The 60,948-nt window shown below is 48.9% G+C and overlaps 1 protein-coding gene across 4 annotated transcripts; it reads right to left on the bottom strand.

The window, feature by feature from the left end:
• Nucleotides 1-356: 356 nt before the first annotated feature.
• Nucleotides 357-46,314, bottom strand: ZNF362 (zinc finger protein 362). 4 transcript variants are annotated; one of them, XM_049878675.1, is made up of 9 exons: nt 45,964-46,314; nt 30,902-31,027; nt 25,416-25,479; nt 25,009-25,255; nt 20,450-20,771; nt 19,271-19,495; nt 5,385-5,463; nt 5,096-5,254; nt 357-787 (listed from the first exon to the last, which is right to left on the bottom strand). In XM_049878675.1, the coding sequence occupies exons 2-9, from the start codon at nt 30,937-30,939 to the stop codon at nt 671-673; spliced, it is 1,251 nt and encodes a 416-aa protein (XP_049734632.1). In that variant the 5' UTR covers nt 30,940-31,027; nt 45,964-46,314; the 3' UTR covers nt 357-670. The 4 variants fall into 4 exon arrangements, with proteins under 4 accessions (XP_049734632.1, XP_049734634.1, XP_049734635.1 ...); XM_049878677.1 differs by lacking the exon at nt 45,964-46,314 and adding an exon at nt 45,775-45,925; XM_049878678.1 differs by lacking the exon at nt 45,964-46,314 and adding an exon at nt 31,379-38,827.
• Between the last annotated feature and the right edge of the window lie 14,634 nt (nt 46,315-60,948).

Below are 60,948 nucleotides of genomic sequence, written 5' to 3'. Positions count from 1 at the left end.
CCTGCAGATCTCCTGGCCCCTCTCTGGTTTCCTCCTCTTGGAGCCTGGGCTCTGGTAGTTGCTTCATCCCTCTGCTCAGCAATGCCCAGGGCACAGCTGGAGAGGTGCTAGCTGGGCACCTGGGGTGAGGAGCTCACTCCAGCTTCTTCCTGCCCCCTCCCACCTGGGGATCCCCTATGCAGTCCAGAAACATAGGCCTGAGCCTTCCCTCAAGACTTGAGGCCATGTGGCAGGAGAAGGTCCCACGCTGCCCTCTGGTTCTCTGTGTCCATCTGTCCGATTCTTTTAATTTCTCGGTCTTAGCAGCACCAACGTCTTGGCCAATAAATATCTTTTTTTTGTTATTTCCAAAACTTAAAAAAAAAAAAAAGGCCGTGAAGAAAGTGAAGGGTGGGGAACAAAAAAGAAAACTCAACAGAGAGATTCAAAGTGCTCTGAGATCGTCTTTGGATGCCACCAAAACAGTCCAGAATCTTGAGGTTGGCCTGACCGCCCCGGAGCCGGACCGGGTAGGGCTTCTACCACCCAGGCTGCCTGAAAGGTCGGGAAGGTTGTGAGAGCTCTCGGCTGTCGGCTGTTCCTGGAGGCCCCTGGAGGGAGCTGGGGCCTGGTGCTGCCGGGTCTGTGTCTTCCAGCGGGCCGGACCAGGTGGGGCAGCGCCTCGGTCGGCTCAGATGAGAGAGATCCGCACTGGGATGCCGGGGGACTCCGTCCTCTGGGGTGAGTGATGACTCACCAGGTGCTCCACCACCGTGTGTTTGGACATGTGCTTCATCAGGTAGGTCTCCTGTGGGCAAAGGAGAAATTTAGACCATGTGGTCCCTGGGTGGTATAAACGGTTTGCACTCAGCTACTAGCTGGAAGGTTGGTGGTTCATACCCACATAGGAGCACCTCGGAAGACAGGTATGTCAGTCTCCTAAAGGTCACAGCCTTGAAAGCCCTATGGAGCAGTTTTACTCTGCACACATGCACATGGGGTAGCTGTGAGTCAGAACTGACTCGATGACAACTAACTATCTGCAACGTTGTTGGTTCAAACTCACCCAGGGGTGCCTGGGGAGAAAGGCCTGGTGATCTACTTCCGTAAGATTACAGCCACTGAAAACCCTATGGAACACAGTTCTACTGTGACATACATGGTGTCGCCAGGAGTCGGAATCTACAGGGCCGCAATGGTTTTTTTTTTTTTTTTTTTAGGGAAGGCACTAAAGGATGCAGTTCCACAAGTGGCACTAGAGGGATCCTTGGTAGGAGGGCCAGCCGGCGGAGTGTAGATACCGCTCCAGGGATGCGGGCTTACTTTCTGGAGTCTGAGCCCATAGCATGCTGGCCCTTCAGTGGTGCCCACCGGGGGCTCCCCTGGGCTGGGCCAGCAGCCATTTACCAACTTACTGTACTGGGGTGTGCCGGCTGAACTGCAGTCTTGCCAGGCTGAGCACAGTTCCCCCCATCTGGATGATTTTCCCATTTGGGGCAAGGCAGTAAGCCTAGGTTTGAACCTAGGTCTGCCATTTCTTAGTGAGGGGATCTTGAACAAGTCATTATACCCCTCCGAGCCTCAGTTTCCTTCTCTGTAAGTGGGGATACTGAAGGAACAACCTCAAAGGGTTGTGACGGTGATGAGGATAAAGCCCTTGGCATCTAGTAAGGAGCCTTGGTGGCACTACAATTAAGTATTTGGCTGCTAACCAAGAGGTTGGCTGTTTGAACCCACCAAGCAGTTCTGCAGGAGAAAGGCCTGGCAATCTGCTTCCATAAAAATTACAGCCTAGAAAACCCTATGGGGCAGTTCTACTCTGTCACATGGGGTCTCTGTGAGTCAGAATCGACTCAACAGCATCCATCAAGAACAAGGGTTGAGGGGACCACTCTGTCCCCATTCCTTACATTTCATTCCAGGTGGTAGTGGGTCCTCTGGCCTCTCCACCCTCACTCGACCCCATCTTGGGGAGAAGGTAGCCTAATCTGCTTGGTGAGCTTGGGGAACATAAACTGGGCATGCTCAGCTCATCCCTCGAGCCAGCACAGGCTCTGCTACGCCTGACCTGAGATGCCCGTGATGATGGGCAAGGCCACCCAGGGCCTCACCTGCAGGCCCCAAACCCCTCACACTAAGCTACGTCCTCCCACTTGGCCTTTATCAGTAACAGAGCTGGTACTCTGGTTCTCCACTTGCCACTCCTTGGCCTCATACCTCAATTTGCTCAGGATCCAGCAAAGGAAACCCTCAAATGTGGTGGCAACACGCTATTAAATGACACCAGAGGGACATAATCAACAAAATCCAAACCAGGAGACTACAGGACAAACAACCCAATTTCTTCAACAAATAAATTGCAAAGAAAAAAAGGGGGGACAGAACATATTAAGAGATCTGAGAGGCTGGATGAACCCCTGAAACTACTGCCCTGAGATCATCTTTAAAACTTGAACCAAAAATATACCCTGAAGTCTCCTTAAAACCAAGCAATGGTGTAGCTTAACTAGTAAAAAATGTCTACACTGAGCATTAGGCTTTTTTAAAAACGATATGAGATCAAAGTGACAAAAGCAACTTGAGAGATTAGATAGGAACTTTAGGGGACAGTGAGTTGATGTCAATGACAGAGGAGCAACTAAGAAAAGGAGGGTAAGAATTGTTACACAACTCGAATACAATCAATGTCACCTGAATTGTACATGTAGAAATGGTTGAATTGGTGTTATGTTTTGCTGTGTATATTCTCAAGGCCAACACCAAAATTTTCAAAAAAGAAACTTAAGAGATATTATCAACCAGTTGCAATGTAGGAACCATATTTGGATCTTGATTAAAGAATAAAGTTGTAAATAAAAAAAATTACGGCATTCACGAGACAAATGGAAACGTGACCATTGGTTATTTGATGTTACTAAGGAGTTATGATGAATTATCTTTAAGTAATATGCAGGTATTGTGGATATATACAAAAAAAGAAGTTCTTACCGTTAGAGACAAACCAAACATTGAGAAATTTTTACAAATGAAATCATATGATATCTGGGTTTTACTTCAAAAAATAAGGGCATGTATGGGGTTAGATTGGTTGATGGGTTTGGGAGCTGACGGGAACATGAAGGTTCACTATTCTGCTCTCTTTTATTTACTAAAGTAGTTTTAACAACTGCTCCATTAAAATGTAAACAAAAAAATAGTAGTAATTATTCTTGTTCTGTGTAGAGAGTCCAGCCAAGCCCAGTTCAGCGTGGGGCCTCAGGCCAGGTGAGATCTAAGCCCCATCCCCTGAGTTCAGACAGATGCTCGCAGCCATGAGACTTGGCACGAGGCAGGAACTGGCTCAAGCTCAGCCAGTAAGTCGGGGCTCCCAAGTCTCTGGGGCTCCCCCCACACCCCTTTGGGCTCACATCCCTGCAGGTTCTGGCCTCTCAGTCTCTCAATTCCCCTCCGCCCCTTTAACTCCAGGGAGGGACGAATGACGCGTACTCAGCACTTAGCAAGCAGTAGCCTTGGCTGGCACCTGACAAATACACCAACCACAAACCTGCAATTCATGTGTCCTTGCCAGCCTGAGTGGCCTTTCAAAAATATACTCTGACAGCCCCTTCCCAGGGGTTTCCCATTATATCTGAAAAAGTACTCCAACTCCCTATCAGGGCCCCAAGGCCCTCCGTGACCTAGTTTTAGTTCCTTAAACACACTAAGTTTGTTCCTCCTCAGGGTGTCTGCACCATTGTTCCCTTGCACAGAGGTCCCTTCCCCTCTTTCTCCTCTTCACCTCACAAATTATCCTTCAAGGCTTCATCTAAATGTCACTTCCTAGATGACCCACCTGGACCCACCCCCTTCTCTACATTTTGTCCTCCCTACTGTCTTTCAAAACATACCTTTCCTTTACCAACCAAAAAAAACCAAACCTGCTGCGTCCATTCCACCTCATAGCGACCCTATAGGACAGAGTAGAATGGCCTCATAGGGTTTCCAAGGAGCGGCTGGTGGCTTCGAGCTGCCGACCTTTCAGTTAGCAGCTAAGCTCTTAACCACTGTGCCACTGGGGCTCCTTCCTTTATCACAGTGATTCTCAAATGGTGGTGACTTTGCCTTCCAGGGAACATTTGGTGATGCCAGGAGACATTTTTGGTTGGTATAACTGGGGTGAGGGTACTACTGGCATCTAGTGGGTAGAGGTCAAGGATGCTGCTAAATATCCTAAAAGGCACAGGATGACCCCACAACAGAGAATTAGCCATCCCAAATTGTCAATAGCGTCAGGGTTAAGAAACCCTGCTTTGTAGCAATTACCACAGTTTTTCATGACAAATTTATTCATGTGGTTACTTGTTTAATATCGGTCTCCTCCAGTAGACTCTAACCTCCCATAAAGAACGTATCTGTTTCGTTCCTCCTGATTCTGAAGTAGCTGGCACAAGTGTTCAGTAAACACTGAGTGAAGAGATAATTGTAACGGCTAGGTTTATTAGCCACTGACTTTACCATCCAGCAGCTCTATGAGTTAAGAATTATTACCTCCTCCATTTTACAGATGAAGAAACTGAGGCGCAGAGACCTCTATGCTGGGCATACAAGGTGATCTGTTAACCAGAACATTTAATTAACCAAAAGGACACACCCTCTTCTGGGTGTCATTAGGCTGGCCCTCTTTTGGGGAAATTCCTACCCAGGGACAGGGGGCTGAATGTAATGAACTTTCTGGTGCTCTTCAGGCGTTTCCTGAGAATTGAGGGGTGGCTCTGGACCAAGTCACTGTGCCACCTTGTGGCCATGACAGGAGTTGCAGTTTCACCAGCAGCAGGAAGGCCCTTCTCCCTCCCAGGCTCCCCACTCCCTCCTTGGGTATCCAGGGCTTGGACTGAACTACACCTCAGGAACCCAGGCTAAGGGAGGCAAGGGGTGGGGGGCTCAGTCAGAACTAGGAAGCAGAAGTCCTGGGTTCAAGCCCTGGCTTTGCCACTCACTGTGATCTTAGGAGCCACTTCCCCTCTCTGGGCCTCAGTTTCCTTGTCTGGAAATGGGAAGAGTCAGCATAGGTCTGAGAAGGAGGAGGAAGCGGAGGCCCAGGGAAAGGAGGGGGCTCCCTGGCAGGGCCAGCACTCACCGAGGTGTAGGCCCGCCCACACATGCTGCAGCAGTAGGCCTTGGCGTGCTTGATGGCATGGGCCGACAGGTGGATCTGCAGGGAGGCGGAGTCCGAGTAGGCCCGGTAGCAGTTGGGACACTTGTAGGGCTTGTCCTTGTTGTGCTGGCGCTGGTGAGACTGTGGGGAGCATGGCACGGGGTCATGAGACAGGCAGGAACCCCAAGCCCCACCCCCTTCTTATGCTCCCTTGTGTGGGGGCAGGCAAGCTGTGCACCTGGTGGGTAGGAGGCAGGCAGGCACTACTCACCTGGAGGTTGGAGAGCTGAGTGAAAGCCTTTTCACAGCCAGGATGTGGGCACTTGTAGGGTCTGTCGCCTGTGTGGATTCTGCAATGGGCAGCTCAGTGAGGTGGAGGGCCTTGAAAGACCCCCTGTGCCAGCTCTAGCCCCTAAGCCCGTGGCTGGCCTGGGCTACCCCGCTGGCCCCCAAGCCTCCCAGTCTCCACCCCACACACTCTCCCCAGGGACCAAGAGTGAGCACCAGGCAAGAGCTGGGGACTTCAAAGGCGCCCCTTCTCTTGCTTCCTGACGCCTGTCTGTGACCAGGACCTTCCTCATAGACCCGGCTGAGCCCACCCCTCACCAGCACCCACTCAGGGACTCAGTGAAGGCCTCCAGTTAATCCTGAGGAACTTGCTTCAACTGCGCTCTGCCCCCTCTTCTGAAAAACCCACCCTGCACATCATCCACTGAAAAGAGCACAGACCCGCAGCTTTGTCACGACCGTCCCTGGCCACCCTGCCTCTTCTCTTAGGAGACGTTTCCCTTTGGCTGCAATGGCCCTCGACTTCTTGTCCCTGCCCCTCCCCATGTCATGATGGCTATGTGGTCACCATGGCACTGGAGCTCAGCCCCTCTGAGTCCCTCCTGTCCCCCCATCTGGACACTCTGGAGCTGGCAAGGGAGTGGAAAGTGGGGGCACTTTGGAGCTCCTCAAACCTGGAGTCTCCTCAAGCCTTCTGACTAGCTGTGTATACCCACTGCCGTCAAGTAAATGCCGACTCACGGTGACCCCATAGGACAGAGTAGAACTGGTGAATTTCCAAGAAGTGACTGGTGGATCCAAGCTGTCGACCTTTTGGTTAGCAGCCGAGCTCTTAACCACTGTGCCACCAGGGCTCCTGACTAGTTGTGTGACCTTGGGCCTTAGTTTCTTCATGTGCAAATTGGGGATAAAAACACATGCCTACCTCACAGGGCTTTGTGACAATTCTATTAGATAATACATGCAAGGAAGAGGCTTAGCCTAGTATTGGCACAAAGCCAGCCCTTAATAACCATTCACCAGTATTATTATTACTCATTCATTCAACATTTACTGCATCATGTCCCTTGTGCCAGGACCATGCTAGCCCAGGAATAGATCAGTGAACAAAACAAAACCACTGCCTTGTAAAAGCAAGCATGAAGTACGAAACAAAATAAGTAAATCACACGCGGAAGGCAAAAAGTGCTGTGAGAAAACAACAGAACAAGGTGAGGGGAATTGTGAATGCCAGAGAAAGAAGGGTGCCATTTTAAATAGGGTAATTAGGGTGAGCATTGTTGAGGTGATCTGGAGCAAGGACTTGAAGGCTGACGGTAGTCTTTTCTGTTTTGTGTTACAGCTCAGGCTTGTCACCTGTGCCCAGGGGAGGACTGACCAGGTTGTGGAGCTCAAGAGCCTGGCATGCACCAATGAGAGTCCTTCTCTCCTTTCCACACTTAAGCCTTTTTACTAACACTCTGGGCTTGTCTTTAATCATCTGTTCTGGCAAATTCTCTGCACCAAACAGCTGGGCAACGAACACCAACTGGGCCTGAACCTTCTTGCCTAATTTGCCAATGAGCATTAAGTGGGGGGAGAATCCAGATCTGCCAACCTATGCCCTCTCCTTCCTCCAGTGCCCCAGTCCATCTAGCTGACTCGTTTGCTTTACCCATCAACAAGTGCATCTTGAGGGCTCTTGGGCAGGCCTGGTGCTAGATTCAGGGCCATGATGTTGAGTAAAAAACATTCCCTACTTCAAATAAGCCACAAATGTTGGCTGCTCACTATAAACACTGATAAAGTCAAATTCCTTAGCATGTTCCCGACATCACTGGCATGAATCAAAAAAACAGAAAATAACAAAGGTCGAAGAGGCTGCGGGGAGATCAGAACTCTTATGCACTGCTGATGAGAATGCAAAATGGTGCAACCATTTTGGAAAACAATATGGCACCTCCTTAAAAAGCTAGAAATAGAAATGCTAGATCCAGCAATCCACTCCTAGGAATATATCCTAGAGAAATAAGAGCCATCACACAAATAGACATATGTACACCCATGTTCATTGCAGCATTATTCTCAATAGCAAAAAGATGGAAACAACCTAAGTGCCCATCAACAGATGAATGCATAAACTATGGTACACACACACAATGGAATACCACGCAATGACAAAGAACAATGATGAATCTGCAAAACATCTCACGACATGGATGAATCTGGAGGGCATTATGCTGAGTGAAATAAGTCCACAACCAAAGGACAAATACTATATGAGACCACAATTATAAAAACTCATGAAAAGGTTTACACACAAAAAGAAACAATCTTTGATGGTTACAAGGGAGGGGAGAGGTGGGGAAGGAGTAACACTAACTAGACAATAGATCAGAAACCCTGGTGGCGCAGTAGTTAAGAGTTCAGCTGCTAACCAAAAGGTCAGCAGTTCGAATCCACCAGGTGCTCCCTGGAAACCCTAAGAGGCAGTTCTACTCTGTCCCATAGAGTCGCTATGAGTCGGAATTGACTCGACAGTAATGGGTTAGATGATAGATAAGTGGTAACCTGGGTGAAGAGTAAGACAGTACACAATACTGGGGAAGTCAGCATACCTTGACCACGGTAAGGTCATGGAAGCTCCACAGACACTTCCATATTCCCTGAGGGACCAAATTACTGGGCTGAGGGCTAGGGACCATGGTCTTGGGGAACATCTAGCTCAACTGGTATAACATAGTTTATAAAGCAAATGTTCTACCTCCTACTTTGGTGAGTAGTGTCTGGGGTCTTTAAAAGCTTGTGAGTGGCCATCTAAGATACTCCATGGGTCTCGCCCCATCTGGAGCAAGGGAGGATGAAGAAAACCAAAGATACAAGGGAAAGATTACTCCAAAAGGACTAATGGACCACAACTATCACAGCCTCCACCAGACTGAGTCCACAACTAGATGGTGCCCAGCTACCACCACCACCTAGTGCTCTGACAGGGAACACAACAGAGGGTCCTGGACAGAGCTGGAGAAAAATGTAGAATGAAATTCTAACTCACACACACACAAAAAAAAAACCCACCAGATTACTGGTCTGACAGAGACTGGAGGAAACTGAGAGTATGGCCACCCTTGTAACTTAGTACTGAAGTCCCTCCTGAGGTTCATCCTTCAGCCAAAGATTAGACAGGCCCATTAAACAAAACAAGACTAAATAGGCACACCAGTCCAGGGGCGAGGGCAAGAAGGCAGGAGGGGACAGGGAAGCTGGCAATGGGGAACCCAAGGTCAGGAAGGGAGGGTGTTCACACGTCATGGGGGTGGCAACCGATGTCACAGAACAATGTGTATTAGTTGTTTAATGAGAAACTAATTTGCTCTGTCAACCTTCATCTAAAGTATAATAAAAAAAAAAAATTCATTAGCGTGTCATTCCAGGCCCCTCAACATGTGGTCCAGCCTCACCTACCTTCTCTTATGTGCTCTACATGGTCCTCGAGAACTGTTTCTTTTTATTTTTAAAAAATATTTGTTTTATTTTTGGTGAAAATATACAGAGCAAAACATGCACCCACTTGACAATTTCAGTGACACTGGCTACATTCTTCACTTTCTCTCAACAATCTCGCTATTTCGACTCAAATTGTTTCAGCCCCGTTGACTTAGACTCACTTCCCCCCCAGTCTTCTCATCTGGGCTTTAGAGTTACCAGTGTCAATTTGGTCTCATATATATCACCTTTTAAAAGAGTACAATACTCAAGGCATATGTTCTTTACTAACTGGGCTAAACTGTTGTTTAAAGATGACCTCAGGGGATAGTTTTGGTTAAAGGTTTAAAGAGTATCAAGAAATGATTTCCGATCTGCCAACCAAGTCTGCCGATCTCTCACCAGCACACCCATGCTGGGCTGTGTCCTCAGACTCAAGGCTGCCTGCTTTTCTGCCTGCTGAATGTCATCCTATCCTTTCAAACCCCCTCTGACAGCAGGGCTCAAGCCGCCAACCTTCCCTTCCCAGTATAAAAGCCCCTTCATCAGGGCAGCCTTCCCTGGCCCTCCAGACTAGGTCAGGCCTCTGCTACCACCCCCAAGCACCACAGACATCCCTTTCCTGGAAATCTGTGCACCGGTAGTTATTTCCTCAATATCTGATCGCTTTTTTTTTTTTTTTTTTTTTGCTGCCTCCTTGAGGGCAAGGACTCCTTTGGTCTCGTTCATCATCATCCAGTGCCTGGCACAGGCTCAGCACCAAGAAAACTCCATACCTAGTTGTTGAATGAATGAAGGCAACCGAGCACTTTCTCTCTGAAGTCAGTCCTTGACAACAGTCATGTGCTCTGCATCATCAATAACTTCCATCCCTCAGGTATATTTCATGAGTGTTTGTTGAATGAATGACTGACTGTCCTCCAGGGACCAGCCAAGGCCTCCTGACCAGGAAACTATCCCTCTAGCCTCCTTCTGTCCAAGCATAACTGCCTGGCCTCCCCTCCCTGGCCTCCCAGCCTCAGCCTCTCCTCTCCTGATCTCAGCCACAGCAGCAGCTGCAGGGATCTGACCTTGTCACAGTCCTGCTTTGCAACCTCCACTGCCTCCCTCCATTTCCAGGACAGAGTACAGACCCCTGCCCAGTATTCAAGCCCTTTAGCTTCCTCCTCTGCCACTGCTCCCCCCAGCTCAGCATCATACCAACATCCCCTCAACACATATAGACATTTCCCTGGCAAGGCTCGAGCCTTCAGGCATGCCATTCCCTCTGCCAAGGATGCCCTCCTCCCTCTTTGAGTTGAAATTTGTGTCCCTGGACTGCCTCCACCCCATTGCCCCAGGCTCACCCTGGAGGTCCCAAAGATTCACTCTGGTCTCTTGCCTGGCACCTCCACCCCTATGTGACCTCTTCTTCTGCAGCTTAACACCCCGGCCCCTTTCTTCTTCCTGAGGCATGGGCTGCTCTTTGGTGCACTAGGCTTGAATCCCACTCCTGCCACCTCTTAACTGTGTGACCTTGGGCAAATGACTTTCCTCCCAGAGTCTCACTTTCCTCACCTCTAAAATACAAATCATAATAAGGATGGTAAGTATTAAATGACTTCATGTTAATCATCGAAAACACAGAAACAACCAGACTCTATCTACTGCCATTCAACAGAGACCCTTTCCTGTTGTTTGCCCCAACAGAGAACCAGTCAGATGATATAATCCAATCTATCTTTGCAATACTTGATGTTCATAAAATATTTTTGCAGTGTTTGTTTTTAATACATTCTTTTTAAGATAAATCATTTATGAAAAACAACAAAGACGGAATTTTTTTCAATGTGTAAATAAACTTATTAAGGATTCATTAGTCATCATTTTTCTTTTATTTCCCAAGTAATAAACCACACATTATGTTCAATGTCTTCAGTCATGCTGTGCTTTGTAACAAAAACAATGGTAGAGATACTGTAAGTTAACATTCCTGGAGACGATTGCCTCTCTGTGGCATTTTTTCAGATTCTTTATCTCTTATGTAGAAATCAAAATTCACACTGTACAAGGATTTTATGGACACCTTCTATATGAAAGCACCTTATGCAGGGCCAGGCACAAAGTAGATTTTTGAGAAGGAATAGTGTTACTGTTGTTGGTATTATTACCATTATCATCATCAGTCTTGAGAAAACAAAATGACACCTTCCTCTGCCACAATTATCATCACTCATGTACGTAACACCACACAGTAAGGAAAAGAAAAACAGAAACAAAAAACATTTGCATCCTGAATAAACAAGCAAACCAATCCAGAGTCACTCTATCTAGCACTAGTTCCCCAAATAAATAAAACCTTGAGGACTTTCCCATAAGTTACTAACTCCCTCACAAAACAATGTTATCCTCGACTTTGGCAATATGACATCTGCAGATATGTGATAACTTTTGTACATAAACTAGTTGGATGACATGACTGCTGTTTTTCCACCATGAACAGAACGACTATAAACTTCTGTTTCTTTTCTCTTTAAATGTGCCTGTGGTATTTGTTCTTTAGTGTGCTGATCCTTCTGAAGTCTGGACTTCTGCATCATTTTGCAAGTTACCTATGTTTCCTTACTTGTTGAGTCTTCCTTTCACAGAGGGGGTCCTATCGAGATGCTCCAGATTCACCAGACCCACTAACGGGCATCACCCAAAAAGTGCACCCATGCACATCTTTCTAGGCTCCCAGGGTGAATCTTGCCCACCCTGATTCAAACTCTATTTTCTATTACTTGACCAAGGCTAGTTCTATTTTGGACATAACCTAATTTTATTCTCTTTATTAGTTAGTGACAGTAGCCTTGGGAAGATGGATTAGATTATATGATCTGACTGTCTGGTTCTCTGTCAAGGGGCAAACAACAGAAAAGGGTCTCTGTCAAACGTCAGGAGACAAGAAATCTAGAATCTGCTTGTTTCTTTGTGTTTGGCTTTTTCTGTTTGTTTGTCTAAAGACTGGTACTGGAAGAACAAAGTGGGAGACCTCACGCTACCTGATTTTAGAACCTATTATACATTAACAGTAATCAAAACAGCCTGGTACTGGTACAAGAACAGATACATAGACCAATGGAACAGAACTGAGAAATCACGTGTAAATTTATCCATCTATGAGCAGCTGATATTTGACAAAGGGCCAAAGTCAGTTAAATGGGGAAAAGACAGTCTCTTTAACAAATGGTACTGGTATAAATGGATATACATCTATAAAAAAACGAAACAGGATCCATAACTCACACCATACACAAAAACTAACTCAAAATGGATCAAAGACCTAAATATAAAATCTAAAACAATAAAGATCTTGGAAGAAAAAATAGGGACAACACTAGGGGCCCTAATACCTGGCATAAATAGTATACACACCATAACTAACAATGTACAAACACCAGAAGAGAAACTAGATAACTGGGAGCTCTAAAAAATCACTTATGCTCATCAAAAGAATTCAACAAAAGAGTAAAAAGAACCTACAGTCTGGGAAAAACTTTTTGGTCACAACATATCCGGTAAGGGTCTAATCTCTAAAATCTGGAAGATACTGCAACACCTCAAACAAGGAGAAGACAAATAATTCAGTTAAAAAAATGGGCAAAGGATATGAACAGACACTTCACCAAAGAAGACATTTTTTTTTTTTTTTAACAGACACAGGAAGAAACGCTTACAATCATTAGCCATTACAGAAATGCAAATCAAAACTACATTGAGATACCATCTCATCCCAACAAAACTGGCACTAATCCAAAAAAAAAAATTACAAATGTTGTAGAGGTTGTGGGGAGATTGGAACTCTTACGCACTGCTGGTGGAAATGTAAAATGGTACAACCACCTTTGAAAACAATATGGCACGTCTTTAAAAAGCTAGAAATAGAGAAATATTATACAATCCAGCAATACCAGTCCTAGGAATACACCCTAGAGAGAGAAGAGCTGTCACATGAATGGACATATATGCACACCCATGTTCACTGCAGCACTATTCACAATAGCAAAAAGATAGAAATAACCTAGATGCCCACCAACAGATGAATGGATAAACAAACTGTGGTACATACACACAATGGAATACTATGCAGTGACAAAGAACAATGATGAATCTGTGAATCACCTCACAACATGGATGAATCTGGAGGACGTATGCTGAGTGAAGTCAGTCAGTCACAGAAGGACAAATACAGCATGAGACCACTATTGTAAGAACTCAAGAAAATGTTTACACACAGAAAAAAGCATTCTTTGATGGTTATACGGGGAGGGCGGAAGGGGAAATCACTAACTTGATAGTAGACAATATAGGGGAAACCAGCACAACTGGACCAAAGCAAAAGTACAGAACTTTCCTAGGGTCATCCAAACACTTTGAGGGACTGAGTGGCTGGGGCTGGGGCTGTGGTCTGGAGACCATAGTCTCGGGGGATATCTAAGTCAACTGGCATAACACAGTTTATAAAGAAAATGTTCTAATTCCACTTTGGTGAGTAGTATCTGGGGTCTTAAAAGCCTACAAGCAGCCATCTAAGATACATCTATTGGTCCCATCCCATTTGGAGCAAAGCAGAATGAAGCAACCCAAAGACACAAGGAAAATACTAGCCCAAAGGACTAAAGGACCACATGAATCACAGGCATCACCAGCCTGAGACCAGAAGAACTAGATGGTGCCTGGCTACCACCAATGACCACCCTGACAGGGATCACAACAGAGAGTCCTGGACAGAGGAGGAGAGAAATGTAGAACAGAATTCAAATTCACATGAAAAGACCAGACACACTGGTCTGACAGAGACTGAAGGAACCCCTGAAACTATGGCCCCCAGACACTGCAAACCCAGAACTGAAACCATTCCCGAAGCCCACTTTTTGGACAAAGATTAGACAGGCCTATGAAACAAAAGATAATACATGTGAGGAATGTGCTTCTTAGTTCAATCGAATATACGAGACCAAATGGGCAGCTCCTGTCCAAAAGGCAGAACAAGAAGGCAGAGAGGGACAATAACTGGATGAATGGACACAGGGAGCCCAGGGTGGAATAGGAGGGCATGTTGTCACATTGTGGGGATTGCAACCAATGTCACAAAACAATATGCGTATAAATTTTTGAATGAGAAATTAACTTGAGCTGTAAACTTTCACCTAAAGCACATTAAAAAGAGAAGAAAAAAAGATGATGGAGTTAAAAGAGGGGAAGGAATAAGTAACATAAAACAGCTGCTAGTTCCTGACTCTGTAACTGGTCATGAGGATGGATGTTGAGGAAAAAAGGGATAGACTGTATTATTCTTTGTGAATCCGCTATAGCCATCCCACTCACTTCCACAAAGCATTTTAAATAAATCCTTATGAAATTAAAAAGAGAAAAAGGATTCTGGTACTTTCAGGCATTTGGGATACCCACCTTTTTGCCACTGAGTCAAAACATATCAGTTTAATCACATACACCACTGCCTAATGACTAATAAGGATCCCTGGTGGCGCAGTGGTTAAGCGCTCGGCTGCTAACCAAAAGATCGGTGGTTTGAACCCACCAGCAGCTCCGAGGGAGAACAGACCTGGAGATCTGCTCCCGTAAAGATTGCAGCCTGGGAAACCCCATGCAGCAGTTCTACTCCGTCATATGGGGTTGTTATGAGTTGGAATTGACTCAAGGGCACACAACAACAGCAACATATGTATGTGTATATTTATATATATACACACACTTATGTGTACGTATATATAAACATCTACGTATGTACTTTTTAAACAGACAAAAGCAACATTCTTTCCATGTACAGACTGGTATAATAAGTATCAACAAAGACATTTCTTTAAAAAGATTTTATTTCTAGATTTATAATACCCTTTTTTTTTTTCTTTATCAATTGGTGACAATTATAACCCACACTTTATGGGATAAATGAAAAGACTCTGAAGGTGGGTCAATGCCCTTGCTGCCTAAATATGCTCTTGTTCTGAAAAACTGACCACACATTATACCTTAACAGAGGACTCCGTTCCCCTCCATTCTGGTAGTGCTGATTATTATAATGGACCTCGGACCGTTAGTCTTATCAACAGGTCTGCTTTGCCCCTTACACTTGCCTAAAGGCCTCTGCTTCAAGCTGCAGGTCAGAAACTGAATCTTCTGAAAGAAACATCAAAAGAATGATGGCCTCAGTAAAGGACTGTTGCAGATCTGCTTGGCTCTTCATACTTCAGGGACTAGACTAGTGGGGACAGGCTTCCTGCTGACATCATCACCACGACCAAACACCGCCCTAGGCTAGGCAGGATCCAATCGTCTTTAGTGCAGAGGCAGACAACTTTGTAAAGTGGACTAACTACCCCAAAGTCAGCAGAGGGGGAATTATTACCCATGACTGGGTGAAACGGATTTGTGATCAATGTCCTATTCTCTAAAGGGCATATGAGGAAACTCTTTTTCCCCCCAATCTATCTCTAGTCCTCAATTTGTTGTCTATTGTTGGTAGGTGCTGCTGACTCACAGCAACCCCACATGACACAGCAGAACTGTCCCGTTGGCTTTTCTGGGCTGTAATCTTTACAAGGAGCAGATTGCCAGGTCTTTCTTTTGCAGAGGCTCTGGGTGGGTTCAAAGGGCCAACCTTTCTGTTAGCAGCCAAGCACTTACTGTTGCACCCCCAGGGGCTCCTTAATCCTCAACTTAGGAGGCTGTATTTATACAAATTGGAATAAAATATTCCTTACATGGTGCCTTGTTCCAACTATTCCTTCAGAATTCTGGGGCAAAAAAAAAAAAAAAAAACCCACGAACATTTAATATAGATAAAAAAAAAAAAACAGTAAATCATCAAAGAGACTTTAAAATAATAATTCTATTGAAAATAACATATAATTGGCCTGATCTACAAAGCTACTCAGAACAATTGCTAAAAATTATTTCCAGTGCCTTTCCTGAGCCACTTCTCTTTTTATGACTGTTAGTTACGTAAGTAGGTTCAATACGAATCTGTCCCCCTTCCTAACAGGATATAATTGGGCAAATCAAATTTGTAACCATGACCATGCCACAAATGTCACATTTAAAGACAACTCTCACTTAATGAGGCAAGACAAGCTTGAGCGTGAGAAACAAGGACCGTACTTCGTATATGGAAATGAGGCCTCCCCTCCAGAAACTGGACTGGATCTCCTCAATGGCTGGTGGAACCCCAGCCTTTCAGGTTATTTAAAAAACAAAAGCCAAGTCCTGCTAGTCCAGGAACACTGACAAGCTTGCGAACCCCTCAAAAGAAGATACCCGTCCCATTACAGGCTGCATGAGCACAACCTGGCAGAGGTGAATTGGATGGTTCTATGTTCCTGATCTCAGAAATATAAGAAAATAAAAATACTTCTAAAACAACAAGTTAAAATTATGACCCAGGTGCTTTCCAAACCCTACTGAAAGAAGTTAACCCTCCAGCTTTTGTACTGTGTGCTCTAGTTTAGATAACCACTCACCATAGAGGATTTTCTTTATTAATTTATTAATCGACATACTTATGCACTTAAAATTGGCCAAATTAAAAAAAAAAAGTGAAATAAACGGCAAAATCAGAAAATTGCTGAAACAAACCGGTGCCGTAGGAGGCATGGGGATAAGGAAATAGGCTGCTATCTTGTCCTGTTGCCATTAGTTTCTATCTGTCATGGACTGAATTGTGTCCCCCCAAAAATATGTCAACCTGGTTAGGCCATGATTCCCAGTATTCTGTGGTTGTCCTCCATTTTGTGATTGTAATTTTACGTTAAAGAGGATGAGGGTGGGATCGTAACACCACCCTTACTTAGGTCACTTCCCTGCACCACCTTTTATCTCAAGAGATAAAAAGGAAAGGGAAGCAAGCAGAGACTTGGGGACCTCATACCACCAAGAAAGTTGCACCAGGAGCAAAGCGCATCCTTTGGACCCTGGGGTCCCTGCACCTGAGAAGCTCCTCAAACAGGAGAAGACTGAGGACCAGGACCTTCCTCCAGAGCCGACAGAGAAAGCCTTCCCCTGGAGCTGACACCCTGAATTTGGACTTTTAGCCTGCTTTACTGTGAGGAAATAAACTTCTCTTCATTAAAGCCATCCACTTGTGGTATTTCTGTTATAGCAGCACTAGATGACTAAGACACTATCAAACCTATACAGCATACCTGTAGTCAGAGAAATAAACAAAACCAAACATTCTGCACCCTGGGATAAAGCGAACAAACGCAATGGGATAAACAAATAAACAACTACAAAAACCCCAAACAAATGAAAAATAGGGTCACTCTGCCTAGCATTGTTGTTAGCTGCTGTCGAGTCAGTCCCCGCCTCATGGCGAACCCATACACAAAGGAGTGAAATGGTGCCCTGTCCTGGACCATCTCCATGATCAGCTACCGATTAGACTGTTGTGAGCCACAGGGTTTTCACTGGATGATGTTCAGAAGTGCATCACTAGACCTTTCTTCCTAGTCTGTCTTAGTCTGGAAGCTCTGCTGAGACCTGTTCAGCATCAAAGTGACATGCAATTCCCCAGTGATAGACAGATGGTGGCTGTGCATGAGATGTGTTGGCCAGAAATCGAACCCGGGTCTCCTGCATGGGCCCCAAAATAAAGAAAACCTAGAGCCCCTTCCTTACGTTATAAACCTACACAGCAAAAAAATAAAAACAACTTTATCCCTGATTTTTATACTGCTGATATCCAGAAACACGTGTGAATGCTTACAGATATGATAACTAAGTAAGAAAACTGCTACTTTTTTCCCCACTCGACAGAGGAACTATAATTCTGGTAACCTTCGATTTGTTTCTTTAAGTATCTGTGTTTAATTGGTAAACCAGTCTTTCTGAAGTCTGCACTCCCCTGCAAAACTTGGCAAGTAGGTTACTTTTGTTTCCTTAAAGCATTTTTATCTCTGCACCCGCCACTCACACACTCAACTGTAAACTGCATGAGGGCAGGATTTCTGTCTGTTCTGTTCACTGCTATATCCCCAGCATCAAGAACTGTGTCCAGCATATAGTATAAAAAACCGGTAAACAACAGTTGCCATAAAGTCAGTCCTGACTCATGGCAACCCCATGTGTTGCAGAGAAGAGCTGTTTCCAGTGGCTGTGATCTTACGGAAGCAGATCACCAGGACCTTCTTCTGAGGTGCCTCTGGGTAGACTCCAACCACCAACCTTTGGGTTAGTGGCCGAGCACATTATCTGTTTGCACCACCAAGGGACTTCCTAACATATAGTATACAAAAAAAAAAAAAAAAACAACCAATTGCCTTTGAGTCGATTTCAACTCATAGTGACCCTATAGGACAGAGTAGAACTGCCCCATAGGGTTTCCAAGGAACAGCTGGCAGATTGGAACTATCGACCTTTTGGTTAGCAGCTGAGCTCTAAACCACTGAGCCACCATGGCTGTGACATATAGCATAAAAAACCAAAAACCAAACCTATTGCCATCGTGTCAATTCCAACTCCTAGTGACTCTACAGGGAAGAGTAGAACTGCCCTATAGAATTTCCGAGGAGTGGCTGGTAGATTCGAACTGCCAACCTTTTGGTTAGCAGCTGGAGCTCGCTATAGTTCTTAACCACTGTACCACCAGGGCTCTGACGAAACCAAAAACCAAACCCATTGCTGTCAAGTTGATTCCGACTCACAGCAACCCTACAGGACAGAGTAGAACTGCCCCATAGAGTTTCCAAGAAGTGCCTGGTGGATGTGAACTGCTGACCATTTGGTTAGCAACTGTAGCACTTAACCACTATGCCACCAGGGTTTCCCAGGGCCCTGACAGGCTCTGTAAATATCCGTTAGTTATATGCTTTATAAAATTTAGTTCTGTTTGTTCCACAAAGGTCTAACAAATGCCTAGATATCTATTATGTGTCATATACCGGGGATGCGGAAGTGGAAAAAACCAAGCCCTCGCCCTCAAAAGCTCCCAGTGTGATGGAGGAGGTGAACAAATAATCAGGTAAGTACCTGGCAGCCCGCCACTGCTGTTACAGGGATGCACAGGGCCTGTGGAAACAGCTGGGGGGCGAGGCAGGGCTTTCTGGAGGAAGCTGGGCTGAAAGATGAGCAGAAGGTGGCCAGAGAAATGGGGGAATGGAGGCAGATGGTGTTTCAGGTAAAGAACACAGCATTGTGCAAAGACCTAGAAAGGAGACGCAGTGTGGCTGGGGTGTAGTGGGAAGGGTGGTGCAGTAGCAAGAGCTGAGCCCAGTGAAAGGCCTCAAATGCCAAGCAAAGAAGTTTGTCTTGACCCTGAAGGTAATGGACACCTAGAGAAAGTCCTTGCCCCTCTCATAATGATCCAGGCCACAGGAGCTAAGCTGAAACAGGCTGCTGGCAGGCAGCACCAGGCAGGCCACTCACCTGGTGTGCTGCTGAAGGTGGGAGAGCTGTCGGAAGGACTTATCACAGTAGGAGCAGTGATAGGGCTTGACACCCAGGTGGATTCGCAGGTGCTGGGCCAGGTAGGAGGCATTGGCAAAGGACTTGGAGCAGTGCGGGCACTTGTGGGGCTTGGCCTCTGTGTGCGACTTGGAGTGAATCTGCATCTCGGACTTGGTGAAGAAGGTCAGCGGGCATACCTTACACCTGTGGGGCGAGAGGCAGGTTCACATCTGGGAGGATCCCCCCACCTCCTGCCTGCACACCTCAGGGGAGACCTTCTACCTGCTCACGTCACAGACACCTTGCACCTGGGACAGATCTTTCTTGAACGATGTCCAAGGGGACACAGGCCCGCCTGGGAAAGATAGGAGATGGGCTCCCAGTCTGGGCACCCTCCAATCTGTAGGAGAGAGCTCTTATCCCTGGGGCAGACTATGGCCACCTGGGGGGCAGGTTTATACCTCACAAGGGAAGGCCTCAGGATGCCGGTGAGGGTTTGCCCAGAGCGAAACGCCAGGTTCTGGAGAAGTGAGGAGCTCTAACACCTTAGGAAGTGGTTCTCAACTCTGGGAGCTCATTAGAATCATCTGGGGAGCTTTAGCAGAAGAAAGGCCTGGCAAGCTGCTTCTGTACAGGTTACAGCCAAGAAAACCCTAGGGAGTAGTTCTACTCTGTAACACAGGAGGTCATCATGAGTGGAAAGCGACTTCACAGCAACAGGTGTTTTGCTTTGGGGAGCTTTAAAATGCTACAGACGCTTGGGAGCCTCCAGACAAATTAAATCAGAATCTCTGGAGGCAGGGACCTGGCATTGGCATTTCTTAAAAAGGCTCCTCGGTTGTAGCCAGGGCTGAGAACACTGCTTGAAGGGAGGAGGAAAAGGCCTCACACAACACCAGACATGGTGGGGGACTCCCCCCAGCAACAACCCTGCGAGTCCTCGCAGCCCCAGGGCACCTCTTAAGAGTCCAGCTCTATTCCCCACCTCTCCAGGGCCTGAAATGTGGGCGGAGTTTGCCGGGAGACCCTGCCCGTCTGGACTTTAGCCATCTCAGTCCCCTGGGCCCCTCTTCCAGGCCCATCTGCTAGGCTGGGACAGCCATCGGCTCCCTGCTCGCTCTCCTGGCCCAAAGCCACCCCTTCTACCCAGGATCCCACCTGTATGTCTTGCCCTCCTTGGCAGTCTCGCCCGAGGCCAGGATGGGATAGGGGACGACGAGGACAGGAGGCCCCCCTGGGTTCTCCGCCTTGATCTTTTTGCGGCCGCGCTCGGACTTGGGGGGGCCAAGCAGGCCGTGGCCCTGGATTGTCTTGATGGAGTCCAGGAGGGGGGGGCTGGTGATCCCTGAGATGAGGGTGGGGGACGAGGCGATGAGGCGGCTCTGGCTGGTGGTGGTGGGTGTGGACGGGGTGCTGGTACCCGTGCCTGCGCTTGACTCAGACGTGCTCACGGCCGGGGTCCTGGAGGAGAGCCCCAGACCTGTTAAGACAGAGGGGAGAAGACAGGGCTGAGGGACAGCTGGAGAGGCCAGCTCGGCCCTGCCCCCCACCCCCAGCTGTGTGACCCTGGCACTATTCATAAGTTACTACCCAGGGAAAACTAAATGAGAGAGCTGTGTATGTGCAAGGTGCCTTAGATACCTTAGAACTGCAGTGAATTACACAACAAGGGCACTTTGGAAATAATCAAACCACAGAAAAAGACTGAGGCACAAAGATGGTCACCACTCTTATTTATAATAGAAAAAAAAAAAAACAGGCAACTGAAATGTACATTAGGTAAGGCTTTGATAGTTATCAATCTCCTCTACTGCACTGCCCATTAAAAAGGTTATGTTTTGAAAAGTCGCATGTCTATCACAAAAAAAAAAAAGGAGGATCTGCACCAAAATGTGATGTGGGTGGTGGAATTAGAATTAAAAAAAAAAAAAAAAATTCTGATCCTTTTGACAATTAACTTCTTTTTTTTTTTACTTCTGTTTTAGGTTTTAGGAACTTTGTTGTTGTTGTTGTTGTGTTTTTCATAGAGGCATATTTATAATACCAAGTTAAGTAGGAAAAAAAGGAGATGGAAAGTGAAAATAGTATCTAGCATGTGGTTAAACTGTGTTTTTTTAAACAAGAAACCAAAAATCTGTGCACCAAAGACGATAATACCCAGAGTTTGCAGGAAGATGTTCTGAAGAAACAACCACCATCCCACACTGCTGGCGGAAGCGCACATTTGTGCAACCTTTGAAAAAAAAAAACATTGCTGTCGAGTCGATTCTGACTCATAGCCGATCCGGCAATAGCCATCAAATTTTAAAGCGTATGTAACTTTTGACCGAGGAATTCTACTTCTAGAAATCTACTATAAGGAAATATTCACCTATGGGTACAAAGATCTGCCCACGCCGATCTCACAGACAAATCTGTGATCAGACAATATTGAACACAACCCATTTTTCCTCAGTAAAATAAAAACCCAGTTGCCATCAAGTCAATTCTGAATCACGGCAACCACATGTGTTGCAGAGTAGAACCACATTCCACAGGGTTTTCAGGGTTGTGACCTTTTGGAAGCATATTGCCAGGCATTTCTTCCAAAGTGCCTCTGTGTGGGTTCCAACTACCAGCCTTCTGGTTAGCAGTTGAGCACTTAAGCATTTGTGCCACCCAAGGACTTTTCCTCTATACGGGGTGTGTAAACAGATGTGGCCCATCCTCACTATAGAGGGCTGTGCAGCCACGAAAATAAGACAGCCACAGTGAAGTGACAGAGAAAGAATCCCAAAATGTGCTGTCAAGAAAGAAAAGGAAATCAAAGACAGTATGAACCCATTTATTCAAACACACACACAAACTGCACATGTATATATGGACAAGACAGGTGTGTGTGAATATACAAGAACAGATCTGAGAACAGACACACCAAACTGCTAATTGTGGTTCTCTCTGAGGAGGGAGAAGAATTTGTTGGTAAAGGAGGATTTTCAAATTTTTATTTATATGTCACTATATTATTTGGATTTTTTACCTGATGAATTCATCCATTTTTTATATCTGTGATTAAAGGATAAAATAAAATGAATTATGGAGAAAACATATGAACACGCTAACAATAGCAGGACTAGGGCTAATTTTTTTCTCCGTTCGGCTTGTCTACAGTTTCTAAATTTTTGGTAATGACTATGTATTACCTTTATATAAAAAATATTAACCCAAAAAAAACCCAGTGCCATTGAGTCGTATTTTAAAAAAAAAAAAGAGGGAAAAGGAAGAAAACAGACCAAAAGGTTCTCTAAGCTACTGGGTTAGGAGCTGAGGATTATGACTGGCTTCCCCCTTCCGCCCTCTCGCTTTCTCTTTTTTCAACATTTCCTTTAATATGCTTATATTACTTTTTTAATATCACTTTTATAATGAAAAAAATAAATTTAATAAAGTCATAACAGGAATGTGCAGAGCGCGGCTGGGGCCTGAGGGAGGCTCACCAGGCCTCATAATTCTCAGACGTCTCAGTGAGAAGGCAGGCAGATGGGAGGCTGGCAGGAGAGGGTGAGCCAGGGGAGGAACAAAGGCCCAGCTGCAGTGGCCTCTGAAGAAGGCCTCTCCACCAGGCTCTGAGATGGGTATCAGAGCGCTCCAGTCCCTGGACACTGCCCCAGGATGTCCCCCTGGCACCCCAGCCTCAAGCTGTCCAAAACTGAGCTGTCGTCTTCCCCCACCCCATTCCTCCTGCAGTGACCCCAACTCAGTAGCCCTGTCCACTGCCCAGGCCAGAAACCTGGTTGTCTCCCTCACCTCATTTCACTCCTCGAGCCCCTGCATCCAGTCCAGCACCAAGCCCTCTCTACTCTTTTTCCTCAACGTCCCTCGTATCTGTCCACTTCACTCCTTCCCCACTGCTGTCCTCATTGCCACTGCCTCACCTAGGCCACCATCATCTCCTGCACGTCTCCCTGCCTCCATGCTTGTTCCCTGCCAACCCAGTCTCCATCTTGCAGCCAGACTCAGATTTTTAAACCCCAATCCTATCAGTTCCCTCCCCTACTAAAAAAAAAAAACAAAAAACTTCAATGGCTCACCTCTACCAGGGGGCAAAGTCTAAACTGTTTGGTGTGTCCCACCAAAAAAACAAACCCATTGCGGTCGAGTTGATTTCAACTCATAGCAACCCTATAAGACAGAACTGAACTGCCCCATGGGGTTTCCAAGGCTGTCATGTTTACAGGAGCAGACTGCCACATCTTTCTCCCATGGAGTGGTTGGTAGGTTAGAACCACTCACCTTTTGGTTAGCAGCTGAGCACTTAACCATTGTGTCACTAGGGCTCCTAAGTGTGCCCCACAAGGCCCCTCATAATCTGGTGCCTGCTTCCTCTCTAGCCTCAGCAGAACCATGTACGGCAAGGTTATTAATGCATGGACTCTGGGACCCCACTGCCTGCCTGCCTCTCACTAGCTGTGAAGCCATGGTTTCACCTGACCTTACCTTTCTCTGCCTCTATTCTTCATCTGCTAAATGGGGACATTAGGTTGAACTGAATGAAACTGCCGCTTTTGTAAGTCAAAAACTGAACATGGTTTAACCTTATCTAACAGGGCTGCCAGGAGTAATAAAGGAATATTGGTAAACACACACAGGTGCACACCTGGAGTTAGCTGTTGTTACTATCTTTTGGTCCCCCCAGCCAAAGAGGCCGTCCTACATTTGCTTTCCACACATACTCCCTTTGCATACGCTGCCTCCTCTTCCTGCTCGTTTCCCTGGTTTCACTCTGACCCTTTCTGCATATAGGCTCCTCCAAGGAAGTCTTCCCTTCACCCCCAGTCTGGTCAGGGTTCTTCTCTGGATTCCCAAAGTTCTCTAAGTTGACTTAGCTTTCCTGATGCACGGGAGCTCTCAGCAGGCAGTGTCTGGTCCCCAGCTAGTCCATTGCGTGGAGTCTCCCAGTTCAGACTCGGAGGAAGTCTGGTGGCTGTGGCCACCCCGAGCTACCCCTAGTGTTTGCCCGTCCCGCCCCTCCTCCTCCGCCCATCCGGTAAAGACCTAGCCCAATCCTATCCGCCCTAAGACCTCCCACCCAGTCCCACCACACTCGGCCTCCGCCCAGAGCCCCCGACCACTGCGCCCCCATCTCCGCCAAGCCACCACCCAGTCTTCATCCAGTCCCGCTACCAAGGCGGTTCCCCACGTCCTCCCGCAGCACCGCCAGATTTCCGCCCATTCTCCCGGCCCCGCCCCGCCTCTGCCCAGCGCCCCAGCCCCGCCCCGTCCCTGCCCAGTGCCCCGCCCCGCCTATGCCCAGTGCCCCAGCCCCGCCCCGCCCATCCTCCCGGCCCCGCCCCGTCTCTGCCCGGTGCCCCCGCCCCGCCCATTCTCCCGGCCCCGCCCCGCCTATGCCCAGTGCCCCGCCCCGCCTATCCTCCCGGCCCCGCCCTGTCTCTGCCCGGTGCCCCCGCCCCACCTATCCTCCCGGCCCCGCCCCGCCTCTGCCCGGTGCCCCGCCCCGCCCATTCTCCCGGCCCCGCCCCGCCTATGCCCAGTGCCCCGCCCCACCTATCCTCCCGGCCCCGCCCCGTCTCTGCCCGGTGCCCCCGCCCCGCCTCTGCCCGGTGCCCCCGCCCCGCCCATTCTCCCGGCCCCGCCCCGCCCATCCTCCCGGCCCCGCCCCGTCTCTGCCCAGTGCCCCAGCCCCTCCCGTTCTCCCGGCCCCGCCCTGGCCGCCGTACCTGTGACGGTGCTGGTGGCTGGCCGCGCGTGCAGCGCCACGTCGGGCTGAGGCACAGCCTGCGGGTGCAGCCCGGGCACCTGCTGCAGCTTGGGCAGCGACATGACGGCCTGGCTGCTCTCGGCGGGCGCCGGCGGCACCAGCAGCGGTTGCTGCGACGACGCCGACGTGGGCGGCAGGTGCGGTGGCCGGATCTTCTCCGCCATCAGCTGCTCCTTGATCTTGTTAATCAGGACCAGGTTGTCCAGCTGCGGGTAGGAGACGAGAGGGACTGAGGGGGCTTGAGCAGCGCCTGGTCCTTCCCCGGGCCCGCCGATCCACCCTCAGGGGGCAGCCAAAGCCAGGGGCAAAGGGAAGCAGCTCCAGTGGGGACTGGGCAGGCGAAGGGGCAATGCTCGTCGGTCTTACCTGGCTGGGCATGGTGGGAGGAGGGGGCCAGAAGTACGGGTTGTTAAATCGAGGCTCGGCCATCCTGCGGGGAGAGAGCGACTGTCACAGAGAAGAGAGCCCTCCCCACCGGCCTGGGGCGAGCTCCTGTCAGCTACGCCCACTCAAGTCGGGGCCAGTGTCCGGGATCCCTGCCCCCGTGGGACCCTCAGCCCCGCAGCAGAGCAGACCTCCCACCAGGTCTAGGGAACCACATTTCCAGGCTGAAAAGTCTGGAATTCACTGTCTCCCTCAGTGGGTGCCAGAGGGCAAAGATCACCTCCAGGCCAGAGTGCTCCCAGCCCCCATCACCCTGACGCTGGCTGACCAATTCCCATCCCCCAGGGCGACCCTAAACCGCAGAGCCAACCCCATGGACCCATGGATTCCACACAAAAGCCTCCCACCCAGACAAAAACGGGGGAGTCCTGGAGGCGACTTTGTAAGTGGTCACAGAGCAAAGGCAACGGCCCATCCATGGTCCCTCTGCTCCTGACTGCTGCACCTCTAGTACAGACATACTCATCACAACACAGCGGGCAACTCTGGGTCACCAGATACCACCTTTCTGAAGGGCAACTGGACAGGATGATTTACAGAGCCCTAAATGATCACTGCCCTTTGACTCAAGAGATTGTACCTCAGAAAAGTTATACTCAAGAAATAAGCACAGACATGTGCAACATTCTACCCGCAAGGATGCACACTGGGACAGTGTGCCCAAGGAGGGGGAGGAGGCCTGAAGCAAGGGCATGGGGCCCCTCAGTGAAGGTGTGTGACAAAGCCTGTGGCAATCTGGCCTTCATTTCTGGCAAGTTCAGTGGCAGACCTGTGCAGTCAGAATGCCTCTTCAACCAGGGCAGTATCAAGGATGGGCCTTCAGAGCTACCTCAGTCTTCCTGAGGGTTCAAGTCTGCCTGTGACCCTAGAGTAAGTCAAGAAGTGACTTACAGGGATCATGACATTAAATCTTGCTCCCTAGAAAATTTCTCTTATTTATCCCTCTTACAGAAACTGCTCACCTAACTGGTATTGTTGCTTATATGAAATCATTTATTTTGACAGGAAAGGCCAAATAAGTGCCTTCCACCTCTTTTCCTGGTCCCTACTCAAATTCCAGGCAGAGAGTTTCTTGAGAAAACACTCCATAAGGACACAAGCTATGTAATCTCAATGCTTTAAGAAAGAACCTTTGTACAAATTATCTCCTGTGATCTTTATTTGAAAAGTAGGCACAGGGGAAATTATTATTATCTCATTTTATAGGTGAAGAAACTGAGCCCTGGAGGAAGAAAAAAAGATTTGACCAAAACCACAGGGTTAGGTGCCACAGAGTCAAGGCTAGAATTCAGATTTGCTCAAGCTGGTTCCTCTGGGGAATTTGCTTTGCAAACCCTAACCCCCATCCTGGATTGTGCAAATACTCATATGCAAATCGATCAATGCCTGTATCCAAAAGACCTTGTCCCTCACTCCCGGCCTGGGGGCTGACTGAGGTCTGCGCTGGCCAGGCTAGGGGTCAGCATATCCTCCTCTGGAGCAGCTGTGCAGCCCCTGCTCTCAGGCCTCCCAGTCCCACCACACACAGGCATCAGGGATACCCTTCGCCCTGCCCATCCCTTACTGTCCAACACAGGCAGCACCTCCTGCCTGGAGCTCTCCCTGACTGCCCCAGACCCCTGGGACTTCTTTCTCAGAAAAGCCTCAAAACAGTAATAACAACGATGGGACAGAGATTTTCTGAGTGCCTATCCTTGTGCCAGGCACTCTGACACTGGGAGACAGGTACTCTCATCATCCCCATTTTACCATGGGGAAAGTTCAGAGAGATGGGGTGACTTGCTCAGGGTCACACAGCAAGTAAGCAGAGGGCAGAGATTCCCACTCTAATCCCCCTGACTCTTGAAGTCTGGCTCATCAGTCCCTTAGCTGTCCAGGGGAAGGAGACAGCCTCCTGACTGCAGGCTTGTGAATATGTCCTGCCTTAGGATGGCATGGTGCCACCCCTCTGATGGGCACCTCTCACCCAGCAGCCTCAGGACTTGTCCCAACTCTGCTCTTGGACTGGGCTATAAAGCCAGAGGGTGGGGGCTGTGGGGGCAGGGGAGGAGGCTCCAGAGTGGGAGCAAAGGGAGCTGGGGAACAGCCCCAGAAGCGCCTGAGAATTAGATGCCTGTCTAATTTATCTTGGTGTCCTCAGAACCCAGGTCCAGACGTTATCAGTAACATCAGCTGCATGATGAAATGAGTATGTAAATGAAGGAGTAATACTCCTAATCATTTTAAACACAATCCTGCACAATCACCTAGCACTGCTGCCAGTTTACAAAGCTCTTCCCTGCCCACTGTCATTCTCATCAGAACCCCAGGATGATGGGAAGCAGGGAAGAATGTACACCCCCATTTCACAGAGCAAGAAATAGGGCACCAAGACAGGGGAACCTTGCTCCACACCACACAGATGGGGAAGCACAATGCTGGGCACTGGCTCTCAGCCTCAGTTTTCCTCATCTGTAGAATGGGGGCAAGGCAGGCTGCCCTGGCCCAGTACTCTGCTCACTGCACATGGCTGCTCCTCCGTTCTGGGAGAGCCATCCTCTCCTCCTCTTCTAGAGTTCAATGCCAAGTTCAGGCTTCCCTGGTCAGGGAGCTGTGGGGAAGAGGGAGGCTTGCCCATGGCCCCACAGCTGGGATACAGCATCTTCTCTGTCCCTATCAGGCCCCCTGGTCAGACAGCAGGGACCACCCCTCACCACAGAGGGGAAGGGGTCTGTTCAGGGTAACTTCATCTGCTCCACACAGCCTCTGCCTGATTTCTCTGTATCCTCCCCTGGGTGGTCTTCAGTAATTTAGTGATCCAGCCAGTACCAAGCCCCTGGTGTATACCTCCTGTGTGCCAGTTGTGGGGGTAGCATGGCAGAGGGTAAACATTAACTGAGCTCTTACTGTCAGACCCCTTGCTAAGTGCCCATAATAGTATTTAATTAGAGCCCCCCAACAAGCCTGTAAGGTAAGTACCCACCTGTGCAACCTGCACAAGACAGGGTGGGCCCTGTGCTAAGCCAGTCAGGGTGGGCCCTGCACTGAGTGGGCTGTGGCAAGGGGCGAGGTGGGAAGGTGGCTAGGGCCAGGCAAGGCGCTCAAACTTTGTCTTGAGGGAGGGGTTTGAGGCAGGAGAAAGACATGGTCAGATACGTGTTCAGGAAAGGTGGTCAAGGCCAAAGGGCAGTCCAGGCAGAGGCAACCACATGAGCCAAGCCATGGGGATGTGAAAGTACCAGGCGGGTTTGGGACAGTGAGCAGCCACCCACAGGAACCCAGGGGAGAACCAGAGAGGTGAGGTGGTGAGACAGAGGCTAGCCGGCCCGGCCTCGAATGTCGTGCTAAAGTGTTGGGATGGAATGTTGGAGAGGCAAGCCTCAGGGGGAATGCCGGCTGGGAGGCAATGAGGCAGGCTGGGCAGGCCTCAGGCACCAGGCAAAAGCCAAGGGATTCTGCTGTAAACCCCAGGATGACAGCCCTGACCCTTACCGTGAGGCAAACAAGTTGTCATTTTGTTTTTCTGGCTCTAAAATGTGGGAAAAGTTGGATGGGTGGGTGAACAAATCAAACACCTCCTAGAACTGGCTCTGAAAATAGAGTCATGCTGGCAGCCGGCCCACCCACCCACCCATCCATCTGTCCATCCATTCATCTGGACATGTCCTCTGGGCCAAATTGGGGCCAGTGCTAGGGAACCCAAGGCAAACGGGACAAGCCCTGTCCTCTGGGAGCACCAAGCTAAGCAGAAGAAGCAGACACTAACCCACAAGCTTCTACAAGAAAGAATACCTACCAGTGAGACCTGCTGCCACAAGCCACTAATGACCTCCATGTGGTCAAAGTCGGATGGGCCACCTGCCACCGGGACCCTTTGAGCAGCTCTGTGTGCCACAGCCCCTGGGTTGCTCCTCCTCCCCGGCCTCATCTTCCCTCTACCCTCCATGGTTTGGACACCCCAGGGTGGGGCAGGAGCCTCTTCTCTCCAGGCTGGCCTCGGTCCCCGGGTGGCCCATTCACCCTAGGACTTTAAATGCCAGCCAACTCCCTTATCTCCACCTCCAGCCCAGGCCTCTCCCTGGAGCTCCAGGCCCAGCTCTCCCAACTACCTCCCTGTCCCCTCCGCTGTGCAGCTCTCCCAACTACCTCCCTGTCCCCTCCGCTGGGCTGTTGCACAGGCTGCTCGGACTCAGCAGCCCTAGCTGGGCTGAGTCCTTCCCTAAGCCGTGCACTTCCTCTAGTCATCCCCAACTCTAAGCAGGGACGTCTCCATCTGCCAGATGCTCTCACCAGACACACGAGTGACCACAACATCTGTTGGCCCTCCCCTCCCACCTCAGATCCATCATTACCTACGTCCTCAGGATCCCATTTCCAAAACCTCTCTCAAACCCACCCACTCCTCTCCTCTCCACAGTCACCGGGACTATGGAATAGCCTGCTTTATTTGGAGCCCCACACACTGTGTTCAGATCTTGGCTCCAGCTCAACAACTGTGTGATCTTGGGCAAGACACTTGTTCCTGCCCCCCAAGTAAGGAACAAGCAGCCCAGAGCCAGGGACCTAACTCAGCCTGGGAAGAGTGGACCAGGGAGGACTTCCCAGGGGAGGTGATTCCTGCCTTGGGTCTTAAAGGATGAGTGGGAGTTAGCCAGGCAAAGACGGAGTGGGGAGCATTCCTGCAGAAGCAACAGCTTGAGCAAAGGCCCAGAGGAGAAAAGCAACACAGTATATCAGGGGAGCTACAGGCACTCCAGTGTTGACCAGGAAATGGGAGACGAGCCTGGAGCTATCAGCCAGGGCAGTCCTAGAAGGTGGGTCCTTGAATCCTAAGTCTGCAGTTTGGTCTTGAAGCAGGAGGTGATGAGATGGAATCTGTGGTTTAGAAAGACCCTTCTGACTGCCGGGTGTAGAATGGGCTGGAGAGATCAGGAGAGGACGCAGCAGGAAGATACCATTAGGAGGCCCCGTAGGATGGAGGGGAGAGGCAGGGGCGTCACCCGGGCCAGGGGGAGAGACCAAGGATGCAGGGGTGCAAGGCCTGGTCAGAGCTGGAGGCCAAGCAAGCGTGTGCAGGTTGCCCCCCACGGTGTGGCCTGGGAAGTCCCCTGGATACCCACGTGGACAAACACAGCCACAGAAACATGCAGACAGACAGCACATGACAGACACAGACCTGGGGCCCAAACACGGACAGAAGGGGACACAGCAACCCCCACGAGCAGGAACCCGCAGCCACCAGGACACAGGAGACACAGATGGATGCCAGGGTGGTCCCAGAGACCCTTCGCTGCCCCCAGCCAAGGCTGCTGGCTTCTGCTGCAGGCAGTGAGGGGGCACTCAGGGAAGCTGATGAACACAATGCCTTGATCCCCCAAAGAACAAACCCCTCATTGACAAATTTTAACCTGGAATCACAGGCTCCTTACCTAGAGTGTCCTTTCCCACTTGGTGAACTTCTACTCATCCTTCAAGACCCAGCTCAAGTGTTCCCTCTTCTACGGAGCTTTCCCTGAACCCCCAGTCAGTCACTTCCTCTGTGTTCCCAACAGCACCTTGTATATGGGAATAATAATAACAATAATAATAATAAAATGGCAGCTACCATTGATTTCAACATTTACCATGTGCCAGGCACTGTACTGAGGTATGTCATATGTATCATGTCAGTGAATCTTTTCAATGACTCAGGGAGATATGCATTTAACAAAAGAGAAAACTGCAGCTCATAGAGGTTGACCAACTTGCCCAAAGTCACACAGCTAACAAGTGGTGGAGTCAGGACACCACCCATGTCTGATAGAGCACTACAGGGCCAGTCATACTCTGGTGAGAGTATCTATTTTCCTGGGTGTCTTCTCCACCACATTTTGTGCTCATCACAGGTGGGGTTAGTGCTCACTCACCTGTCATTTCCAGCAGCTAGCCCAAGATGGTCCCAGAAACTCTTTGCAGAATGAAAAAGTATAATAATATCAACTACCTCTTCTTGAGCACTTATAATGAACGAGGACATAATTACAGAATTACATCCATAATTTTAGTGTTACAATAGACCCATTGTACAGATGAGGAAACTGAGGTCCAGAGAATTTAAGTAACTTGTCTGAGGTCAAAGAGCCAAGTCGGGATTTGAAACCAAGTCTGTCTCCCAGGAGGGGTAGCCTCCAAGGCCAGCCCAGCAAGCTCCACTGGGATGGGGGTGGGGGACAACAGGTGCCAGGTCCTGTGGCCTGGGGAGGTTTCGACCTGGACAAGTGGACACAAAGAGGACACGCAGCCCAGGATGGAATGGGACTAGGCTTGCCCACTGCAAGGCAGAGGGGTGCCATCAAGCAACTTACACCCTGGACTATCCCACAGATACTAAATATGAGATCTGTCCAGACCCCCACGGCCACATGGGAACTAGCTCCCAACAAAGCGGACAGGAGACAGCAGGACCCAAAACTGCCCAGACACTGTGATTACAAGGAGGCAAAAATAAAAACCTGCGTCAGAAAAAGAAAGCTGCAGGAAGCCACGCCCGGAGGGAGGCTGGGAGTGCTGGGGGAGGCGGCTGGGGTTGATCTGCTTTTTGTCTTTTGTTTCTCTGATTTCCAAATTCTCTGTAATGCCCTTCAGTTGCTTTTGTAATGAAAACAATAAATTTATTCTTAAAAAAGAAAGAGTGATCAGTAGCCCAGGAGGGGTCCAGGGAGGCACAGAGGAGCAGGTCAGGGTCAGCTGATGGCAGGCACTCAATTGACTGCAGAATGCCAGGCCCTGCACAGTCCCTCCCCCACTCCCACTCAAGGCACCTGTGACCTGAGGTTGGGGGGTATCAAGAAGGGCTGCCTGGAGGTGACATTCAGTCTCTACTTTGAAGGTGGTAGGATTCCACAGGGTACTCAGTCCAGGTCCCCTTCATCTTTGGCCTCAGCTACTGCAAGAGCCTCCTCCCAGGTTTCCCCACTCCCTCTGTCAGCACCCACTCCACTCCCTTACTGCAGTCGCTGTGCTCTCTGTAAAATGTGAATCAGATCACAAGCCTCCCCTGCTTAGACTCTTCCACAGCTCCCTACTTCGCTACGAAAAAGGTCTGGATTCCTCTGAACTTGCATGTCTGGCCCCTGCTGACCTCTTTGGCCTCACATTGTGCCTGGCCAAACCAAGAGTCTCCCAGTTCCCCAAATGCTCTACTTCCCTTCTCACTTCCTCACCTTCTGTCATACTGCCTTCTCCTCTTCTCCTGGAGGAGCCTTCTGTCCTCCCCCATTTGCCTCATTAACTCCTTCTTATCCCTCTGGCCCCAGCTTACAGGCCACTTTCTCCTGAGAGCCTTCTGGGACTGCTCCACCTCTACCTCCTGGGCTGTGCTGGGTGCCTCTCTCCTCTGCTCCCTTTGTACCCTGATTTCCACCATCAGAGCATTCATCACTCCACTTTCTGTCTGTTTTCTCAGCCGTCTCTATGCTTAACATGAGTTCTGTCAGGGTGGTGTCACGACTGAGTCATTTGCTGTTTCTGCCTCACACCACCACCACCAGTTACTGTCAAGTCAATCCCAACGCATGGTAACCCCACCTGTGTAAGAGTACAACTGCGCTCCATAGGGTTTCCAATGCCTGATTTTTACGAAGTAGATCACCACGCATTTCTTCCAAGGTGCCTCTGGGCGGACTTGAATAGCATTTCGTTTAGCAGCCAAGCACTTAACCAACAGTGCCACCAGGGGCCCATGCCCTGCACAGTGCCTGATAAATGTTTGAATGAATGAATGAATACTAGGAATTGAAAATGTCATAGTATGGATAGAGGAAAGCCCCCTCCCTCTCCTCTGAGTCAGCTCCACTCACCCTTGTACCATGTTGTCCCCTGTGTCACCCTGTTCCCCATTTCCTGTATCTAAGTTTTGTCTTCCTAATTGATCTGAGCAGGAACTGTGTGTGATGGTAAAGACTAGCAAACCCAAAAAGTATGTTAACGGTTAATAAACAGAAAATGGTTCAGCTTCCCTAGCAGTGAAAACTAAATGAGCTTCACCTGTTAAAACAGCAAAAAGAAAATGATAATTCCCAGTGTTGGTGAGGCTATGGTGAAATGGGCACTCTCATGCATTACTGGTGGGAACGTCAACTGGAACGATCATTTCTAAAAGCAATCTAGCGATATGTGTGAAGAGCTCTAAAAATTTTCAGACCTTCTGGCCTAGGGATCCCATTCTTGGAAATAACCCAAATGTAGAAAAAGCTTTACACACAAAGCTTTATGCGCTTTGTTTCAGCAGTTTTTTACGAGAGCAAAAACCTGGAACGGCCAAAATTTTAAACAATGGGGAAGATGGCTCTGTAGATCATCCTACACAGTGACATAGTATCAAATGGTTAGTGGTGCCCAATGTTGACATGGTAATGACTCATTAAATACTCTTATCAACCCTACAGGAAACCCTGGTGCTCAGTGGTTAAAAGTTTGGCTGCTAACCAAAAGGCTGGCAGTTTGAATCCACCAGCTGCTCCTTGGAAACCCCGTGGGGCAGTCCTACTCTGTCCTATAGGGTCATTACGAATCGGAATTGACTCAACAGTAATGGTTTTTATTTTCTTTTACGTTTTTTTTTGGTATCAACCCTAGAAGGAACTGAGGCACAGACAGATTAGGTAACTTGCCCAGAGTCAAGCAGTAAGTGTGGGATTTGAACCCAGTCAGGCTCCGGAACCCATGCCCTTCACCCACTAGATGGACTAAAAAGGATTAAAAACCAGCCTGTAGTCATTTAGAAAACACCTCTGATACAGCAGCAGGAGGAAAAGGCAAGATAAAAACTATTCGTATAGATAGAGCAGCGATGTTGTTGTTAGCTGTCGTCGAGTCGATTCTGACTCATGGCAACCCCATGTGTTACCGAGCAGAACTGGTCCATAGGGTATTCTTGGCTATAATCTTAACGAAAGCAGATTGCCAGTTTTTTCCTCCACAGTACCGCTGCTTAGGTTCAAACTGCCAACCTTTAGGTTAGCAGTTGAGCACAAACCGTTCGCGCCACCTAGGGACCTTTGAGCTATGATATTTACATAAGAACTGGGTGCTGAGAGGACAGTGGAAGGAAATACCAAAATGCTAACAGCTGTTGGTGCTTCAGGCTTGGGGGTCTTGTGTGTTTCATTTCCCTATTCTCTGATTTTTCTGCAGGGTGATTAGGTGACTTTCTTAAGGAATGTTTTTGATAAAGTTAAAGGTTCAGCAAACTTTGGCCTAGTAAGTCACTGCCCCCAAGCTCCCCACCTTCCCACTCCACCCCTAGCAGCCCACATGGATTTCTGCCTCAGGCCCCAGTGGTTCACCCAGGACAGAGGGGCTCAGGGAAGGGCAGAGGCTTGCTCAAAGGCCCACAGCAAGCCTCTAGTCTCATCCCAGGTCCAACCCAAGAGTGGAGTCAGGAAAGGACTCCATCTAGGGGGTTCAGCTAGCTGGTATCACAGGAGGAAACCAGGCCAGGGGAAAGCCTGACCCAGTCACTTACTCCCCCACTTAAAATCCAACTTGAGTTCCCTTCACTTTGGGGATACAGTTAAAACTCCCAAGCAAAGGTACCCAGGGAACTTTGCTAAGGCTGGGTGCCCCGCCAGCCACATTCATCCCAGCACCTGTGTCTCCACAGCACCCCTCAATCCAGCCCCACTATGGCACCTGCAGCTCCATCAAAGTGGGTTGCTCTCTCATGCCACCACGCCTTGCACAGGCTGTGCCCACCACCCGGGCCACATGGCCCAGCTGGACCGCTGCCGGGTTCCCATCAATCAGCACAACTAAGCTCGCGCATCACCACCCCCTCCAAGGCTATGGAGCTCCCTCAGATCCCACTGTCCTAGCATTGGCCGCTACTTGTCAGTCCAGTCTTCCAAGAAAACTGTGAGCTCCCCGAGAGCAAGGCCTGGCTCTGGTTCTTGGGTACACCTCCTCACCCTGACCTGGCCCCACAGCTCACCCGGCTCTTCCACCAGGTCTCAGCTTAAAGGTCACTTTCAGTTTCCAGTAGGAATGAGGCCTCCCTGTTACCTGCTCCCACAGCCCCCTGCATTCTCCCCACCCCACCTTTGCACTGAGCCTCCAAATACTCCCTCCAGGTCCATCTCCCAGGGAGTCGTGACCCAGGAGGACAGGGTCACGCTGCAGCTCAGAGTCAAGTGCCTGCCACAGAGTGGGTACTCAAGTGCTTAATCCATACTACTGACCCACTGCCTTCGAGTTGATTCCAACTCATAACTGCCCCATAGGGTTTCCACGGAGTGCCTGGTGGATTTGAACTGCCACCCTTTTGGTTAGCAGCTGTAGCTCTTAACCACTGCGCCACCAAGGCTCCCTCCAGTCCACACTAAAAACCAAAATAAAACCAAACCTGTTGCGTCAATTCCAACTCATAGCGACCCTAAAGGGCAGAGTAGAACTGCCCCATAGGGTTTCCAAGGAGCGCCTGGTGGATTCAAACTGCTGACCTTTTGGTTAGCAGCCGCAGCCCTTAACCACTATGCAACCAGGGTTTCCCCAGTCCACACTAGGTACTCAATAAATGTTCACAGAGCGCATCACTGAGAGGAAGGGACTTCCCAGGGGGCCCTGGAGACTGAGAAGTTGGCCAGGAGTGCTTTCCGAGCAGAGGGGTGGCGTGTGCAAAGGCATGGAAAACTGCCAGGCTTCCTGGGGTGGCAAAGGGTTCTCAAACATGGCTCCCGGCCCAGGGAGAGGCAACAAGCTCCTGCGGGAGGAGATGGGGACAATGAGTGGTGAGCTCAACTCACTGAAAGATAAACAAAGACTTCTAGAAGGTGGGACTTGCAGATGGGGGGAAGGGGAGATTTCAAGAGAAAGACTCCAGGTAAGGGTTCACCAGGTAAGAGGGCTGCACCTGCAAAACCCAGAGGCAGGAAAGCATGCTCGTCTGGTGTGGGCAGAGGGCAGGAGCTTGCAGGGGAAGAAAGGTAGCAGTAGCAGGGGGCAGTTTATAAAGGGCCAGAGCTCCAGGCTGAGGCGCTGGCAGAAGAAGGCGGTAGGCAGCTGTGGGGGGTCTGTAAGCAGGGGAGGGCCGTGGTCAAGGTTTTAGTTGGGCAGGCTGTTGTGGGGACAGAAGCATGGCCTGTGGGAGGACAAGCAGGAGATGGCCCAAGAGAGAAGCTGAGGTTTCTCATCTTCCAGGATCCTCTAGGCTCCCATGCTCAAAGTGTACCTCCCATGACCCCTCTGCCTTCCATGTGGCCCAACTCCGCGAAGCCCAGATCCGTGCACCCCAGCTGCTGCCCCCTACCTCACCCCCAAGACCCCAGCCAGGCCAGGCCAGCCTTGGAAACTCGCTCCTGGGAACTTCCTGTGAGGAGCTAGGCTCCCGAGGGTCCTGGATCCAATTAGGCTGGGTTTCCGGTGCCCTGTGGGGCTGGGAAGGCCTGTTTTCACTGTGATGGCAGAGCTCATCAAACTGGAGGGGGCCACTGCCTGGCCCTCCTTGGTCAACGGGAGCTGGGAAGCTGCCCCTCCTCAGTCGCCCAGAGACACCCAGGGTAGTGACCCTCTCTGAAGCCTCAGTGCCCTCATCTGGGGAATGGACCAGGACACCCTTCTCAGGGCTGAGAGAATGTTCTGCATATTCTGAACACATGCCCCTCTCCACCTTCTTTTACCCAGGGAGCCAGCCCCCAGCTCTCATCTCCACAGGGAGCTCCTTCTGCCAGCATGAAATGATGATGATGGTGATAGCAGCTGAGCACTTCCTCCGTGCCAGGCACTGTTGGATGCTTCCTAAGCATTTCTCATCCTACCACTTAATGACCCAGTGATGTAGATGCTGCGAACATTTCAAAATTTAATATGCATTCAAAGAGATGCTTAAAACTTATACAACTAATGACATTATAAAGCCAATACCCAGGGTACCTCAGAAACCCCAACCCTTTGTTTTTTTCTCAGTTACAGCCCTCCCTGTCCTGCAAAGGTCCCCATCCTCTGGCATCTACAGTAACTTCTTCCTTTTTGGAGTCAGAAATGAGGTTCGGAGAGGTACATAATCTGCCCAAAGTCATGCAGCTGGCAAGGGGCAGAGGAGGCTAGGACCCTCTGCCATAGGCTTGCTGTATGGCCTTGGTAAGGCTACCCCCCTCTGGACCTCCACTTCTTCCTCTACAAAAGGTAGGGCTTTGACTAAATCATGACCTGTGGTTCCCAGACCCTCAAAGGGGCAATGTGGCAACTCAGAGGTTAAGAGCACAGATTCAACTAGCCCAAGTTTGAAGCTCAGTTGTGCCCTTGGGATTGTTACCTAAATTCCTGAGGCTTGGTTTTTTTAATCTGTAAACTGGAAGTGATAATGGTATCTCCACAGGGTTGTTAAAAAAATTAAATGAGTTAATATATATAAAGCTTTTAGAATAGTGGCTGGCACACAATAAGGACTCTACGTCTGTTGTTGTTAGGTTCTCTAAGGCATAAAACTAAAACCAAACCTGTTGCCGTCAAGTCAATTCTGACTCATAAAAAAAAAAAAAAAAAAATCGCGACCCTAAAGGGCAGAGTAGAACTGCCCCATAGGGTTTCCAAGGAGCACCTGGTGGATTCGAACTGCTGACCTTTATGGTTAGCAGATGTATCTCTTAACCACCACACCACCAGGGTTTCTCTAAGGCATAAGGGAAACCAAAAAAACCAAATCCATTGCCATCGAGTCCATTCTAACTCATAGAGACCCTATAGGACAGAGTAGAACTGCCCCATAGGGTTTCCAAGGCTGTGATCTTTAAGGAGGCAGACTGCCACATCTTTCTCCCGCACAGCAGCTGGTGGGTTCAAACTGCTGACTTTCGGTTAGCCACGGAGCCCTTAACCACTGGGCCACCAGGGCTCCCTTCCCAATATTCCAAAGACCCGCAACCAGTATGCTAACCACGTGGCGGGGGTGCAGCAGCTCTGAGCAGCTTGCAGGACTCACAGGGACTGCCCTGCTGATTGACAGAGACCTAGGTCTGGGATTAAGTCAAAACAGGGAAGCAGACTCCTGAACCCCGGCTTCTGGCCTGGCCACCAGAGCCTTCCTAGCCTGGTCCCAGGGGTCCTGTGCTTGGAGTCCCTGGTGGGTGGTCATAAAGCCACTCCCATGCTGTATCCTGAGGACCCCTGGGAAAGGTTGCCTGTGGGGCAGGTCAGACAGGTCTCAGGCTTAGGGTGGAGGCCAGGGACAGAATGGGCCCTGAGCAAGCCAGTGCAGCCAGTGGAGGGTTGGACTGGTCAGAGGGAGTGGTGAGGAGGGCTTGGGGTGGAGGTGTGGGTGGGAGCAAACAGGTTAAGGAAGACCTACCAAAGGCCCCCCGCCCCTCGCCAGACTAGGCCCCACCTACCTCCTCATCTCTTACACCCCCACCCAGTCTATCCTCCCTCACCTTGGTTTCACTGCTGCCCCTTCCTCCATGTTCCTTGATTATGCCAAGTGCTTTCCCACCTCAGGGCCTTTGCCTAGGCTGTTCCCTCTGCCTGCAATGCCCTTCCCCTGGCTAGCTTCAGGTCACTGTTCAGGTATCACGTCCTCCCATAAGCACTCCCCTCTACACACACCATTATCATCGCTCACATAGTAAACCTAAAAGTATGTAGCAACAGGGAAGCTTCCATCATAGAAAAAAATTCCTTCCTATCATTTACCAAAATCCATCATCATATACTCATTGGTGTGATCTTTTGTATGATGTCTGTCTCCGACCAGGGCAGGGACCATGTCAGTTTTCCTCACTCCCATCCCCAGCAACTAGCACCAAAAAAACTCCGTTGCTGTCAAGTTGATTCCAACTCATAGCAACCCTATAGGGCAGAGTAGAACTGCCCCATAACGTTCCCAAGGAGTGGCTCCTGGATTCGAACGGCCAACCTTTTGGTTAGCAGCTAAGCTCTTAACCACTGCGCCACCAGGGCTCCTCCGCAATTAGCACAGGTTCCAGCATATAGCAAATGCTAAAGAAATATTGCCGAGTGAAGGTGGGAGACGAAAATGAGCTACCTGCTCCATTGCGCCAAGCAGATCCAGGCAGGGTGCAGGTACACGTGTGCGTGCACGCAAGGGTGTGCATGAGGGCCCATGTACAAAGCCCAGAATGTGAGGCTGCAGTCTCCTGGGTGTCAATGAATGTGTGCAGGCAGGATGCAGCTTGGTGTAAAAATACATGTGAGCACGAGTGCACTGGGTGAGCACAGTCGTGTGCAAATGATGAACAGGAGTGTGTGCACAGATGTGTACACACGTGTGCGACCACACGAGGATGAGCAGGTCCATGCTGTTTGTGTAGTTTCCTGGGAGGGTGTACAGGAATATATGCACCTGTAAACCTGTGGGTGTCATGAATGTATGTGTGGGTTCCTGTGTGATGTGCATGTATTGTGTGTGGGATACACACACTGGCCAATGTGTCTCCTGAACTTCTGGCCCAGAGGACCTGATTCAGGGCATCTGTGGTGTTTTCTGAAATAGCAGGGGGGCACCCCAAATTGGCCAAGATGGGGTAGTGGGGTAGCATCAGGGGTAGCCATAGAATAAATGATAGTGTGGATATGTGTGAGCATGTGTGTCTGGAGGTGACCCCCATTGAACCCAGAGCAAGGAGCCTGAAGCCTTTGCCCAAAGCCCAGAAAAGGACCCAGATGGTGAGGACCCTACCCCAAGGACATCCTTATGGCCACATGGTAAAGACGGAGACTACACAGGACTCGTTGGGCCCCAGAACCAAATCCCTCAGACCTTCCCACATACACACCTTACCTACCAAAGACCCTACTCTGGCAGCTACCTCCCTAAATCCTACCCAGCCTCCAAAACCCAGTTCCAGCCCCAGGTTCCCAGGAGCTGTCTTACTACGATAGCCCCCAGCCTACTTCCATCACAGCCCACTTCCCCAATCCCACCCAAGGGCCAGCACAATGCTGGGCCCTCATCTCTCCTCATAGCAGCCCATGTGCCCAGGAATGTTACCCCCATTGTAGAGATGAGAAAATTTTACAGATGAGGCTATAGAGGGGAATAGCTTCCTCAACAAGGGCTTTTTCCTGCCCTCGAACCCTAGAACTGATACTGCGGCGACCTGTAAGCACCTGGGGAGCAGAAAGCCCACCAGGGAAAGCATCAGAAGACGCGTGTGGCCTTGGACAAGGCCCGCCTCTCTCCTTTCCTGATTTAGTTCCCCCAGTCAGTAAAACAGGGTGTGACTACATGACCTGTGACATCTACCTCTCTCCTAACAGCGCGTGACTTTAGATCTCCGATACTTCTCCAGGAATTGTGTATATAAAGCTCCTCATGCATAGACTTCATTGGGGCTACGCAGAGAAGTAACTATGTCTTCTTTTCCCAAGTACACTAAGCCTGTCCAATACCCTGGACAAGGGCCCAGTACGGTGTTACAGAGATAGGAGGAACTCAGGAAATACTGAGAAGTCACACATTCTTTGTGCACATGCTCATTCATTCATTCACACATGCAACACTGAGCACTGAGGCTGCCTGCCCTCAGGAGCCCATGAGTCAGGGGTGGGGGGAAAGGGAGAACGAGGCAGCTGAAGCTGTGAAGCTACAAGGTCAAAGGCTGGGAAATCATAACACTACCATCGCTGCACAGGCATTATTCACAGGAGAGGTGCAGCACTGCATGCTTTGAAAAGAGGAAAATCTTTCCAGCAATGAGAACAGTCTGGCAATGGGAGGATGGGGCCTTAGTGAGGAAAGGGCTCCCCATCACTGGAGGGGGATTTCTACCAGAGATTAGGGACCATTTTGTCAAGGACGTGGGAAGTGGATGCCTGCTCTGCACAGGGGTTGGGTGAGGTTGGGCTTCCCCTCAACAGCTGAGGAATTCTAAGCAGGAGTTGGTAGGAGCTGTTAAGCCAAGTTCTGGGCTCACATCCCAACAACATCACGTTGGGAACTCCACGAACTCAGTCAAGTTACCTAACCCCTCAGTGCCTCAGTTCCCTCATCTGTAAAATGGGAGTGGTAACAATAAAGAAAGTCTCCGAGTGGCACAAACGGTTTGCACTTGACTGCTAAGCTAGATGTTGGCAGTGCGAGCCCACCCAGCAGTGCCTCAGGATAAAGGCCTGGTGATCTGCTTCCATAAAGATTACAGCCAAGAAAACCCAACGGAACAATTCTTCTCTGTAACACATGGGGTCGCCATGTGTCAGAATCGATTCAGTGGCAATGGGTTTGTTGTTTTTGTTTTTAACAATGAGGATTAAATGCCTTAATATTTATAAAGCCTTTTAGAACATGACCTGGCAGAAAGTGGGCACTTAAATAAATAAGACAGTGAGAGTCCATTTTGTTAGATTCTAAATCCAAGACTGGACCACGCTAAGACCCTGAGTGTCAAATGTTCTAAGGCGGAGAGCTTCGCAAGATGTTAAGGCTCTGAGATTGGAAGAGTCTGGGAGTCTTAGGTTCTGTGATTGAATCATCTCGTTATTTCCTAACAACAGCCCTGAGCCTCCCAGGGGAAGGGGAGGACAGATCTTGGTGTAACTTCATCTCCTAGGCCCTGCTTGGCTGCCAGGCTGCCGCCACACCTGGGCCTCATGCATTTCCTCACCTCTACAGAAGTCCCAGCCCCACCATGCTGGAACCACCTGCTCACTTGTCTGCATGGGGCTTAAGCATGTTGCAGTAGACAGGCAAGAAGTACAAACAAACAAATAAATGAGATAATTTCCGATACTGATAAGACTCACAAAAGAAAATAAGAGGCTGATGTGACAGAGAGTGACAGCAAGAAGCTGCTTTAAAGCATGTGGTCAGGGAAGCCCCTTTGAGGAGGTGACGTCTGAGTTGAGACTTGTGAGATAAGAAGGTGCCAGCCACACAAAGATTTAGGGAAAAGCGTTCCAGGCAGAGGAGCAGAACATGCAAAGCCCGGCCAACAAGCTTTGTAAACTCAAGGAGCAGAAAGAAGCCGCTGGGGCTGGGGATGGTGACATGGACAGCTGGGGACAGCGAGATGGGTAGGGGGAGAGTTGAGGGTGAGAGGTGGGCAGGGGCCAGACCAGGTAGGGCCTTGCAGACCTGGCTCAGACGGGACTTTGGATATTTTTTTTTTTCCTTCTAAATGCCTAGAGAAACATCGGAAGAGTTTCAAGGGGAACAACAAGGCAGAGCAGGGCTTTCAGGGTCCCCAGATCACTTGGCTCATTCTGTAAACACCATGATGGTTTTCAAAATCAAGGTAGGATCTAGAACTTAAAATTCAGTTGGTATATACTGAACTCCTACCACATTCCTGGCCAGGGCTGGGAGACATTCCAGACACTGTCTCATTGTTACTCTCAAAACCCGTAAGAGATTCACAGAGAGTACCCCATTTTAGAGACAAGGAAACCAAGGCTCAGAGAGGGGAAGAATGTGCCCAAGGTCACACAAATGTGGCACAAATGGGACTTGATCCCAGGACCCAAATCTATCATCAGGATGGTCTGTGTAACTTCTCTGATGTTTTCAAGCCTCCTCTTCTTCACCAAGAGACCTTCCCTGGGGGCCCAGGTAGCACCCAGTGAATACTGCCCTGGCTAGTGTTTTCTGCATCTGCAGTCTTCATCTTCCCTGTTGGCTTTAAAGCCCAAAGGCCTGGGCTTGTATCTTACATGTCAGTGTCTAATCTAGGCTGGATGAGTCAGGGATTGGATGGACAGACAGATGGATGGATGAACGAACGAATGGATGGATGGATGGATGGATGGACAGACTACTGAAATAACTGATAAACTAATGAATGTGCAATGAAGGAATAGAGGGGTGATCTAGCAAATAAATTAATGAATAAACTAGCCAATGGCAGGTTAGTAAACAAATGAAGGAATAAATGACTCCTTACTTTACTGAGAAGCAGAGCCATAAAATGTCTGCCCAGGGAAGGGCTGGGGCCATGCTAGCTTCATACTCAGTCCATGCCTCACCCACACTCTAGCTTCCTCTTTTCCACCTAGGGCCATTTTGTCTTCATTCCTCAAGACCCCAGGATAGCCCAATCCTCAGCCCTTAGGACAAACTCAGGTCTCTGCCAAGCACTGGCCATTATAGTGCCTATGGCCCATCAGCAGCAGCAGCAGCAATCAAGGCTCTCCTGGGCTCAATGGAACCTAGTGGTGGGTAGAATGGTTCACATCCCGCTGAGTGTTCCAGAGCCTGAAGCACTCAGGAGGAAAGGAGACAGGAGACCAGGAATCTGGTCCTAGATGGGACCCTGCTACTGCTCAACCTCTCCAAGCCTCAGCTGCCTAAATTTTAAAAAGGGGATAATGATCTCACCTTGACAATTTCCCCTCCACAGGGTTTCTGGGAGAAACTGATGTGATAGCAACCATGCGCCACACTATACGAACTGTAAAGTGCGATTCACTCTGAAGGGATTACAGTAAGAGGGCAGGGTCGGGGGTGTGCTGTCACATTCCAGTCCAGTTCTGTTCAAAATGAATCTTCCAGTGGCCAGGACACCTCATGGAGAGCAGTGGAGAGTGTTCAGAAGTGGGAGCCTGAACACCTGGGTCCCTGTCTCAGCTCTCCTTCTAACTGGCAGTATGACTTTGGGCAAGTCACTTCCCCTCTCTGGACCTCAGTTTCTCCACCTAAAAAATGCCTGGCTTGGTCCCCTCTGGCCGAGGCATGTCAAATTCTGCAGCCCTGAAACCCAGCCCTCAGTCCCTGACTCTGTCCTCAGAGAGCTCACACTGCCCAGCAGAGCCAGGATATAGGCCAGGAGTGAGACTTGAGGGGTCTCACCTCCTGGAGGTGCTGAGGTAGGGACTAGGCAGGCTCATTAGCAGAGTATAGGGTCCTCCCAGGACAGACAAATTTTCCCAACAGGGAAAGGTCTCAGCCAGGCCTAACCCTGCCTTGGTACCTCGGGTATTGCCAGCCACCCTAGACTTTTCGAGCCTGGCCTTCAGACCCTCTCTGCAGCCCAAAGAGCTAGCAGGCCCTGACCTGTCCAGCAAGATACCTCAGGAACTTAACCGAAGTCCAAACTGCCTCCAACAGAAGAGCCTCCAGGGTCCTGGGCAGGAGTGACAGAAAGGGGAAGGAGCACACAAAGGGGAGAGACTCAGAATTCTGGGACTGTAACCCCTCATTCCCAGACTGGCCCCTCCTCTCAAACAGGACCCACAGGGGCTGCAGGCCTGCACCCAGCCCAGAGCCCACCACCAGGCATTCACCACCACACGCCACCGTCGGGGGTCAGGAGGCCCACCAGGCCTGGGAAGGGGTTTTCCAACTGCAAACCGCCAAGCACATTTGCCCCAAGGGTCTTAGGGTCGGTCACCCCAGCGCCAAGTGCAAAATTCTTGCCTACAGTGAGGCCAGGCCACCCATGAAGGGCACAGGCCCACCCCAAACACACAGCTCGGTGAGGTCCACACTGCCGGGGGATAGGGTGGGGGGGTGGGGGAAGTCGTTTTACTTCCTAAAGCCGGGGGTCTTAGCTGGAAACCCCGGGCCCACTCCAAGCCTTATTGCCAGTCTTCTCCTCCAAATCTGGGGATGTAATTCCTTACAATGCCAGTTTTATAGAGGCCCTTCCAAGAGACGTTTCCCGGCCACCCCCAAGCCCCCCATTTCCAACCCTCCGCATTCCCCGGCGCAGCAATGAGAAAACCGTCAGTTAACTTTTCCCAAAAATCCTGCAAAGGCGGCTGGTTAGGGGGTGGGAATGGGCCCCGAGATCCTTTCGCGGCATTTCACCGCCTTCCAAAAAAAAAAAAAAAAAGCTTTAAAAAAAAAAAAAGAAGAAAACTTTCGGAGTTAACTTTAAATTCCCAATCCTCCCCCCCAAATCGCCCAGCGGCTTCCTTTTTTTTTTTTTTTTCTTTAAAGTGCAATTGCATTGTGTCTCACCTCCCCGAAAGGCTCGCGGCTCTCGCCAAAGAAAAGGAAAAAAGCCAACCCTTTGGGTGCCCCCTCTGCTTCCAGCCGCCTCTCCCACATTCTCAGACAGTTTTATTAAAATTTTCAGACAAAAGAAAAACAAAAATGGCAGCCTGGCTTATTTTTAAAACAGGACAGGGACGCCATATTCTGCAGATCTGCAAAAAAAGGGAGAAATCCGGCGCTGGCCGCCCCACCGGCCCGGCTGCAAAGTGCGCGAACCGCGCCGTTTGCAATCCGTTTATTTGCATTAAGCCCCATGAATCATTGTTTACCGGAGAACTGCAGCAGGTTTGAATAGCCCGGCTTAAGAAAACACACACACACACACACACACTCACACACTCGGAGACCAGACCCAGACACGCCGCCGGGGACACTTCCTACCCGCGCACCGTCGCCGCTTCGGGCCGGGCCCGAGTCGCAGCCGGCCCCGGGCCCTCGGAGCGGCCCGCCCGCGCTGACAGCGCCCGCGCCCCGGCCCGCAACTCGCCGCAACTTTCCCGCGGGCGGGCGCTCGGGAGGGCGCCTGCCGCCGCCGGGCCCGCTCCCCGCGCGCCCCGGGCCCGCACGGACCTGGCTGTGCTGGCGGCGGCTCCGGGACGCGGCCGCAGCCCCACGCCCGGCGGCCCGAAGAGGGCCGGGCTGGGGCTCCGGCTCCGGGCTCCGGGCTCCGGCTCCGGCTCCGGCTCGGTGCGGAGCCGCGCGCAAACCTTCCGGGTCGCCTGCTGTTCACTTCTGGGTTCTGCAAGCGCCGAGGCAGCGGCGGCGGCGGCGGCGGCGGCGGCGGCGGGAGGCTGGGTCTGCAACGCCGCTCGGCCCCCGGTGCGCTCGGCGAGCCCCCGCGCCAGGCGCCCGGCTCCGGGGGGGGCCGCGTCGGGCCCCCGCCTCTCCGGCTGCGCAACCGGTCCAGCCCCGGGGGTTCCCGCGAGTGGGCAGCGCCGGGCGCTGGCTACGGCGCGCGAGGGGAGGGGGCCGGGCGGGGGGCGGGCCGCGCGCTGGGGGCCCACCTCGGGCCCCGGGGCCTCGTCTCGCGCTCGCCGTTGCAGCCTAGCAAAGTTGCGCTGCGCCCCCCGCCCGCGCCGCGCCGGAGGCAGAACCACAAAGGAACTCCTCGCCCCCCTCCGCCCGCCCGTGCCGCGCGGGGAGGGCACCGGCGCCCGGCCCTAGGACAGCCCCTTCCCCAGCGCGGGGGCTCCCGGGGCCCCGGCGGCTGCGGCCATTGTCCCGCCCAGGCCCGGCCGCCGCCTCGCCATCCGCCTCCCCGGTGATGGCTGGCTGGGGACCTGGGCCTGGCGGGCCACGGCCCTGGCCAGGCGGAGTCCAGGCGGTGCCAGGCTGCCTCTGGGGGTCTCCTTCGCAGAATCGACCCCCACACTTGATAGCCAACAATCATTCCCCAAATCCAGGCCAAGATGTTTTTAGTTTTAATTTTTTTTTTTTTTTTTTTTAAGATTAGGGCTTGGGAGTGGGGGGCAGAAGTTTGCACAGCCCAGGACACCCCTCCTTCTGTAGGCCCCGGCCCGAGTCCCAACGGGTGGGGCCGCCTGAGGCTGTCAGCGGCTCTTCTCGCAGAGTCTATCAGAGGTGGCATCGGTTGTCCCCCAGCTCCAGACCTCAGAGCCATCCTGTGTATGACTCCTCCTCCCGCCTCACCTCCCCAGCCAATCAGTCACTAAGTCCTCCTGATTCGGCCTCCCGGGCTATGTCAGCTTCCAAACTTCACTTTTACCTGAGGAGGCGGCCAGTCCCTGGATCCTCTCACTAGCTCAGACTTCCGCGGCACTCGTGGCCACCCAGCCTCTGGGCCAGGATGAATAAGGGCTGACCCTGCCCTCAAGGAGCACCCATTCGCCAGGGAAGAACACACACACAGTCGCCTACCAGTGCTTGTTGCCCTCCAGGAAGCATTTCCCGGTTTAGTTGATACTTATTACCTCTACATATCAGGCACTGTGCTGGTTGCCTGGGGACAGAGCTGTGAACAAGATCTGCAAAATTCCTGCCCTCATGGAGCGGCCAGTCTAGCTCGTTACCGTTGTTGTTAGATACCTTCCAGGAGACTCCCAACTCGTGGTGACCCCATGCACAATGAAAGAAACACTGCCTGGTCCTGCATCATCCCCACGATCAGTTGCAGATCAGACTTGTAATCCATAGGATTTTCATTGACTGCTTTTTGGAAGTAGATTTCCAGACCTTTCTTCCTAGTCCATCTGGAAGCTCCATTGAAACATATTCAGTATCACAGTGGCATGCAAGCCTCCACTTATAGTTGGGGACTGGCTATGCATGATGGTAAAGGCACCTTGGCTGGGAATCAACTCCAGGATGGTAAATGCCATGAGCAACTTGAGGGGAGGGCCCATGTAGGCTGTTTGCTCTCAAGCCCCAAGCCCAGTGCCTGACACCGACAAGGGCACAATAAGCATGTGTGATCTGATATGACTGGAATTACAAGGCAGGGTGGGAAAGCACAGAGGAGGCCACTCTTTCCCAGCCAGGTGGGGAAAGTGACTCTGGGGTGACCCAGACAGGGAAGAATGGAGGGCCTTCCAGTTTCCAGAAAAACGAGGGTGAAAGAAATACCAATCGATGGCATTGTTGACAGGTTCAGTGAGATCATAAATTAATCAATGGAAGAGAAGAGATAAATTTCTCAAGTAGAATTCCAAATAACATACAGATAGTCTCTGACTTACGATGGGGTTCTGTTCTGATGACTCCATGGTGAGTAGTTTCTGACATAGGTGGAATACCTCATTTCTTTTTCATTATTGCCTTTTATTATCAGTATCTTTATAAATTCAGTCTTTATTTGTCTTTGAGGGTTGGCATGAGAATGAACAGCAAATTGCATGTTGTAGCATTGTATGTAGTACATATTACTAATGAAAAGATTTGCAAAAAAAATGACAGTCGTAAGTGCAGTTCATCGTAACTCGAGTATGTTGTAAATTGGGGACTACCTGTCGTGGATATTCTACCCTCACAGAGGAGGACGAACATCACTTCCCACTCCCTAGGTATGGGCTGTGCGTACTGACTTCCTTCCAGTGGAAAGGGGGGAAAAGAGAGTAACTATTCAATGGAGGAATCTGACAAACACTGCCTCAGCCAGATGATCAAGGCCAATATCAACAGTCATAAATCATGCAGATATGTAGTATGATGTAATGTAATGAAAACAGCATACTTTAACTCTGTGGACTTCCTCCCAATAACCTGTAACCCCAGTTTATCATGAGGAAAACATCAGACAAACTCCAATAGTGGCATATCCTACAAAATACCTGACCAGTCAGGAACTTTGTTGTTAGGTGCCATTGAGTCAGTACCTACTCATAGTGACCCTATGCACAACAGAACAAAACATTGCCCAGTCCTGCACTAGCCTCATAATTGTGGCTATGCTTGACACCATTGTTGCAGCCACTGTGTCAATTCATCTCCTTGAGGGTCTTTCTCTTTTTCGCTGACCCTCCACTTTACCAAGCATGATGTCCTTCTGTAGGGACTGATCCCTCCTGATAACATGTCCAAAGTATGTGAGACATAGTCTCGCCATCCTTGCTTCTAAGGAGCATTCTGGTTATATTTTCTCCGAGACAGATATGTTCCTTCTTTTGGCAGTCCATGGTGTATTTAATATTCTTCGCCAACACCACAATTCCAAAGGCGTCAATTCTTCTTAGGTCTTCCTTATTCGTTGTCCAGCTTTCACATGCATATGAGGCGATTGAAAACACCAAGGCTTGGGTCAGGCACACCTTAGTCCTCAAGGTGACATTCTTGCTTTTCAACATTTTGAAGAGGTCTTTTGCAGCCAATCCGCCCAATGCAATGCGTCTTTCGACTGCTGTTTTAATGGATGTTGATTGCACATCCAAGTAAAATGAAATCCTTGACAACCTCAATCTTTTCTCCGTTTATCATGATGTTACTTATTGGTCCAGTTGTGAGGATTTTTGTTTTCTTTATGTTGAGGTGCAATCCATTCTGAAGGCTGTGGTCTTTGATCTTCATCAGTAAGTGCTTCAAGTCCTCTTCACTTTCAGCAAGCAAGGTTGTGTCATCTGCATAACACAGGTTGTTAGTGGGTCTTCCTCCAGTCCTGATGCCCCATTCTTCTTCATATAGTCCAGCTTCTCGGATTATTTGCTCAGTGTACAGATTGAATAGGTATGGTGAAAAGATACAACCCTGACACACACCTTTCCTGATTTTAAACCATGCAGTATCCCCTTGTTCTGTTCGAATGACTGCCTCTTGATCCTTGTACAGATTCCTCGTGAGCACAATTAAGTGTTCTGGGATTCCCATTCTTCACAGTGTTATCCATAATTTGTTATGATCCACACAGTCGAATGCCTTAGCATAGTCAATAAAACACGGGTAAACATCTTTCTGGTATTCTCTGCTTTCAGCTAGGATCCATCTGACATCAGCAATGACATCCCTAGTTCCACACCCTCTTCTAAATCCAACTTGAATTTCTGGCCGTTGCCTGTCGATACACTGCTGCAACTTGAACTTGCATGTAAGCTCATATGTAAGTTCAGGTTGAAACTGAGGAAAATTAGAACAAGTCCATGAGAGCCAAAGTATGGACTTGAGTATATCCCACCTGAATTCAGAGACCATCTCAAGAATAGATTTGATGCTTTGAACACTAATGACCAAAGACCAGATGAGTTGTGGAATGACATCAAGGACATCATACATGAAGAAAGCAAGAGATCATTTAGAAAGACAGGAAAGGAAGAAAAAACAAAATGGATGTCAGAAGAGCCTCTGAAACTTGCTCTTGAATGTCGAGCCGCTAAAGCAAAAGGAAGAAATGATGAAGTAAAAGAGCTAAACAAGGTTTCAAAGGGCGACTCGAGAACAACAAAGTATTACAATGACATGTGCAAAGAGCTGGAGATAGAAAACCAAAAGGGAAGAAAATGCTCAGCATTTCCCAGGCTGAAAGAATTCAAGCCTTGTGTTGCAATAGTGAAGGATTCTCAGGAAGCATCAAAAGAAGATGGAAGGAATACACAGAGTCATTATACCAAAAAGAATTGGTTGACGTTCAACCATTTCAGGAGGTAGCATATGATCAGGAACCGATGGTTCTAAAAGAAGAAGTCCAAGCTGCACTGAAGGCATTGGCAAAAAACAAGGCTCCAGGAATTGACGGAATACAATTGAGATGTTTCAACAAACAGATGCAGCGCTAGACATGCTCATTCATCTATGCGAAGAAATTTGGAAGACAGCTACCTGGCCAACTGACTGGAAGAGATCCATATTTATGCCTATTCCAAGAAAGGTGATCCAACCAAATGCAGAAATTATCAAACAATATCATTAATATCACATATTTCATATGAGTAATTGATGGTCTGATCCACAGTTGGCCCTTAGCCTTGTTCTGACTGATGATATTGAGCTTTTCCATCATGTCTTTTCACAGATGTAGTTGGTTTGATTTCTGTGTGTTCCATCTAGCGAGGTCCATGTGTATTGCATAGTCGCCATTTATGTTGGTGTAAAAAGGTGTTTGCAATGAAGAAGTCATTGGTCTTGCAAAATTCAATCACGAGATCTCCAGCATCGTTTCTATCACCAAAGCCATATAGTCCAACTACCAATTCTTCTTCGATTTCTTGACTGCTGCTTCCACGGGTGTTGATTGTGGATCCAAGTAAAATGAAATCCTTAACATCAATCTTTTCTCTATTTATCGGGATGTTGCTTATTGGTCCAGTTGTGAGGATTTTTATTTTCTTTATGTTGAGGTGTAATCCATACTGAAGACTGTGGTCTTTGATCTCCATCAGCAAGTGCTTCAAGTCCTTCACTTTCAGAAAGCAAGGTTGTGTCATCTGCATAACATGGGTTGTTAATGAGTCCTCCTCCTGTCCTGATGCCCCATTCTCCTTCATATAGTCCAGCTTCTTGGATTATTTGCTCAGCATACAGTACAAGAATTGTACAAGTAGAAATAGTTAATTAGTGTATGTTCCACTGTGTATATTCTCAACAACAACAAAAAATACCTGACCAGTACACTTCAAAATTAAGGAACGTCTGAGACACTGCCACAGCCAAGAGAAGCCTAAAGAGATATGACAACTAAATGTAATGTGATATCCTGGATGGATCCTGGAACAGAAAAAAGATATTAGGTAAAAACTAAGGACATCTAAATAAATGACGGTCTTTAGTTAATAATAATGTAGCAATAAAAGTATTAGCCAATAATCACAACGGATGTAACATACTAGTATAAAATGTTTATGATGGAAAACTGAGTGTGAGGCATATGGGAATTCCCCGTAATATCTAATATCTTCTCAACTTTTTTGTAAATCTGAAAAAAAAAAAAAAAAAAAAAACTCCACTACGTCAAGTTGATTCCAACTCATAGCGACGCTATAGGACAGGGTAGAACTGCCCCATAGGGTTTCCTAGGCTGTAATCTTTACAGAAGCAGACTGCCACATCTTCCTCTTGCGAAGCACCTGGTGGGTTCAAACTGCCAACCATTTGGTTAGCAGCCTAGCACTTAACCACTGTGCCAAAACTGTTCTAAAAATAATGCAGTGCCATAGTTCAATTTTGTGTGGCCTTTCTAGCCATGGTCTTGTAACTGCCACCCAAGTGATTGGGCAGGACTGTGTGATTGGGTAATTGTAGCCCACCAAAGGGATTAGTGGTCAGTTTTGCCATCTGGCTAGGCTTGAAATGAGCCACCCCAGAAGCAGAAGAGAGAAGATACCACCACTACCAAGGAAGGAGGGCCAGCGCATCTTTTGGACTTGGGATCCCTGCACTGAGAAGCTCTTGGAACCAGGAGACAGACAAAGAACTATAACACTAAAAGCAGCGAGAAGCGGCAGCAGAGACCCAGCAGCAGAGACCCGGTAACAGGAGACAGCACAGTGGGCTTCCTGGCCGGTGGGGCAAGAAAGCTGACGGCCTTTAGGCAGAGGAAAGGGCCAGGGAGAGGCGTGCACCGCTGGGAACAGGCTGTGCTGATGGAAGAACTGTATCCTTGAGTGTTTCTGAGCCTGAACTGTAACTTGTTACTTCCCTAATAAACCTCATAATTGTGGGTATTGTCTCTGAGTTCTGTGAGGCCATTGCAACGAATTATCAAACCCAGCAGAGGAGTAGAGAGTGCTGTGGGAGGGACGGTTGGTGTCAGAATTGGTAAAGATGGCGGGGAGAGGAGGCATGTCTGACCTCCACCTCATGGGAGTCAGCCTTGGGCTGTTTATCTTGATTCTCCTTTCCCCTTGTGAAGTTAGAGGAGGCCAGACTCCACCTTCGTGCCATTTTTACAAGTAAAGTGTATTAAAAAGAAAAAAAACCTTACTAAAAAATGCCAACCCATGGCATCATTGAGAGGTTCAATAAGATCATGCTTGATACAGCACTTAGTGTATTTTAAGGACCCAAGCAGCGTTATTATGTTATCATCGTAATCATTTTAGGCTTTTAGAATAGCACATGGAAGGGTGGAGAGAGGGTGGGAGGCAGGTCCTGAAGGGCTTGGCTGCAGGGCTGGGGCCTTTGAAAGTGATTTATAGGGAAAGAAACGTGTAGTATGACCTGGCCAATGTCTGCCTCACCAGCCTCCTTTTTGACAATTCCTCCCGTGGAAAGCTATGCCAGACAGACAAAATGAGTTGCCACCCCAGGCCTTGCCATCTCCCTTCTAGTCTTTTGCACATACTGTTCCCTCTGCCTGGAACACCCTCCTCCCTTGCCCTTTCACCCTACCTTTCTTGGCTGCCTTCAACTCATCCTTCAGGTCTTAGTTCAGACATTTTGTAAGAAGTCTTTCAGGACATTCCAAGGTAGTGTTAATATGGTCTGAATGGAGTCAGTGTGGGGTGAGTGAGGTACAGAAGGTCAGAGATGGGGAGACCGACCTCTTCTCCGTGCCACGCCCTTCTCTTCCCCCCATACCAGCTGCGCTAGATGCTGTCTTCCCTGAACACACCAGGCACCTTTGTGCCTCCAAGTGTCTTCCTGCGCTGTTCCCTTTGCTTTTGCTGTCCCCATCTTTCATCTCTCTGGTGAACACTGACTTATCAAGGCTCAGTTCAAACATCACCTCCTCTGGGAAAAGCCATTCTAAATTCTCTGCATGGAAAGAGGTGTTCTCGTTTTGGTTCCCAAAAGTACTGTAATCCCCTGGTCACACTGCTGGCAAAGCATTTATCATAATGCACTAGAATAAGTGTTTGCTGAATGCATGGACAAATGATGGGATGGACAGCAAGCCTTCTCTCATGTTCTCTACTTCTTCACATCCTCTTCATCATCCTCGAAGAAGCCCAACCCACTGATCTCCCTCCCTCTTCTCTAACTTTTACAGTTTAGCTCCTACATGTATTCTAACTGTTGTGTGTATACGTATCTGCCCCTTGGATTAGAGTCAGTTCTTTGAGGAAGAAAAAACAAACAAACAAACCAATCTCTGTCAAGTGGATTCTGACTCCTTGTGACCCTATAGGTCAGAGTAGAACCCATAGAGTTTCCAAGAAGCGCCTGGTGGATTCGAACTGCCAACATTTTGGTTAGTTGCCATAGCTCTTAACCACTACGCCACAAGGGTTTCCATTGAGGAAGAAACCATGTCATGTATTTTCTGTTTTTCTACTAGTTCAACAAGTATTCACAGAGCACTTTCTATTTCTCAGGATTCCAGGCACTGGAGATAGAGTAGTGAACAAGACCGAGGCCCTGCTCCTAAGAGGCACTGTATTAGTTAGAATAGGCTAGGCCATGCTGCAGTAAGAAAGAACTTCAAAATCTCAGGGGTATAACACAACCGTAGTTTGTTGCTTACTTGTGCCATGTGCTGTCTTAGTTTCTTAGTGCTGCTGTAGCAGAAATACCACAAGTGAGGGGCTTTAACAATCAGAAATATATTTTCTCACAATTTAGGAGGCTAGAAGTTTGAATTCAGAGTGCTCATTCTAGGCGAAGTCTCCTTCTGTTCACTTTGGGGGAAAATCTTCATCTCAGCTTCTATAGTGTTCTTAATATTCCTTGGAGATCTCCACATGGCATCTATCTTCCCCTCCATTTGTGCTTGCTTCTCTGTGCCTAGTCTGCTCTTTTTATATCTCCAAAGTGAGTAGGTTTAAGGCAAAACCTACACTGATATGGCCTCACTAACATAACACGGAAAACCCTATTCCCAAAAGGAATTACACGAACAGGTATACCAAACCTGTTGCCATCGAGTTAATTCTGACTCATACCAACCCTATAGGACAGAATAGAACTGCCCCATAGGGTTTTCAAGGAGCAGCTGGTGAATTTGAACTGCCAACCTTTTGGTTAGCAACTGAGCTCTTAACCACTGTACCACCAGGGCTCCACAGGTATTAAAAAAAAAAACAAACTCATTGCCTTCGAGTAGATTCCAACTCATAGCAACCCTATAGGACAGGTTAGAACTGTTCCATAGGGTTTCCAAGGAGCAGCTGGTGGATTCGAACCACTGGCCTTTGGTTAGTAGCCGAGCTCTTAACCGCTGCACCACCAGGGCTCCTCCACAGGTATAAGAGTTAGGATTTCGACACATAATTTGGGAGGACACAATCTAATGCATAACACATACCTATCATGAGTCCTCTGCTCTAGACACTCAGAGACCTAAAGTGAGGAGTCCTATGATCTTGAAGCCTCACCCAACAGAACACATGGCCTTCTCAGTTAATGTAGCAGGGCAAGAGAGACTAGAGAACCGTGCCTGGGTTTTTCACTGCTTCAGCCTGGAAATGACACACACCACTTCTCCTCATCATTCCTTGACCAGAATCAGTCACATGGCCCTGCTCGACTGGAAGGGAGGCTGGGAAGTACAGTGTTCCTCTAGAAGGAGGAGAAAACTGGACCTTGGTGAGCTCTCCTACAGTCTGTTCTACGAGACAGACTTTAGTAAGTAATTACTCAATTTAATTAGGTATTGTAAGGGTTGTGAAGGAGAAGTTTGAGGTGTCAGAGAAGTGAGTAAAGAAGATCAGGGAGAGCTTCTCAGAGGAAGGGATATTTAAGCTGAGACCACGGGAGAGATGAGAGAAGAGTGTTTCCGGAAGGAGAACAGCACGTAAGGATTCTGAGGCAAGGAGGAGCAAGACACACTGAAGAGACAGAAAGGACAATGGAGCTGGAATGGAATGGAATGGGAGGTGCTACAAAATGATGGTGAGGGCTGGATGCCCCAGGGGAACCAGGCACAGATTTAGGATTTTAGCTTAAGAGCAATAGGAAGTCATGGGGAGGTAGAAGTTAAGAAGAAAAGTCACATGATTCAGACTTTATCTTTTCTTTGCAACTTCTTACAAGACCCATGTGGCTACTAGGTAGAGAATAAACTAGATGGGAGGCCAGTGGGGAGCCTTTCAAAGTCTTCCAGGTGAAAGATGGTGATGGCTTGGAGCAAGGTAGAATTGGCGGAGATGAAGAGAAGTGGACAAGTGTGGGACATATTACAAGGACTCGGCCTTACCAGGACTTGGCGGCTGAGAGATGTGGGAAGGGAGAAAGCAGGAGGTGTCAGGTGACTCCTGGGTCCTATAGCCTCCACAGTGCCTGGCACAAGACTAGGTTGATAACATTGCATTCTGAGCATGTCGCCAGTGGAGCCTTGATGCCAAGAGATTTCCATCTCCCTCTCTCTGCCCTAGACACCTACCTCCTCATCCCTCAAACTGGTGTGTGCCTCCCATTAGAACTAAAAACAACCTCAAGCACCAACTCATACACTTTCTAACTGGATCCCAACAGGAGCCCTGGGAGAAAGGCTGGCAGTGATGTTATTCCCATTTCACAGATGAGAAAACAGCACCCAAAAAAAGAAAATGACTTGCTAAGTTTTGAGGCCAGCCCTCCAGCTGAGCTCCTTCCACTGCAGTGTGATGAGAACTGCCTGGGTTTAGCTGAGTGAATGAATGAGTGAAAAAGAAGCCCCCTGTCGTGGATTGAATTGTGTCTTCCGAAAAATGTGTATATCAACTCGGTTAGGCCATGTGTGGTTGTCGTCCATTTTGTGATTTTAATTTTATATTAAGAGGATTAGGGTGGGACTGTAACACCACCCTTACTCAGGTCACCTCCCTGTGGGTTGTGGCCTGCACCACCTTTTATCTCTCAAGAAATAAAAGGAAAGAGAAGCGAGCAGAGAGTTGGGGACCTCACACCACCAAGAAAGCAGCACCAGAAACAGAGTGCGTCCTTTGGACCTGGGGTCCCTGCTCCTGAGAAGGTCCTCGGCCATGGGAAGATTGAAGACAAGGACCTTCCTCCAGAGCCGACAGAGAGAGAAAACATTCCCCTGGAGCTGATGCCGTGAATTTGGACTTGTAACCTACTAGACTGTGAGAAAATAAATTTCTCTTTGTTAAAGCCATCCACTTGTGGTATTTCTGTTATGGCAGCACTAGATGACTAAGACATCCCCAAGAAATTCTTACTTCCCTACCCCCATCACCAGGGAACTCTTCGTTTATTTAGATCAAAATCCCAGCAAGATCCTGGAAGGCCATCACAGGGTCCTTATTAAAGGCTACAGAGAATCGCACACTGATCTATAATGCAGCCAAATGAATCCCTGCAGAGTGGGGTTGGGGGTGGGCAGGGGCAGTGATCAGAGTGTTCTTCTCTCATGAAAAGCTCAGGAGAGGCTGATCTAGCCTAAACCCCTGTCATGGACTGAGTTGTGTCCCCCAAAAATGTGTGTCAACTTGGCTTGTCCGTGATTCCCAGTATTGTGCGATTGTCCACAATTTTGTCATCTGGTGATTTTCCTATGTCTTGTAAATCCTATCTCTATGACATTAATGAGGTGGGATTATTGGCAGTTATGTTAATGAGGCAGGACTAAATCTACATGATTGGGTTGTGTCTTTAATCAATCTCTTTTTGAGATATAAAAGAGAAGCGAGCAGAGAGACAGGGGGACCTCATACCACCAAGAAACAAGAGCCAGGAGAACAGTGCGTCCTTTGAACCTGGGGTCCCTGCGCTGAGAAGCTCCTCGACTAGGGAAGATTGATGACAAGGACTTTTTCCCAGAGCCGACACAGACAGAAAGCCTTCCCCTGAAGCTGGCACCCAGAATTTGGACTTCTAGCCTCAAGCCATGGTGTTTTGAATCACCTCATATGCATGTGGAAGGTGGACAGTGAATAAGAAAGACCAAAGAAGAATTGATGCCTTTGAATTGTGGTGTTGGCGAAGAATATTGAATGTACCATGGATTGCCAAAAGAATGACCAAATCCATCTTGGAAGAAGTACAACCAGAACGCTCCTTAGAAGCAAGGATGGTGAGATTTATGTCTCACATACTTCAGATATGTTATCAGGAGGGATCAGTCCCTGGAGAAGGACATCATGCCTGGTAAAGTAGAGGGCCATCGAAAAAGAGGAAGACCCTCAACGAGATGAATTGACACAGTGGCTCAACAATGGGCTGAAGCGTAACAATGATTGTGAGGACGGGGCAGGACAGGGCGGTGTTTCATTCTGTTGTACACAAGGTCGCTATGTGTCAGAACTTACTTGACGACACCTAACAACAATAACCTCCTAGACTGTGAGAGAATAAATTTCTCTTGGTTAAAGTCATCTGCTTGTGATATTTCTTTTATATCAGCACTAGATAACTAAGAGAACCCCTAACACTGCAGTGGGAGTCCAGGTCCTGCCTTCTCTTCAGTCACATCAAGTCAGAGACCCACCAGGCAGGACAGGTCACATGGATTGGGTCCGAGCTCTCTTAAATCCCTGCACTGAGCTTTGCCAACCTACATTATGTCCCTGGGCCTCAATTTCTTCAGCTGTAAAATGGGCCAATGGTACCTGTGGCAAGTTGTAAGGGAAGAGCATGAGTGCTTTGAGGTCGGACAGGGTTCAAATTTGGTTTCCAGTAGCTGTAGAACCTGGGGTGAATCTCATTCTTCCATTTGTTAAATGGGGGTAATAATCTTTACTTCACAGGGCAGTGTATGAGGAGAAGAAATTGTATGCACCACCATTCACCAAACATTTACTATAAGCAAGGCACCTTGCTGGGCTTTTTTACATGCATAGTCTCATCCAGAGAAGGCAGAGCACCAAGCATGGTGCCTGGAACACAGTCCGTGTTGAGTGGGTTTTGATCCCTTCTTCCTACAGGATGTGAGGATCTAAGGAGCTCACAGGTATACAAGGGCATTTCAAACACAAATCACCTTCAGAAAGTGAGGCTGCTGGTAATAACTATTTTCAGCCCTTCCCAGTAGCCAGTCTCAACTCTTCCTGTGCTGGGCCTCACAGCAAACCTGGACCCAGCTCTCTTTTATGAGTGGCCTGGGGGCTGCCAGAGGAAAAGGACAGAAGTGCCATAATGAAAGGTCAGGCAATTACCTTCCTTTATACTATAATTACCATTTGCAGTAATTAAATAATAGTAGCCTTTCCTAGGCCCTGAGAAGGAAAAGCAGCCAACATTGATAACATCTGGTTCCCCTCACTGCTGCCAGGAATTACAAGCCCACAGGGCCAGGTTGGAGAAATAGAGGCTAAGACAGGAATGAGGTATTCCTAAGACACACACAGTGCCCTGGTGGCACAGTGGTTAAGAGCTATGGCTGTTAAGCAAAAGTTTGGCAATTCGAATCCACCAGCTAGCTGCTCCTTGGAAACCTTATGGGGCAGTTCTATTCTGTCCTGTAGGATCAGTATAAGTCAGAATTGACTGGATGGCAACGAGTTTGTTTTTTTGGAAGTCACACACAAGGTCCTTGTTGGTGTAAATGGTTTGCGCTTAACTATTTAAGACTGTCAGTTCCAGCCCATCCAACAGTGCAACGGAAAAAGGGCCTGGTGATCTGCTTCTGTAAAGATTACAGTCAAGAAAACTCTGTGGAGCAGTTCTACTCTATAACACACGGGGTCGCCAAGAATTGGAATTGACTCAACAGGAACAATTTTATTTGGTTTAAGTCACACCCAAATCAGAATGACAGAGTCACAGAAAGATTCTTTAAAGAAGTGACTCAGAGTGGCAGAGAACAGGAGCCTGAGTTCTGGGTCCCAGCTCCACTGCTCATGTGCTGTGCAACAGTGGGCAGTTTACTCCCCTCTCTGGACTTCAGTTTCCCCATATGTAAAATGAAATGGTGCTAGCCCTTGACCCTGGGTGAGTCTATTGGTCTTGGCTTTGTTACATTTGTATGTAATGCTGGGCAATTCTATTTGCACACTTAGGGTTGCAAGAGACATAAATTCATCTCAGACTAGCAAATAAGCAGAAAAGGGGGTTTCTAGCTCACAGAATTCAGGAGGAGAAGCTTACCTTCCCTCTTTCAGCTTCTAGTGGCTGTAGCATTCCTTGGCTTGTGGCTGCATTACTCCAGTCTCTGTCCTCCTCTTCACATGGTCTTCTCCTGTGTCTCTGTCTCTTATAAGGACACTTGTCATTGGATTTAGGGCTTCCTCCCCCCCACCCCCGGATAATCCAGGATGATCTAATCTAAAAATGCTTAATTTAATTACGCTTATAATGACACTTTTTCTAGATAAGGTCACATTCAAAGGTTCCGGGGGTTAAGACATGGACATATCTTTTGGAAGGCTTATATTCATTCCTTGTAACCAGAAAAAATTGTTATGGATTGAGTTGTGCCCCCCCCCATCATGTGTTATAAATTCTAACCCCTATACCTGTGACTCGACGGCAGTGGGTTGGTTGGTTGGCATACCTGTGGATGAAATCCCATTTGGGAACAGGGATTTCTTTGTTATGTTAATGAAGCCATACCAGTGTAGGGTATGTCTTAAACCAATCACCTCTGAAATATGAAAAGAGCAGATTAGGCACAGAGAAGAAAGCACAAATGGAGGGAAAGAAACATGATACATGAAGATTACCAAGGAATTTAGGAACAGAAGCTGAAACCTTTCCCCAGAGCCCACAGAGAAAGGACGACTTCCCCTAGAGCTGACACCCTGAATATGGAATTCTAGCCTCCTAAATTTTGATCAAACATGCACTCAAGATGCATTGATAATTATTGGTGATTGGAATGCAAAAGTTGGAAACAAAGAAGGATCAGTCGTTGGAAAATATGACCTTGGTGATAGAAATGATACTTAAGATCGCATGACACAATTTTGCAAGGCCAATGGTCTATTCACTGGAAACACCTTTTTTCAACAACATAAACAATGACCACACACATGGACCTCACCGGATGGAATATGCAGGAATCAAATCAAATATATCTGTGGAAAGAGAAGATTGAGAAGCTCGGTATCATCAGTTAGAACAAGGCCAGGGGCTGACTGCAGAACAGACCACCAATTGCTCATATGGAAGCTCAAGTTAAAGTTGAAGAAAATTAAAATAAGTCCACAGGAACCAAGTACAACCTTGAGTATATCCCACCTAAATTTAGAGACCATCTCAAGAATAGATTTGATGTATTGACCACTAATGACCGAAGACCAGACAAGTTGTTGGAGGGCATCATACAAGAAGAAAGCAAAAGGTCATTAAAAAGAC

This window comes from Elephas maximus, chromosome 3 (assembly GCF_024166365.1).
Source record: "Elephas maximus indicus isolate mEleMax1 chromosome 3, mEleMax1 primary haplotype, whole genome shotgun sequence".
NCBI lineage: Eukaryota > Metazoa > Chordata > Mammalia > Proboscidea > Elephantidae > Elephas > Elephas maximus.
This window is presented reverse-complemented; position numbering and strand designations above follow the sequence as displayed.

Coding starts and splice junctions, on each gene's coding strand:
- ZNF362 (XM_049878675.1), bottom strand. CDS start 30,939: ATGAGTAGAAGTTCACCAAGTGGGAAAGGACACTCTAG. Junction 20,772..25,008: donor AGCCACCAGCACCGTCACAG/GTACGGCGGCCA, acceptor CTGTCTTAACAG/GTCTGGGGCTCTCCTCCAGG. Junction 5,255..5,384: donor CTCAGCTCTCCAACCTCCAG/GTGAGTAGTGCC, acceptor TGCTCCCCACAG/TCTCACCAGCGCCAGCACAA.